At 37.8% G+C, this 72089-nt stretch overlaps 2 protein-coding genes across 2 annotated transcripts in view; both read right to left on the bottom strand.

Annotated features, from left to right (window-relative positions):
- LOC109207221 (COP9 signalosome complex subunit 6a-like) overlaps positions 1 to 5150 on the bottom strand; it is a 5470-nt gene extending 320 nt beyond the window's left edge. Inside the window, exons 1-9 of the mRNA XM_019370104.1 lie at positions 4732 to 5150; positions 4022 to 4110; positions 2372 to 2465; positions 2061 to 2122; positions 1880 to 1958; positions 1637 to 1729; positions 1216 to 1316; positions 888 to 943; positions 1 to 9 (exon numbers count right to left, since the gene is read on the bottom strand). The exon at positions 1 to 9 is cut by the window's left edge and continues 320 nt beyond it. Of these exons, the coding sequence (XP_019225649.1) occupies positions 1 to 9; positions 888 to 943; positions 1216 to 1316; positions 1637 to 1729; positions 1880 to 1958; positions 2061 to 2122; positions 2372 to 2465; positions 4022 to 4110; positions 4732 to 5035 (887 nt within the window). The 5' untranslated portion in view covers positions 5036 to 5150. The remainder of the gene's footprint in view (positions 10 to 887; positions 944 to 1215; positions 1317 to 1636; positions 1730 to 1879; positions 1959 to 2060; positions 2123 to 2371; positions 2466 to 4021; positions 4111 to 4731) is intronic.
- Positions 5151 to 18483: 13333 nt separating this feature from the next.
- On the bottom strand, positions 18484 to 27352 carry LOC109207216 (F-box/kelch-repeat protein At3g23880-like). The gene is made up of 3 exons (XM_019370100.1): positions 27204 to 27352; positions 26145 to 26668; positions 18484 to 18676 (listed from the first exon to the last, which is right to left on the bottom strand). The coding sequence occupies exons 1-3, from the start codon at positions 27350 to 27352 to the stop codon at positions 18642 to 18644; spliced, it is 708 nt and encodes a 235-aa protein (XP_019225645.1). The 3' UTR covers positions 18484 to 18641.
- Positions 27353 to 72089: the final 44737 nt, after the last annotated feature.

The following is a 72089-nucleotide window of genomic DNA, read 5'->3' as shown; positions in this document are numbered from 1 at the left end:
TTCATTGTGCTGCAACCACCAAAGAAAATTTAAAAAAATCTTAGATACTTTAAATATGGCTGACGAAGGCAACTGCGTCACCTGCTTGCACTTAAAATCTATGGTAATAACTTGTTAGAACTTCTTTACCAGCTTGCACTATTCCAGGCTTATTGACCTATTTTAATACTAAATAAATTGCAGATGACGTTTTACTAATAAACAGTCTGCACATGATTGAAGAGCTTATTTGAGAGATGAAGCGGCCGACTGACTTCATCAATTTAGTAGTCTCCTCAAAAATCCTAAATTATGAACATAAACTATCCGAAGAGGAGGAAAGCTCATAGGTGTATCTGCATCACTCCTGCTTCATACCTCTCCGTTATCCAGCAGCCACAATTAACTACCTCAGATGAATTATTCTTTTTCTTAATAATCATGGTGTCCGGACCAGCTTTGTGCGCACCTCAACTAATTCTACGAGTTACCTGCTACCACCCACCAACATGAGTAACGGGTAACTCGCTTGGACAAATGGGAAGATATCACCTAGTATTTTTGCCTTCGCCAGGATTTGAACTTGAGATCTCATGGTTAATTTTATTATTTTCTTTTAATCAGGTAAAGATAACTACTACCTCTGAAGAATTCTATTCTTCTCTATTGTTATTGTCATTGTCATTATCACTATTAATATTAATATTATCAATATTATTATTATTATTATATTGTTATTAAAAAAAATTAATCCACTTTAGTCCTAAAAACTACATTACACTGGAAAATATTTCTAGAATGAAAATGAGAAAGGAGAAAAGAGGAATGAAATATAGTTAATATAAAAAGAGTTGAGCTACTTTCACCAATCGTAAGAGAACTTATCATAGAAGCCTCAAATATCATACCTTGAGCAGTTGGTGAACATGGCGAGATAACTAACTAATAATGTGTCATTATACTCCTGCACCAAAAAAAAGAACAAAATATAATGATAGAATCAGAATGCAATCAAACTACAGTGGGTGCACTACTACAACAAATATAAGAACTCCAATAAACAATTCGCAGTCAATACTCAAACTAGTAATAACTATTTGAAGATCATGAAGGTCTTTTAACAGGGAACCAATAAGAAGATACTCGGTAAAATCTAGAGAGGGTACGGCGGTACGCACACAAACACACACATGTATATATCTGCAACTCCACTGAATAAGCTCGAGAAACACTCACCATCAAGAAATCATCTTTAAATTTCTCTGAGTCGATAGCTGGTAATCTTCTTAAGAGACTAGACACCTGCCTTAGAAGTGAATTCTCACAAGGGATATCACCTGCATCCACAGCAACTACAACATCAACATCCTTGCCCTATGAAATAAAATCATCTCCTATTTCATGCAGATATTTGAAGAAACTCATGAAGCTAACATTTGCGGAGCAGAAATGTCAAGGAAAAAAACAATCTCCTTTGCTCATACAATTTCTAAGGCTATTAAGCATTTGCGCTCACCCTGTCCTTCTATGGCAAACTTAACATGTATTCAGGTTGTATAATAAAATTTTATCAGGATTAGGCAAGTCACTCAGTTGAAGCACTTCTCCTTCACAGTCAATTTAGATGTAACTTCAGGTCCCAACAAGTTCTACATACCTTTTTGCATAGCAAGCAGATAGTGATGTAGCACTTTGATTCTGCTATTCAGCATCTTAATGGCACTATGTATGCCAGTAAGGTGGGCAGCCACTGCAAAAACCGAGCTCATGAGTCCTAGACAAGCTCTGCTAATAAAACAGCTGGGGAAAGTGAAGAAGATAAAATAGCAAACGATTCTAGTTTTCATAAGCACTTCTGTAAGCTTGGAAATGCAAATACACAGAAGTTAAAGGTGCTCACGCTGAGTAGCAGCAGAACCTCCGTCAGATGGTTTAAGATGAGCAACATGATCAACAGAAATCCTTTCTGCTTCAACAGTCTAGTAAGCAATGAGATATTTGAAAAGTAGAAAAAAACAATTTAGTTAGGAGTTCCATTGAACTTGTTGACAAGATGACAACAGAAATTGATGTGAATATACCTCTATGTGGTAGCTTGCTTGGACAAAAATAAGCTGTGGGATGCCATCAATGACATGCAACTCTTGGTACCAACAAAGAGTTCCAAAACAAAAACATTAGGAAACCAAAAGAAGCTATTCCACAAAAGAACCCAATCCACAAACTTGTAAAAACTTTGAGGTGAAAAATTAAAAAGGCTGCAGCTAAATGCTGTTAATGAATATATTCTACTCTAGCAGGGTGTCACAAGACAAACTTCTGCCAATAAAAGTTGGCACATTGATTTCAGATATTTGTCATAAAGCAATGCCCATATTGACTATATACGTACCGCTTTCATAGATAGTGACTGGCAGGTCCTTTTGAGCATGATTGATGGAAGGATTGAGAAGCACGTACACAGGACTTTCATTGATATCCATCAGCTGATACAAATGAATAGATAATCAGGTTAATTATTACCAAATACATGATATTCTCATTATGGATGGACAATAACCAAGGAAACAAAGGAGATCCATTAGAAAGATAATAAGCAAATTTAACATCTTCAAATAAAGTAATACTTGAATCATGGACCTTGCCATGGCATACCCCTATCCGCCCCCAAGAAAGAAATTACCTCCACAAATAAAAAGGAGAATTTACAACAGCCCTAGTCCAATAAAAATGGTTGAGACCATGAAACATCGACATCTTTTTCTGTTTCTCTTTTATGGCAGCAAGTATAAATGAGGCAAGAACTTCAGCTATCCCAGAATAACAGGTAGATGCCAATGATTAGAAGGATTTCAATTAGGACATGGGGGTTTTCCAAGAGCAAATACGACTTGACAGAAATAAGGAAAGCTCCCAACAAAACTCAAACATTCAGTCAACTTATGGCACTTATCTTTTAGGCAAGAAGCATACACATCACACAACTAGCTCTTTTGACATGCCATTAGATGACCTGCAATTTGCCTCAGTTTGTTATGACCAAGTCTAGCTTATCCACTTGGCATGAAGCGCAGTTCATAAAAGCCAAATAAGTGCTGCTTCAGAGTTTTGATGGACTAATACCACCAGTCACAACTTAAAACTTTTTCTTGTTTTTACAATTATACTTTGGACTTTAAAAAAAAAGGGGGGGGAGCCAAATCAGCTGATAGAACTCTTCAGCCAAGTCTCCAGAATTCTAGTTATCCTAATCATTCTTCCTTGACTAGTTTAACCTTCATCCTGCTGTTTATAACACACTAAACTAACTAGATTCTATGGTGAATGTTAGTTACCACGAGAATCACCAATGAAAGGCACCAGGAGTGTAAAGTATATGAGCAAATTTAAAAAATGAAACTCTAATGTTCAAAGATATACGAACAGATGACAATTAACAATTCCTTAAAAAAAATACTATATGAACAAATGATTCCCCGTAGTCCTGAAGTGAGTATAATGCGTAGGCGTCTTGTATGAACTGATCCTGTTGTGATAGTTTTGCGGTACTAAATCATCCTAAGTTTATAGACACAGACGTCAGCAACCCTTCTTCACTGTGATACTAAGACCATTTCCACAAGAACAGACAGAGGAATATGACTCAACAATATTTCTGGTAATTTATGTATACATGTATATATATATATATATGCGCATGCTTGTTAAGGTACCCAATTCTCCATCTTCTACATACCTTTTGTTTCACCTCTACCCTAACACAAGTGAATTGAAAATGCAGTCATTTGTTTCCTTGAAATACACAATTTTTACTACTAAACATTATTAACCTCCTGAATAGCATCATTCTATAGAATCTACAGTCATCTTCTCCCTTTTCTCATATACACATCCTCTCTGTTGTAATACTAGTTAGCCTTCCCTCCCACCCTCTCCACTCACTTAACGAGCAAAAGGAACAGAAGCATAAATAAATTCTAAAACCAACAAAAAATTCAATAGGATGCTTAAAGACAATTTTTTGGAGATGAAAAGCACTCACAGCTTTGTGAATCTGCATATCAGATTCTTGTGCATCACTCCCCGTTGAATACCATCCCAGTACATAAAAGTTAGGGAAAACTTTCTTATCTGCACAAAATTCCCAACATTAGTACTATGACATACAAGCTTAAGTTATATATACCATGTAAATAAAAATTTCACTATCAGGTCATTTAAATACCAACTACAGGCAATTGTCTATCTTAAGTATAAGTTGATAATTTTCTATCTTAAGTAAAAGTTGATAATTATCTATCTTAAGCATGGCATGATACCTCACAAGATAAGACAATTAACCTGCAACAACAAGTTAAACTACTACAATGATTTACAAAAATGAGTTTAAGTTCTATGTACTGACAGTGTAAAAACATTTACACAATCAAATCACTTAAAAGTAACTGCAGGTAAATTCTATAAATAGCATCATAGATAACCTACAATAAATGGTCAATAACTTGCTATTACAGGTTAAATTGCATTGATTATGTAACAATTCATTATAATGTTAGTGCATATAACATACATCCAAAACAAGTTATACAGACAGAGTATATAAGTTAAGCTCATATAAATTTCTATCCCAAACTAATTCCAGTCGCTATATGGATCATTTATATGCTGTATTCACGCCCATATCAATCTAATACTAAACAATTTGCCTTTTAAATATGAATATTTAAGGGAGAAAGAAGAAATCAAACTGACAGAGCTCTTGCTTCTTTTCGAGGAAAGCGCGGTCGAGGGAGTGAGTAGAGGGATCATAAAGAAGTTCGAAGCTGTTGAAGATCTCGACAGTACGGCCACTCTGTACGCCGATGACACAACCAAAAACCCTAGGCGGCGCGGAAGCGGAAGGGGAATCGGCACCAGAACCGGAACCGTTGGAGCAGGAGTGCGAAGAAGGGGGAGGTTGGGACTGTGACTTGACACGTGTGTAGTGATCCGATATGTTGAGCATCACTAACGGATGGAGCTTAAATGTCAAGCCGCTGCTCGACGATGAAGCCATTCTCGCCGTTTCTCTTCTCGAAGTTTCTCGCTGGTACGCCGGAGAATTGATTTTGGAGAAGAGAAGAGAAGGGTAAATTTCAGTTTCTGCCTCGGGCTCTAATTCTATTCTTTTTCCTATGTGCCTTTAAATAAGCTATTTAAAAAAAGGACATGGAGAAAAAAGTAATAAAATGATTTCCGAAATTAAGGTTTTTTTTTTAAACGATTAGGAGAAGGTACTACTTTAATAAAATTAAAAGGATCTAAAGAATTGTAGTCAAAAGAAAAAAAAATTAGTTCAATCTTCTTATAATTTCATCTATTTAGAAAATAAAAAGTATACCTATTCTCATTTCAATTTAGTGTCGTGTAAAAAATTTGTAACAACTCAATCTACTTCACTTCTACGTACTTCCTAGATAATTTTATGTTATATCTCTCATGTAAATTTAAAGACAAAAACCATATTTTCGGACAAAAATTACTACTATTTCTATCTCAATTTATGTGATACATTTTTTATTTTAATATATCCTAAAAAATAATACTCTTTATTTAAGAAATAGTTTTACTTTACACGTTTTATTTTATTTTTAATGAGGCGATTTATAGCTATTCAAATATTTATGGCTTGTTGTTTACCATAAATTTCAAAAAAATTTCTTTCACTATTATATTTCAAAGCCATTAAAACAACATCACATAAATTAAGCCGGTATCTTTAGGTAAACTTTAGATATGTACATTATAATTCCTCTAGTTGTAAATTATCTCCGAATTTATTGTAAGAAGTTGTCAGATTAATTCTTAAATTCGATTGAGACAAGTGGAACAGTAAATCAATATTGCCACATTATAATCACATAACTAGAATTTTACACTACATGACCAAAAAAAGGACCACTAGTTATTAGTTTTAATCTTTTTTTCTCTCGGCGCACGTTAGGTGCTAACTAACCTGCGCCTCGCCGGAAATGGGAGGAAGAGGACGACCCAGGAAGAATGCTAGCAAAAATCTGATGGTAGAAAGGAAACTAACTGATATGAGCACAAAGGAACAAGACAAGCAATCATCAAAAGCAAAAGGAAAAATGCAGGAGGATGAAGATCTGGATCTAGAAAGTGAAGACGAGCTGAGCTGGCCAGATCTAAGCAATATAAGACCAAGCTTAACAACGCCGGTAAAGCCAATCACTACGGTGATGCCGATGACGAACACGGGAACTAAAGGAGCACATGCAAAGACGAGCTCAGCTGGAGATGCGGGTACGAGCAGGCCAACAAGCAATGGATCAGTTAAAATCGATGCCCTAAAAGAGCAGACCAGAGCTTNAATATATATATATATATATATATATATATATATATAATATATATAAAATAAGTCAAGCAAACAAGCAATATACAATGCAAATAGAAATCTCAACTCACCTCTAATGGAGTGCTTCAGCTTTTCCTTCGAAGAACTCATGAATTCGACTCCTCAAAATCTATAATTAAGTAGTTACAATCTTTATTCTATCTATTAACTCAATCACATAATTCATTCTAGGCATTATTGGTCATTAATGGCTTTTTATAACTCTCCACCCATACTCTTATAAATTTCTTAATCTCTAATCATAATCTGTTATAAATTTACCAGCTCTAATACTAGAAATTTAAACAACTTACTTTGAACAATGCCTCCACAAACCCTAGGTTTTGGATCTTGACAATTTCTTTGATTCTTGGGCAAAAACTTAGGTTTTAGGAATTAGAAGGTATCAAACGATGTTAATCTAAAGTTTCTAGCTTGAATCTTTGGTAGGAACCTTACCTGGGTGGATTGGTGAAGTACTAAGTTGTTCTTGCTCTCAAAAACCTCAAAAACACTGTAAAAATAAGTGGATTTCTCTCTTCCCGAAGTGCCTTAGTATGGCACCCCGGGATTTTTCAGAAACTCAAATTTTGCCCATTTGACCCAAATTTGGCTTGGCACGTCGTGCTAGGCTATTTTTTCGGAAACAAATTGCTGCTTTGTTGCCCTTCAGTAAAAAGCCCAAACTTCTTGTAAGAATGTTGGAATGATAAATGTTTAAAATTTTGAAAAGTATACTCAAAGAGCTTTCATTTGATAGATAATTTATAATTCAATATTATACATTAGGAGATATAATTGTTTAAAGTAGGTCATGTGCGACTATGTTCCGCTTTTTCTCTTAAACATTTTCGCTTTGTTCCAAACTACTTCTCATCCCTTATAGATATCTATATAAACTTCCAAACATAAGATTTAGGTGTTATATACCTTCAAAACTTCTCGAACACCCATGTATCTAACTTAGGGTTGGAACGTTGACGTAATACTAAGCGAAGGGTATTACATTGTACAAGAAAATTCCCCTATAATTAATCTTCAACGGAACTTGGAAATATCACATACGGTACTCCTTTCAATTTGAAGTTTTAGCAGAATAATTTTTGGCCCTACTACAGTCAATTTTCTGCTAGATTTGTAGAGATATACCATAACATGTGTTCTTGGATTTTGAATTTCTTGTTAACAAAAGTTGTTAGCTTAAAGGGAAGAAGCAGAAGAAGAAAAAAGAAATCGATCTTTAAATAAGGATTTGGTAGTTTAATTCACATTGAATTACGCCTAGACCAATCACCCACTGCCACATTACTAATTAAAAGTCACAATATTAGTCTGTTAGTTTTAAGAGGTATTTTTAAGCCAAAAGACAATGTTGAGGGCAATAGACAGCGTTTATAAATGTGATGACCCAAAAGGTCATCACTTGCTTTTAAATTAAATTTTGTATTTTGAGGCCTTAAAAACCTCTTTTACCTGCACCTCGATTTGCCTGCGCAGTCCAGGCGTGTAGCCGGAAAGCTGCTATGTGAAAAATCTATGAAATATTAAAATTTTGACTTAAAATGCATTTAAGTTGACTTCGGTCAACATTTTTGGTAAACGGACCCGGACCCGTGATTTGACGGTTCCAGAGGGTCCGTAGGAAAATATAGGACTTGGGCGTATGCCCGGAATCAAATTCCGAGGTCCTAAGCTCGAGAAATGAATTTTTGAAGAAAATTATTTTCTGAAATTGTTTAAAGGAATTTGAAATGAAACTTGATTAGAACATGTTGGTATCGGGCCCGTATTTTGGTTCCGGCGCCTAGTACAGGTCTTATATATGATTTAAGATGATTCTGTGAAATTTGGTGAAAAACGGATGTCATTTGACGTGATTCAGACCTAAATTGCAAAAGTTGATGTTTTATGAAGTTTGAGAAAAAACCTTTGATTTTGAGGTTTAATTCTTTGTTATTGAGGTTATTTTGGCGATTTGATCTCACGGATAAGTTCGTATGATGGCATTGAGTTAGTACGTATGTTTGGTTAGGAGCCCCGAGGGCTCGGGTGTATTTCGGATGTGTTTTGGAAGGTTTCGGACTTAAGAAAAATTGCAGGTTTTCAGCTGTTGGGTTTCTGATGTTTCCTTCTTTGCGTTCGCAGGAGAACCCTCGCTAACGCGATGCATTAAATTTTGATGAAGGAAATTCCTTCTATGCGAACACGTAGCACAGGTCGCGAACGCGAGGCGTTGGGGGGTTAACCCTTCGCGAACGCGGTCCTGGCCACGCGAACGCGAAGGCCAAATGAGCCTAGGCAGGGGTGAGGAATTTGTTCTACGCGAACGCGAGCTCGATGTCGCGAACGCGAAGGTCTTCAGGCCTGACTCATCGCGAACGCGATGATCCTGTCGCGAACGCGAAGGGCAATTTCGCCCAGTTATTTTTAAGTCTTAAAAACAGAATGCTTGCGGGATTTTCATAAAATTTCATAAACCTCTTCTTCTCCAAAGCTCTTAGACGATTTTTTTGAAGCACTTCCTTACCATAATCTCTTGGGTAAGTAATTTTTAACTTGTTATCTTCCATTTTTATCAACACCCACTAGATTTCTAGGCCTAAAACATGAGATTAAGGGTAGAAAATTAGGGATTGGGTAGAGTTAGGGCTTTTTAATTAATTGTGATTTAGACCTCGTTTTGGGGTCGAAATCTGGAAATAATTATATATTTGGGATCGTGGGTGAATGGGGGATCGGATTTTTGTTCGAACCTCGTGTTTTGACCAAGCGGGCCCGGGGTCGATTTTTGGATTTTTGGGAAGAATGATTAGAAAGCTATAATTAAGCATTGGAATTGGATTGTTTAGCATTTATTGATGTTATTAAGTCGATTATGTATAGATACGATTGTGTTGGAGCCAAATTCGAAAGGAAAGGCGGTGTTTGAGGATTGAGTTGGCCGTGGAAGTTCGAGGTAAGTGTTTGGTCTAACCTTAGCTTGAGGGATTAGGAGTTGTGTCCTATTTGCTATTTGCTTCTTGTTGAGTACGACGTATAGGCATGATGACGAGTATCTATACGTTGGTGTCAAGCATGACCGTGAGTCTTATATTGTGATTTTCATGACTTTGTTGTATTATTCATGCCTTGGTGAAGATTTATATTTGTTGTGTAAAGTTGTGGAAAGAATTGTGACTCCTGAACATTGAGGAGCGTTGGCTCCAGTTGTATAACGAATTGTGAAAGAATAAGTGATAATTGAAACTCTAGAGTATTGGTTTGAGTTGTGAAGTAAAAGTGAGAAAGAGAAGCGATCATTATGTTGCCCCCTTGCCGGGCTATCGTTGAGTTGAGGTTCCCTTGCATTGTGTTCTTAATTGATATTACGGATGCTTAGGTTGATGATTCTTTGTGTTAGGTGTTGTAACAAGTTTGGTCATAGCTGGGTAGTTAGGTGTTGTAACAAGTTTAGTTATAGTTGGGTAGTTAGGTGTTGTAACAAGTTTGGTTATAGCTGAGGTAGTTAGATGTTGTAACAAGTTTGGTTATAGTTGTTTCTCCCTTGCCTGGATATTGTTGAAAAATTATTGTTTCCTTACCGGGATGTTTGTTGATATTATTGTTCCCTTGCCGGGATTCCTTGTGATTATTGTTGGCTTGTACATGGGAGGGGGTGGTACGCCTACCACAAGATATAATGAAATGGGATCGGGTGGTACGCCTACCACGAGATATAATGAAATGGGATCGGGTGGTACGCCTACCACAAGATATAATGAAATGGGATCGGGTGGTACGCGTACCACGAGATATAATGAAATGGGATCGGGTGGTACGCGTACCACGAGATATAATGAAATGGGATCGGGTGGTACGCCTACCACGAGATATAATGAAATGGAATCGGGTGGTACGCCTACCACGAGATATAATGAAATGGGATCGGGTGGTACGCCTACCACGAGATACAGGAAATGGGATCGGGTGGTACGCGTACCACGAGATATAATAAAATGGGATAGGGTGGTACGCCTACCATGAGATGTGAAAAGAAAGTGAAATCTGCCTTTGTTTTCCTTGTTCTTGTTAGTGGTTGGATTTTGATTCCCTTATAGTGCTCTTGATATTCTGTTTTACCTGTTATTCCCCGAAGCATGTTTCCCCCTCCCATCTTTACTTGTTTATTCCTGCTTTACTTTCTGTTGTATATTATATAACTGCATAGGTTCATTTGGTGGTCTGGTCCTAGCTTCGTCACTACTTCTCCGAGGATAGGCTAGGCACTTACCAGCACATGGGGTCGGTTGTGCTGATACTACACTCTGCACTCTATTGTGCAGACCCCAGTGTTGTGGACTTCGGACCGCAATGAGATTGCTGATTCTTGATTATCAGGCGACCCGAGGTAGTCCCGCAGGCGTCCGCAGGCCTTGGCGTCTCCTTCTATCTACTATTCCTGTTTCTTTCATGCATTTCTAGAGACAGTGTTGTATTTATTTCTTCAGACCCTTTATTTGTAGTATTCTTAGACTGTCTGTGAAACTGTGACACCAGTTCTAGGTAGTCGAGACTCAAACAGTTGTACTAGATATTTATGTTCAGATAGTTTGTTGTTTTTCTTCCGCTTATGTTAACTTCTGCTGTTTAAATGCTATTACTTCGAAATTGTTAATGAATATAAAATGGGTAAAAAGGTAAATTGTGCTATTAATTGGCTTGCCTAGCTCATATTAGTAGGCGCCATCACGACTCCCGAGGGTGGAAAATTCGTGTCGTGACAATAAACCAAATCGAATAGATTAAGAGCCTGTTTGGAAAGCCACTTGGAAATGAATTTGAGTGTAATTATACAGTTTGACATGTTTGTTTGTCCAAGTAATTACTTGGTCAGCATGGAATTGAGTGTAATTTGAGGGGTGTAATAATTACACTCTCCAATTCTCAAAGGGGGGGGGGGTGAAAATTGGTGGTAATTACACTGTGTAATTACAAGGTTGCTTTTTAGTTTCTTTCTTTTATTTTAATTTATTTTCTTTATAACTTTTTATTTCTATTATTTTACTTTTTTAATTTAATTTTTACTTTTAATTTTTTTTTTGAAATTTTAAATATATATTTTCTTTGTACATTATTTATCTTTTATTTCTCTACCTTTACTTATTGTGATTCCATGTAATTGCGTATATTTTATTATTCTATTTCTTAAAACTACACCTCCTAATATTAGAAATAATGCATCAACAAACTTGGCATATAATGAGTGATGCAATTAAAGTGGAATTTCGTTGTTGAATGTGGTTATAAACTCATTATGTTTCCTAATCTCAAGTTGTAGTGGAACTTACTATTATTATGTTGGAATTTGACATATGTTAAACTATTTTTATTTTTTGAATTTTAAAATTGTATTATATTCATGGTTCCAATTTACTTGTTTAGTAGTATTGGCTCACATTGCATATTGTTCATTTTTTAGTTAAAATTGATAGATTAGTTTGTCAAACATTTGAATAATGTTACGACATTATATTTATAAAAATTAATTTATTTTATCAAATTTGAATTCCATGATTTTCTTACAAAATGTATATTTTTAGTTTTTGTAAGTATCTAAACTAAATATTATACATACATACATATATATATATATATATATATATATATATATATATATATATATATATATATATATATATTATTTTTACAGTATTAGTTATAAATATATGATTACTAATTAATGTATATTCACGAAAAAATATACATCTTAAATACCAAATATAATACTCCCTCCGGTCCAAAATAAGTGATTGTATTATATTAACTTTTAAGTTTTAAATCAGCCAATATAACTAATTGTCTTTTTTCTCTCGACGCACGTTAGGTGCTAACTAACCTGCGCCTCGCCGGAAATGGGAGGAAGAGGACGACCCAGGAAGAACGCTAGCAAAAATCTGATGGTAGAAAGGAAAATAACTGATATGAGCACAAAGGAACAAGACAAGCAATCATCAAAAGCAAAAGGAAAAATGCAGGAGGATGAAGATCTGGATCTAGAAAGTGAAGACGAGCTGAGTTGGCCAGATCTAAGCAATATAAGACCAAGCTTAACAACGCCGGTAAAGCCAATCACTACGGTGATGCCGATGATGAACACGGGAACTAAAGGAGCACATGCAAAGACGAGCTCAGCTGGAGATGCGGGTACGAGCAGGCCAACAAGCAATGGAACAGTGAAAATCGATGCACTAAAAGAGCAGACCAGAGCTTCAACTGGAAATGAGAAGAACGTGAAAGAGCTAGAAATAACACAGAATAGAAAGGGAGGAAGGTCGTGGGCTGGGTTATTTAGCGAGAACAAACTCGCCGCCAAAGGTATGAATCTATCATACATCCCGCCGGTGATACAGGATGGTGAAATAGTTGTTCAATTGCTGGAAGAAGACATTGCTGAGGAGCAACAGAAGTGGAACCGAGCCCTAATCCTTTACGTGGTAGGAAACACTCCAACAATTGGGGCGATTGAAAGATTTATAGCAAACCAGTGGAGCAAAATCAGGAAACCAAAGGTATTGTTCCACAATGATGGCTATTTCATAGTGTTGATGAACAATTGTGAAGAAAGAGATGATATAATTTTGAATGGACCGTATACTATGAATAGCAGACCAGTTATCATGAGGCCATGGAAGGAGGGATTTGACTTTAGTGAGGAGATACTCAAAACTATTCCCCTATGGGTAAAATTCCCTACACTACCTCTTAGCTACTGGAGCAATCAAGCACTAAGTAAAATAGGGAGTGGTCTATGAAAGCCTCTGTATGCTGATGCATGTACTACCATGGCAGATAGAGTCTCGTACGCAAGGATGTTAATAGAAATGGACATAACCAGGCCATTACCAGGATCAATAAAACTGCATGATCCCAAAGGAATGGTCATTGATCAGATAGTACAATATGAGTGGAAACCCCAGTATTGCCAAACATGCTGTCAAATTGGGCACTCCTGTAATGATAATCAGAGGCAGCACAAAGAGGAGGGACAATAGAGAGGCAATAACCCAAAACTAAAGCAAGAATGGAGAATAATAAGGGTCCTTGACCCCAAGGTGGACAGAATTGATGATCATGGAAGATTTCTGGAACAATTTGAACCAGATGGAGAAGCTGTGCCTAGACAACAAGAGAAAGAGGAAGAATGGAAGGTTGCCAGGGGAAGATCAGCAACAAAAAAGCAAATGAAAATCCACAGAGAGGAGGAAGTATATATAGGTAATGCTTTCAAAGCTTTAGTTGACACGACCCAAAAAATTGTGCAATTATCTGAAGCACAAGGAACAAGGGGGCAGAGAAGAAGAAATGAAGGTGACAGGGAACCAAACATAAATACTGTAGCATGATGAACATTATAATATGGAATGTTAGGGGTATGAATAAAGTCTATAAGCAGAAAGCACTAAAAAATTTCTGTAGGGACAATAATGTAGTAGTAATAGCCATACTGGAGAACAGAGTGAAGGCAAATAAAGCTGAAGCAATAATGAGGAAGGTGTTTGGCAATTGGCAATGGACTGCAAATTATGATGAAGCACCTGGTGGTAGGATATGGATGATTTGGGACCAAACAAAGGTGGAGTTTGAGATAAAGAAAGTTCATGAACAATACATAGCAGGACAGATAGCTATGAGGAGTTGCAACACTAAGTTCATATTTGTTGCAGTATATGGGAAACACAGTATACAGGATAGGAAGAGTTTGTGGACTGATTTAGAAAGAACTATGAGTGGAGTACAAGAACCAAGCTTAATAATGGGAGATTTTAACAGCATTTTGTCCATAGAAGATAGAGTGATGGGGAATCCAGTCCAAGAGGGAGAAATGACAGACTTCAAAAACTTTATAGTTGATGTTGGATTAGCTGAACTTAAAACAATTGGGAGAAACTACACATGGACAAACAACCATGTCCGTAGCAGAATAGATAGAATACTTGCCAATGCAGAGTGGATACAAAAATGGCCTAATATGGAGGGAACTATTCTACAGCCAGGCTTCTCAGACCACTGCCCATTAATGGTAACTGTTGCTGAACCTACTGGGAGGGGGAGAAGACCATTTAAATTTTTTAACTGTTTAGCAGGCCATCACAGATTTGATGATATTGTCAAGGAAGTCTGGATGAAGGAGAATAAAGGAAAGTCAATGCTGAAGGTGTGGCACAAGCTGAAACAGCTGAAAAAAGAGCTGAAGCTTTTAAACAATGAGGAGTACAGCAGTGTGGGGCCAAAGATCCAAGTAGCAAGGAACAAATTGATGAACATACAAATGGGAATGGCATCTCCGGAAACTGATGAGGAAATGATAGCATTAGAAAAGGAGACAAAAACTGAACTGGCAAAATGGCTGGAAGTAGAGAAAAGTATTATGAAGCAGAAGGCAAGAATCAAATGGCTCAAAGTAGGGGACTCTAATACAGCCTATTTCCATGCTTGTGTAAAAAACAGGCAGGCAAGAAACCATATAGGCAGATTGATGGATAACACAGGAAAGCTTATACAAAGTGAAAAGGAGGTAGAAGAGGAGATCTTAAACTTTTACAAAAAATTACTTGGTACAGCAGCCTCAACACTACCAATGGTGGATCCAGATGTTATGCAGAATGGGCACAGCTTGAACAGACAGCAACAAATGCAACTAATCAAACCAATTACAAAAGAGGAAGTGCTAAAAGCATTACAGGGCATTGATGATAGCAAGGCACCAGGTTGTGATGGATGTAACTCCTATTTCTTTAAGAAGGCATGGAACATACTAGGAGAGGAAGTCACTAATGCAATACTGGAATTTTTTGAAACTACTGAAATGTATAAAGCTATAAACTGTACAACTATCACTCTGATCCCTAAGGTAAAAAATCCAGCAAGCATCAAGGAGTACAGGCCTATATCATGCTGCACAGTTCTATACAAGATGATATCAAAGATTTTGACTGCAAGGTTACAGGAAGTTATGCCAAACATCATAGACAACAGCCAAACAGCTTTTGTACCAGGAAGGATGATCACTGATAATATCATTATGAGCCATGAACTGATAAAAGGATATGGAAGAAGGAGCATATCACCTAGATGTATGCTTAAAATTGATATGCAAAAAGCTTATGACTCGGTGGAATGGGTGTACATTGAACAGGTGATGAAGTTGCTAGGGATCCCAGAGAAGTTTGTCAGGTGGATAATGCAGTGTATCACTACAGTAGCCTATACTGTAGTAATTAATGGACAACCAACTAAACCTTTTGAGGCCAAGAAGGTTTTGAGGCAAGGTGACCCTCTGTCACCAGTGTTGTTTGTGATGGCAATGGAGTACCTGAGTAGGCTGCTGAAATCCTTAAAGCAGGGGAAAGATTTCAAATGCCACCCTAAATGTGCTAAAGTCAATTTAGTGCATTTAGATTTTGCTGACGATTTGCTACTTTTTTGCAGGGGAGACATAACATCAGTGCAGACATTACACCAAAAATTTAAAGTCTTCTCAGGAGCATCAGGCCTAATAGAAAACCCAAATAAGAGCTGCATATACTTTGGTGGAGTGGATTCCATAACCCAACAGAAAATCATGGACATACTGGGATACACGAAAGGAGAGTTACCCTTCTAGGGGTACCACTAAGCACCAAAAAACTGTCAATAGTACAATGTGAGCCTCTAATTGATAGAATGCTGAATAGAATAAAATGCTGGACAACAAAGTTCCTATCCTATGCTGGAAGAGAAGTGTTAATCAAGAGTGTACTGGTTGCAATCCAAAACTTTTGGGCTCAGATTTTCATCATACCTAAGAAGATCATACAATTCATCAACACTATATGCAGAAGGTTCTTATGGTCAGGCAATGCAGAACATACAAAGAAGGCACTCGTTGCATGGAATAAACTATGTTGTCCAAAGGTAGCAGGGGGTTTAAATTTCATCAATATTGAGCTATGGAATAAAGCAGCTATCTGTAAGCTACTATGGAATATATGCAAAAAGAAAGATAAGCTCTGGGTCCAACGGGTTAACATCTACTACATAAAGGGGAAACCAATATGGGACACAGTACCAAAGAATGCATCATGGGTAATACAGCAAATTTTCAAGGCAAGGGAGTATTTTGACAATGCTGGATACACAGAAGAGGAAGTAAAGAAGATGGAAAATTTCTCTATAGAGCACATATACAAAGCTATGCAAGGGGAGTTTCAGAAAGTGCCATGGAGGAGATTAATATGCAACAACTATGGATTACCAAAGTGGAAGTTCATGCTAAGACTGGCAATACAGGAAAGGCTAGCAACAAAAGAAAGGCTAGCAAGATGGGGGATGCAGATTGATAACACTTGCTCATTATGCCAAAGAGAACCTGAAACTGTGCAGCACCTATTCTTTGACTGCGAGGTAACAGCAACCATATGGCAACAACTCTTAAAATGGCAAGGAATTCAAAGAACAAAGCTAGGATGGAAGGAAGAACTGGCATGGATAGAGAGAAAAGCAAAAGGTAGAAGTGGAGGAGCAGAATTATGCAGAATGTCCTTAGCAGCAACAGTATACCATATCTGGCAAGAGAGGAACCTGGTAATATTCCAACAGAAGACTAGAACAGCCAAAGCCATAATTAGAACAATCATCCAGGAAATCCATGTTAGAGCTACCATGTTTTCTAGATTAACAAGGACGATGAGCAATTTGAATTGGTACCCTGATGTAATGTAATAGTACAAGGCACAGGGAAGAAGAAGAGTAGGAAGAGTTGCAAAATCCTAACTGGGGCTGCATGTCCAGTGGGAGTCTTTTTGTTATGCTGTAAATATTTTACACTTGGTAATAAAATCATTTAATTACCAAAAAAAAAACTTTTAAGTTTTGATAATTATGTCATTTAAAATTTAATCTAAGTAATTACACTTGTGCAACCAAACAGAAAATTTATAATTATACTGACAAACAAACAGGTCGTCGTAACTGGTGACTTTCCAAACAGACCCTAAGTGGCATTTTTAGCCCTTTTCCTAATGAATAATCCAAAATGCACCCAAGCAAGCCACGCCAAACATTGTCTGGGAAGTTTGAATAACTTTTTAAGAAAACTGTAGAAAGTGCATATCATTAAACGGCACCATATACATTAGTACTAATAACTATTAGCATAGATCCGGTCTAAAATATACTCCCTCCGGTCTAAAATAAGTGATTTTTTAGATGTTTTCACACAAATTAAGAAATTAACCTTTTAACATTAATTAGCAATGAAATTGACCATGTTAACCTTTACTATCTCTTCACATAAACACTCCTAACACATACTCCAACACTATTTACTCCAAGGGCAGTGTAGGAAAAAAATAATTAATTTATTCTTGAAATCTGAAAAAATCACTTATTTTGGACCACAAAAAAAGGCCAAAAAATCATATATTTTGGACCGGAGGGAGTACTTAACATAAAAATTGTAAAACAATCAATTTATTTTATTTAGGTAAAGGGTAATTTTCAATCGGCGAACCACTAAACTAATTTGACATCTGGCTTTAAGGAAAAATACAAGGAAACATTGATCCGCGACATATGCTGTATCTATGACACTTTTGTGTTGTATGTAGAACTCATCCGTGGTTTTTATCTGTTAATCTAAGGTTAAATAGTACTTATTGTTGGTCCGTACGACATCATTATCTGTTTAATATTAAATATTAAATGTAACACTTTCCAAAAAGTTAATACTCATTCTTTTAGGATAACCTGATTAATCACATGCTAAGACAATAGCTTCCCACGTGGACAAAGTCTGGTAGAAGAACACTATTTTATTTATATATAAAATATACTAGAAATCTGGTCCGTAATTTAAGATCTCAAAATATGTAAATCTGGTCTTAAGCTTAGAGGCCGATAATACCTTATTATACTTAGCTTCTGTTGCTAATTGGAATTAATGCGTGTGTATTAAAGCGAGCAGGCCAAAAGGTCTTTCTCCAGAAATTTAAATCAATCAATGAATTATGCAGGTCATGCTCAATTTACAACTAGGAAACCTGGTCATAAAAGTATAATATAAAGATAAATCCTGCTTTCATACATGTAGTATTTAATTACAGAAAATGGTTAACATCCCATTAGTATCGCCATGACGTAATAAGCCACAATATTGTTTACACAACCCCTTAGCAAAAGAAGTTATAGTTAACATCCCTAGACTATAATATAAAGTTTGCCCAACATTCCTAGTGAACTGATATAATCAACTGCTTTGTTGTAAACTCCAGTATCCAAAACCTGCAAAAAATATTCTCTTTAGAAAAAATATAAAGATCAACAAGAAAATTATAAGACTAATTTGAATAGGATATGGTATTTGAGTCATAATGCATACAGATAATGAAAGTCAACAACAAAACATTAAAACGGAAGAAACAGACAGTGTTGCTTATTTACTTGTCTCATTAAATCGCTCTTCTGCAACAACAGATATAATAAATCGTGGAATAAAGAAACACATCTTACATTCATCCTAAACTAACAATTGACGAGTACAACTTATGCATCAAGATACTACACTTGCAGAGTTGAAATTGTGATATTTATGCATCAAATACAGTGATACTTTATGCATCAAATACTGATGCAAGAAAGGTTTTTGATTGTATGGTTGAAAGAAATGTAGTGGCCTGGAACTCAATAATTGTGAGTTATATGCAAAACGGATACAATGAGGAAGCTATTGGAGTCTTGTACGTGAAGGAATTGAACCAACTCGTGTAACTCTGTCAAGCCTTCTTTCAGCTTCAGCCAACTTATGTGCTTTGGAAGAAGGTAAGCAAGCGCATGCTATATCTATTCTGAGTGGATTAGATTTAGATAAGATTTTGGGGAGTTCTCTTATAAACTTTTATGCTAAAGTTGGTTTGGTTGATGATGCTGAGCTAATATTTGATAGGCTGATTGAGAGAGATGTGGTAACATGGAACTTGTTAATGTCTTGTTATGTACAATCTGGTCGGATTTACAAGGCTCTCAGCTTGTCTTGTTTGATGAGATTGAAAGGCTTTTGGTTTGACTCTCTATATTATCTGCCTCAGCAGATTTAAGGAATTTAAAGCTTGGCAAAGAGGGGCACTGTTTTTGTATCAGACACAATTTTGACAAGGATGTAGTTGTAGCTAGTGGTATTGAAATTGTGATAGAGCTATAACAAAAAGAAAAAATTGAAATTCAAAGTCAAACTTTCAAAGTTCTATCAAAATGCCAGAATTAGAAAGTACCAAGAGATAATTGATCCAATTTCATAGGGTAAAGTAAAGGAAAAATGAGAAAACTCACAATCTCACTATAGAACTGGATCGAAGTAGACAAACTTGTAAGACTATTTTGAATCGGATATGGTATTTCCTTATAAACTATCTTTTCAAATTAAAACTTCCATAGTATTATACGTTACACAAACAATTTAAATTCCATGTTTGTGGTATCACTATTTTTGGGAAGTTGCGCTAGCTAACATAACACAGAATCCTCTACCACGTCATAAGTTTAAAAGGTTTTACTACATTCACAAAAATGCAGATTCAAATGACCTCTTTGACATGAAGAATGAACATTCCCTCCACTAAAATATATTTTTGAGGGTGGTGTTGAGATGGTAGTGGATATTGCTGTGGTTTTCCATTTTGTGAAGAGCAATGCATCTCAGGTCTATTTGGCTCTGGCAAGCCTCCAATATGAAGATGAGATTGGAATTATTGAAAATTTCAGCAGAGAAACACTAAGGTCATATATATATGACACGAAGCAGTCACAAGTGGGATCTGCAAAAGAAACCTGCAGTTTCATGTAGATCCACAGAAAATTAATAATGCCAACATTGACTTGTTGGCAACGATATCATCACTATTTTTGCTAGACAGAGTTACTATTGGAGTTTTATTTATGGAGCAAAGATATAGATATTATGAGTCGCAGTTATTCTTTTGACCGTTTAAATGTAAATCCATAAACATGGAGTACGCCTCATCCTTATGAAATTAACCAAGCATGCAAATATATTCTAAAGAACCATAACCAACAAATAATAGCCTAGCTACATACAACCCGCAAATCCACAACCAACAAAAAGCATTAAGTCCCCAAATGATACATACTAAAATACTCTCAAATCAACAAAATAAATTGAAGTTTAATGGCATGTTCATCAAATGAATAGTCATTTGCTCCAAGCACATCAAAAAAATAAAGACAACTCAATAAGTGGCTTACAGACTTTTGGACAATATACCACTAATGCAAGGGGGAGTAAACGTTGTAGAAGAACATGGCAATCATGATTCCTTATGCCAGAAAGCTTGTAATCTTTCAAGTTAGCACATTCAGAAATATTACATGAAAATTCATCTGGGACGTTTAAATTCTTTAAAAATCTGAATGATTCATGGATGTTTTTGGTTTCTAAAGAAATTTTAAAGAAATATCTTGAAATCAATTACTCTTCCAGACCAGAGGAAAGTAAGTGTTTTTTTAGACAAATAGAAGCTGGGAAGATCACGTGCAAACATACACCTAGGACTCCATTCAGGTGTGTCACCTTGCAAGAAACCGTGATTCAATAACATTGGTGACAAAGTTCTTATGCATAGTCTGATTAGATGATTAAGGAACATTTTCCCCACATTAAAGAAAGGAGGAGAGGTGGTTACTATTAATGAGAGAAGGTATTCAAACAGGGAAAACAAGGCGAAAATGAGTACTTGCTTTAAGTAAAGCTTCCATGTTCCAAAACTGAAATGGTCAAATTCCTACTTGAACAGAAGAACAAAGAATCAGAGAGGAGCAGCATAAGTGAACGAAAGACTACGAAAACCAGAAATTATGAATACAAAACAAAAACAAAAACATCAAACAAATAATTCCACCAAAAAGCCTCAACCAACAATTAACCAACTCAAAGTACAACAACAGCTCGCCGACCAACCAACCAACCAGGGCATGGACCAGCAATACAAAACCAAGGGATCAACAAAATTAGAAAACAATCAGTCAATCTGTTGTGAGTTCCTGATAACTATTTGTGCTCACCAATACTTTTAACAATTTGAAATCAATTCTTTAGATAAAACTGCACAACTACTGCAACTTTTAGAGAATTAACAGTCGACAGAAAGTATACAGAAACTGAGCAACATATCAAGGGAGCAGAGGATTCGTGTAGTATTTCATAAATGATGGCAGAACTAGCTTTATATGCAATAGTCAGGTTAATATGATAGGGCTTAGGCTCTAAACTAAAGGACTTCCGTGTAACATTTTCAGTTAAGGTTCAAAAATTATATCTCACGGTGATGGTGAAATTACATTTTGTAAGACAAGGCTCTCTTAGAGCTCCACTATGCTTCACATCTCATCTAGCAGCAAAATGATCATAAACTTTAAACTACTTACTACATGCAGCCATTACATGACTTTTTGTATAATGGTAGTGTTCGAGCCAGCTAGTGCGCACCTCGACTAATTTCACTGGGTACCACTACCTCCTACCGGTACAGGGTAACTCTGTCCACTAAGACTTGGACAAATAGGAAGAAATCATCTAGGACTTTTGCCTCCACGTGACATTAGAAATGATGAAGGGTCATTTTTACAAAAGTTAAATATCAATCACTGCTTATAGAGAGACTAGGCTCGATTATGAATTCATTGGGAGAGAAGACAATCAAACACAATTTCATTTTATTTTCCCCCTCACTGATAAACTTGAAATATTCATTAGAATCTGCAAGAGAAGAGTTTGGGGAATCACCTCTTACCTCCATTCCTAATTCTTCGTGTTAGAATAAAGTGTCCGACCCTATTTTTGCTAATGGTATATATTGACAAGAACCTGTTACAACTAGTGAAGAACAAAAAAAAAAGAAAAATAAACCAACAAAAAGTTGAAGAACATACCAAACAGTTTGACGATGAAAATCAGTGATTAGAAACATAACTCCAAATGGAATAGAGTAAATCATCATTTAAGCGACAAACACCAGAAATTGAGAAGAATTTGAGCGGAAATAGAGAAGAAATTGTCACTTTATCCCGAGAAAATAACAAATGGAGGTGAAGATAAGGAATGGCTGCAGAGACCATTTACAATGGAGGAAGTGGAAGATGTAATCAAATCTTTTAGAGGTGACAAAGCCCCAGGTTTCAACGTTATGTTTTTTCAGAAATGTTGGAGTACAATAAAGGATGATGTGTGGAGAACTGTTGAAAGGGACCTTTATCAGGAGCCTAAATTCTACTTTTGTTGCTTTGATTCCCAAGAAAAAAGGAGCAATAGAGGTGAAAGATCCCATTAGTCTATTGGGGAGTGTGTACAAGATTCTAGCAAAGCTGTTGGCAGAAAGACTGAAATTGGTTATTGACAAACTAGTTTCTGAGAGTCAGAATACTTTCATTAAGGGTAGACAAATAACAGATGCATCAACGGTGGCTAATGAAAGTATCAAATATCTATTGAAAAGGAAGAAGAGAGGTGTTGCTTGCAAACTTGACCTAGAAAAGGCATATGATCATGTTAATTGGTCTTGTTTGTTAAGCATAATGAAGCAGATGAATTTTGGTGACAAGTGGATTGAATGGATCAGTTATTGTATCTCCACTGTCAGGTTCTCTGTGTTGATAAATGGAAACCCCCAAGGTATTTTAGATCTCAAAGAGTATTGAGGCAAGGGGATCCTTTATCCCCTTATTTATTTACTCTGGTAATGGAAGCTTTCAGTAAGACGTTAATGAAGGCAGAAGAATTAGGATGGAATAAAGGCATGAGCTTTGGAACTACTAAAAAGACAGGGTTTAAATATCTCATATTTTATATGCTAATGATACTCTACTGTTTTGTGAACCAGAGAAAGAACAGATGCTTTACCTCAAAGGAGTTCTTTTAACTTTTGAAGCAGTCACTGATTTGAGGACTAATTTGGCAAAAAGGTGTATTTAGTATAAATGCTGACGATATTATTGATGAACTGGCTGACATTTTGGATTGTAAAGTGGAGAAGTTTCCAACAATTTACTTAGGGCTTCTTTTGGGGGCAAAGAAAAATGATCCTAATATATGGAAAGGGGTTCTAGACAGGTGTGCAAGCAAGCTAATTCCTTGGAAGAAACAGTGCCTATCCTTTGGGGGTAGACTCACTCTAATTAATAGTGTTTTGGATGGTATGCCAACATATTTGATGTCTTTATTCTCAATGCCTGTTGCAGTTGAAAAGAAAAAAAAAAGATGAATTCTTTGAGAAACCAATTTCTATGGGAAGGGAATGCTACTAAAACAAATTGCATTTAATTAAATGGCAGGTGGTATGGAATGATAAAAAAGGAGGTGGTCTGGGAGTAAGGAATTTGAAATTGCATAATAAGAGCCTACTTTTCAAATGGCTTTGGAGATACAATCTGGAAGATAATAAAATTTGGAAGAATTTGATTAATGCCATTTATGGTAATAAGAAAGGCTGGAGACCTCCTTCTTTACACATGAAGGCAAGAGGTGGTTAATTGAAGTGCATTAGCGGACTATGGGAAGAATTTTGGATTATACTAAACTGGAAGTTGGAAATGGACAAAGAATCAAGGTTTGGGCAATTTATGGATAGGGGATGAATGTCTGAAATCTAAATTCCCTAATTTGTTCGATTATTCGGTTAACAAGGATGGTACCATCTCTGATTTCTACTCAGATACAGGTTGGCAGATAGTTAATAACAAGGTGGACTCTTTGAATTGGACTGTCGGCAAGGATAGAACTTTTTCTGTGAAAATTTGTTACGACAAGTTGATAGAACAGTCAAATCACAGAGATCAGTGTTGTCAAAGGCGCGCTTAAGCCCTGAAGTGAGGCTCAAAACACATTGAGCGCTTCGCCTCGCTTTGTGGGCGTTTTAGTGTCGCATCAAAGCTCTAAGGCATCCTTTTCCTTGCCAATGAGTGTAATCCTGAAAAGGCAACCTTAAACAATTGATATTTCACTTTATCGTGAATCTTTTTTTCAATTTCTTTGTCTATATATTCGTTATTCATGCTTATAATGATTAGTCTTAGACTACATGCATATTTTTACTTTTTCTCCCGTTGTGCTTTTTTTCATTAAAGCCCACACTTTATTTGCGCTTTACGCTTAAAGCTCCAACAAACCTTAGAGCTTTTTTGCGCTTTTCGCCTATGATAACACTGACAGAGATAATAACTGCCCTTGGAAGATTATTTGGAAAACCAAAGCTCCAGTTAAGGTAGCTTTCTTTGGGTGGATAGCGGCTTTGGGTGCCTGTTTAACTCAGGACAATTTGCAGAGAAGAGGTTTTAGTCTGTGCAATAGGTGTTATCTATGTGAATAAGAGCAAGAATCAGTGAACCATCTACTTCTGCATTGCAGAGTATCTACACAATGCTGGGATCTATTTTTTAGCATCTGTGGTATTTCTTGGGTGATGCCTCAATCTGTAAGGGACTTATTAGAAACTTGGCAATCCCAAAGAGTACCTAGAAGGCTGAAACAGACGTGGAGAACCATTCCATTGTGCATTCTATGGACCTTATGGCTGGAAAGAAACAAGGCCTGCTTTGAAGGACATAGAAATAACATTATTAGAATGTAGCCAGTTAGGAAATCTGAATCAATATATGGACTTTCTAGAGGAGTTAGGAGGGGAGAATAGTTTGTTGGTGTTGTAATTTGGGATGTTTTTCTGTAACTTTATTGTACCATCTTGGTACCTTATTAATAAAATATTTACCTTATAAAAAAAATAAAAAAAAATAACGAGCGTATTAAGACTTTCGAGATATGGATGGCTAGGTTTTGAGATATTAAGTAGATTTGATCCCTATTGTGACGAATTTTGTAGAATGCATTGTAGCGACTAACAATTCTGAGAATATTGAACTATAGACGTTTGCAAACGTGGTCCAGGTCTATTCAGAAAGAAGCATAAATAATCAGTAAAGTAGATCTATTTCTTTTTGAAAGTAATAAATCAGTATGATATTATTTACTCATTCTATAATTTAAACTAATAGAACCCTATCAGACAAGGGCTCAGTCCAAGTCCATTACTCTGCTGGACTCCCCTCGGATTTGGTTGTTCACTCCACTCTCATGACTATTGCAGCTTTACTTCCTAAATCTCGTTTTCTCGTCCAAACTGTTTGTGCTTTCATCACAATGTTTGTCAGAGTGAAACAAGATTCGGCCATTAATTCACCAAAGAAGTAAAAGAAAGAAAAAGATTGCCAGAAAGAGAAAAGAAACAGCCTGATACAATGAAAAAGACCAAAATTGGATATTATGTCAGAACTTAACACTAGTTCAGTATTCTTATTGTTCTTCTTTTAGCTCTATTAAGTATCCCCAAATGAAATGGACAACAGGTGCCGCAAAACCTGAATGCAAGACTAACCAAGCTGTTGGGATGCCCTGCCTAGAGGAAAATCATGTCTTCTAAACCTCTATTTAAGACAACAAACAACATATATTTACTCTAACTTGAAGTTTTAAAAACAATATACTACGACCTAATAACCTTTGTTTCATGCAAATAGTGACAAAATAAAAAGGAGGAATGCTTAGAAGAACTCCAGCCAATACAAGAAAATGTAAGGTATAGCTTCAAAGATATACACTGTCTTGTTCTATATATGACTAAAAGGAAATGCAAAAGGAGAACATCAATTAGTAAAACGAAATGGGTAAAGCAGAACTCTTAATAGTTACCGTGTCCCCGGTCAGCAACCAACGAGGGACTAACAAGGCTTTCAACGCAGATTTCTGCTTCAAAACAGCTCTCAAATTTAGTAACCTCTGGTTGTCTGATTGAATCATCCTTTGGATTGTATATCATAAAAATTGACCGATACAAAAGTAAAATTTCACCCTTATTTGACTGGCAAATCGGCGGTGAAAATGACATGGCAAAGGGTCGATAATGCACATAATTCCCAGGATCATCAGGACAGTTAATGGTGAACATCTTCGTCCAAAATGCTTCAACTCCATAATCATTCATAACCCACACATCAGAATGACTTCCCTCATGGTTACAAATCACGGCAAGATCACTTCCAAAAGCTCCCGGCATCAAACTAAATTTGCATTCTCCATAATTGGGTTGCTCCACCATTCCCCGTGTCTCATTTGCTAAATCGAAACAAATGATGCTGCATCTACTGTCGTCATTGAGCTCATAAACACTAGCAACTGAGGTCCAATGAAGCTTCCCTTTAACAAATATACCTGCACTATTTACCATAAAGCCATCCTGAAAATTATCCACCGTTCTCCAAGAATCAGTCTTTAGGCTGTAAATACTGATCTTAGTATCATATGAAGGAAAATCACTAGAACTATTGAAAATAAACACAACTTTATAATCGTCATGTAACTCATCAAATCCAAAACCACATCCTGGATAGCTATTACAACCCCTCCTCAATGTAACTCCTGAGCCAGGCAACTTCTTCGACTTCCTAATTGATGGGTTCCAAATACATATCAAACGGGATACACATTAGCCCAATGTTCAAACAAATTAATCCATTGGCAGAACCCACACACCAAGCAGTCTGGGATTTGCTCATGGGAAAATCCGGGTCAAATGCCTCAGTCATTGGGCTGTAAAGTAAGGAACGTAAAGAACAGTCCTTGAGGTAATTATATCGAAAGCTTAACAAAACCCTACTGCGGCGGTATTCTTTGTCATTAGCGGAGGAATGGAGATGTGTTTTTATGAACTCAGAGCTAGATATTAGAGCAAGCCATGGTTTTGATACACACCTGAATCGCAACAGTGACTTCACGGGCAGCTTCGAGAGTATGAGGAAGATGATTTCTTGGGGAAGTGGAGGAGGGATTATTGACCTTGAAGTGGATGGAATTTGGACATTGCTTGTGAGTTCGCTCCTCTTTGAAGCTGTAGTTTCCATTGTAACTTCAGATTTAGGATGGCTTTTGAAAAGAGTTTTTAGTCAAAATTGTCCCTTAGCTTTTGGGTCAGGTGTAACTTTGTCCTCTATCTATTACCTTGAGCACCTATTGTCCTTTAAGTTTGCTAAAGTTAAGCGGGTTTAGTCCATTCAACAGAAAACCCAAATACAGACCTAAAAACTAACGGTAGTTTCACTAAGTCAACTGGGTAAAGAGACTTTCAGTACTCAAGTTCTGCAGAACCGATGTAGTGAATCATAAGAGTTCTTTTTTGTCTCATTTTGTTTCACAATTTTCAAACACCAGTTAGATGATCTTTCAAAGTTAGATTGGGTTAATAGGTGTAGACGTGTAGTTTACGGGCAGGAGCAAGTCCAAAGTATATATACACCATGTCCTGCTTGATTTGGTAAAATTCACTCAAGATCAAAAGCTCATCCACCATTCCTCATTTATCTGGAGATGAGGAAAAATATAATTTTTTTAGTTCCCCATTCTCTGTCCCTCTTCTATTCTCTTTCAATCAAAATTTAGAAGAAAAAAATGACAAGGCAAAGCTTAAGTTGCAACTAAAGTCAAAAGGTATGTATAGCCGCAAGAGAAGAAAGATGCGGCTCTGATGTGTTTAAAGAAATTGGGAAAAAATGGAATTGGGATTTCAAAGAAGAAGAAGTGAAGAACAGTCTGGTTGAAGTCTCTTTTTTCACCACTGCCGACAAAGACTCATGCATCTTCCGTTTAAACTAGGACTCTCCGTTTGAATTCTTTTAGGTAGACTAAAACTGTTCAACTTTAGCAAACTTAAAGGACAATAAGCGTTCAAGGTAATAGATAAAGGACAAAGTTAAACCTATCCCTAAAGATAAGGGACAATTTTAGCTAAAAACTCCTTTTGAAAATATACCTGCACTCTTCTTTTTCTTCTTTCCCTCTTCATCACATTTTCATCTTCTTTTTTTTCGAGAGAAGAGAAAAATATGAAATTTTAGAAAGTGAGTATTTTGTAAAATACCCTCGAGATATTTTGAGACGTCTCCATAAATGAGTATTCTGCTGAACCATCTCCGGGGATGTTGAAACATCTCTCGTGATGTCTGAAACATCTCCCGCGATATTTGAAACATCCATCGGGATATTTCTTCTACTTCTTTCTTTTTTTCTAGTGTTGTTCTCATTGATCTTTTTTTTTTTTACAGATGTTTGAAACATCTCAGTAGATGTTTGAAACTTTCTCTAAATATTTGAAACATCTTCCTAAACGTTTGAGGATTAGGAATGGTGAGGGATAAAGAAGAGCGTTGCGAGATGGAGGAACAAGGGGAGGAGGAGGAGTGGCGGGAGGAGAAAGAGGGGAGGAGTGGCGGGAGGAGGAATAGGGAGTGGAGGAGGAGGGGGTGTTTTTGTAAATAAAAAAACTTTGGGAATTTTAAAAATTATGTCATTAACCCTAATCACAAAAGTGTCCTTTATACCCCATTCATAACACTTTTGTCTTAAAAATTGATATAAGTTTTGAAGTGTCTTAAAAATTTAAATCCCCCTACCAACTTATCCTCCATTTCGCCTCTCATTTGCAGATTTTAGGCATTAGGGTTTTAGTACTCCTTCAGTTTGGCCTTTGCCTTTTAAGTGTGAATGATTTTTTTGTTATAATAATAAGGGTAAGAGTCCCTATTGTAAATAGTATAGGTTTGTCCTCCGCTTCACTTTACGTCTAATACCCACCCTACCCTTAACAAAGTAAGTAGAACTACCCTAACCCTAACGGATGGCCAATGTGCCACCTGACCCGCAAAATTTTTGCCACATAGGATCCAAGTCAATTTTCCATCAATTCTTAGCCTAGTTTTTAACAACCCATTTCACTCCCAAATAACTCGTAACCCGTAACCGTTTGGTCACCAAAAAAATAAAAATAACCCGGCTAAACGATTAGAGGCGTTCATTTGATCGATCCTTCTAGTACTTGAAAGAAAATGAGAGAACAAAGACCGTCTGTAGAATCCTTGCGTTTCAGTACTGGTTTCAACCAAAAGTAAGAAACTATTCCAAAAAACTTGATGTTTCTGTTACATTTTTCTCTTTCTTATATGTGACTGAAGTGTAGTATTACTAGGGTTTCGAATCTGTTGTATATGTAGACTTAGGGTTTTCAGATTTGTTCTTGGTTGGTTAGGGCTTTCACTTCTCCCTTTCTTTGCCGATTATTTCAAGCTGGTAGGTGTGTGTAACTGAAGTGTAGTTGCCATAGGGTTTCGAATCTGTTGTTTATTGGAGTTAGAGTTTTCAGAATTGTTCTTGGATGGTTAGGGTTTTCACTTCTCCCTTTCTTTATCGATAATTTCAAGCTGCTAGGTGTGTGTTTTTGCGTTTGTATTCACTTGCATGTGGTTTTTCATTATTAAACCCTAATTTTGTTCTTTTTGTTTGCATGTGCCTCATATTGAAAAGTTCTTTGGTGTTTAGGGTTTCAATTTTAATATTTTGTGGTACCCATTTTCTTTGATTTTTTTTGTAGAAAATAAGTGATTTAGATTTTTTGTATTGGCTTTGATTTGTTCTTTCCTCCGTTGTTTATTGGAGGGTGGGATAAGGGACACTTTATTTGTTACTTTAATGTATGGTCCCCCATATCTGTGGCTGCATCTATTAGTTTATTGAAGTTGACTGACTTCTTCAATATGTGGTACCTCACATTTTTTTTGTTTCTATATGCCTTTATCTCTATACCTTATCTGGTTTGTTTATGGCTTTTCCAGCTGTTTCTAGTGTGTATTTTATACTATTTTTTTTATTCTTCTACTTTAGGATATTATCTGGTTTCTCTATTTTTCTACTTTAATACCTTATGTTGTTTCTCTATTCTTCTACTTTAGAACCTTAATATTAAGTGAGTGTGTCTTTGATGATGTATATTCGTTATTCTGCAGTTTACTGTCAATGGTCCTGCTGGATTTGGTCTTTTATCATGGTGGAGAGTGGGTCAAGAAACCACTCGTGGCATAGTCAAGAAAATTTGTGCACACCAAGCAAGGTTTTGATTCTAACTTGCTTTCCTATAATAATTTAGTGGATGAATATGTTTCTACCTTGGGATATATAGGAGTCCAACAACTTATAATTAATTGTCCCTCCAGTACATACTATGAAATAGAAGGTGAGTATGGCATTAGGACTTTATTAGACTTTGTTAACAACCAGTTTAATGTTATTAACATATTTGTTGTAGAAGATTGTGAGCCAAGCGTTAATATAATCCATCACAATGAGTCTGATGAACCTAATGAACGTGAAGCTGCCATTGATTGTGATGAAAGTGATAATTGTGATGATAATGAATATGTTATTTCTTTAGACTACGATTCTGATAGACTAGAGAAACTTTTTACATAAAAAAAAAGAGACATTAATGATAAATTGGTTGACTATAAAGAGTTGGATATGTCCATGACATTCAAAGATATAGCTGAAGCTAGAAAAGTGATAAATATGTATTCACTTGCAAATGGTTATGGGTTAGAGCAACTTAAAAGTGACGGAGACGTCCAAAACACACCTCAATAAGATATATGATACCGTCGTATCCAATATAAATTATCCAACTATGAGTCGGGGTCGAATCCACAGGGAGTTATAAGGGGTGTTAGGAGTATACACTTGATGAGAGTGAATGGACTAACCAAATTTGCACTTTCACAATAAAGTTTTGATTTCTACTTCTACCATTACTCTAATAATTGCAAGCTAAAGAAAATAACTAGAAATGAATGGTTGTTTTTTGTGTTTTTTCAAATAATTTAAAAGCCTAGGGATGTGACCATGACCTAGGTGTTCGCCTAATGTACTAAATACGTTAATACTTGTTTTGTTGATTAAGATGTATTATAGCTCTTAACTCAACGTTGCCCACTCAATACATCTCGGTCAAAGAGTGATTTTGGCCAATTTGGCTTTCTCAAGTCCAAATGGGTATCAAACACTGTAGTTGATATGAGCTCAAGCCGGGTTCTTACTATCTCTAGTTTGAACCCTTTAATTAGGCTAATCAAACTCTTGATAAACCCAATTCCTTGTTAGCCAAGTTATCTTAGACTAAGTCCCTCTTTCTCAAATAAAGACTAAGTCAAAAAGGTATGAATCAATGTTTTGCAACCATTAATTTTAAAGTTGAAGCATGAACTAGGCTAAATAATCAACACCCAAACATAAACAAGCATTAAATTACATACCCATAAGGTTTACACACTAGGGTTGGATCACAACCCTAGTAACAATCTAGCTACTCATAGTGGGTATTGAAGAAAATAAAGAAGAAATGCAAATAAAACCCATAATCAAAGATTAAATTGATGAATTATAATGTTTAACACTAAAATAATCCAAAACTTCCTAAAATGATAAAAGGCAACGGCTACAACAACTATTTTTCCGAACTTGACCTAAATTTATGAAACTCGTCTATTTATAATGGGCCAAAATTCGCTGACAAAATTGCCCTTCGGGAGGTTCTGCGACCGCACAATTCCATGTGTGGTCCGCAGATTTCTTCAGTTGGTATAGAGTAGACTCTGCAGCCGCACATTTCTGTATTGCGGTTGCGAAGCAACTTCTACGGTCGCACAATTCTTGTACGGCCCGTACTTCAGCAAGGCATCAGGACTTGGTCTTCTGCATACTCTTTGAACTTGGAACTACTTGTCAGTGCAGACCCTATTTTACAGCCGCACAATTCATGTGTGGTCCGCACATTTGATTAAAGCCTGTTGTATTCTTTAGCTTTGGTTGTGGCCGCAGATGGAATTCTGCGGTCTGCAATTTCTTCTGCGGACCGCACTTCTTTGCTTCTGCACCCTTTATTGCCTTGTGCTTCGGTACACTCTTTTCTGAGTCGAATTTCATCATGGGAGACCAAACTTCCAATATTCCTGCAATTTACACAATTTTATTAGTTTTTGGGAACAGAAATTTATACTTTCGGACTAAAACAATAACAAAAAGGTGCTAATAAGTAGTCAAAATCCCCACTTATCAACTCTCCCAAACTTAAGTCTTTGCTTGTCCTCAAGCAAATAAATTAGTTCCCACCTCCAAAAGTTAAGGGTCATTTCAGCGAGTCAAAGGTGAGACATTCATACATCAGTTGGGACCAACAATTACCCACACTACTCATGCACATATAGTTCTAATGTGATATTTGAGCTTCAATAATTGACTTTACTCATCAAGGGCTCTTGTTTTATCATGTAGGTCATGGTGGATTCCAAACTCTTCCTCCTGTACTCTCCATTTACCAAGATCACTCAAGAAATTAGCACTCAATCCGAAGATTCATGAAAGGATCACTCATCTCTCAGAAGAGAATGTCAGAAGTACGGCTTCAAGTACCATAGGCTTGCCCTCATGTAGATGGCCACTAATTTAAGCTCACTCGGTTTGAAATCAAGTAGGACTTCTTTCGGGATGTAATGAAGTATTTTGGATTAGGGTAGGATACCATATGGGTAAGTGGTTACACCTTTCCTTAAGCACTCCACACTTTCATTTCTAGGCTCACAAATTGCCAATTCTTAGAGGCACTTTCTTTTCATTAGGGACTAGAGAGACTTAACATCACTCTTTCTTGATCTTTTCATTCTTTTTCTCCCTTTTGAATTTCTCAATGCTTGGGATCATTACCTCTTTTTGAATCCCTCAACCCTTCCATTTATTCATTTTTTGCATTTTTCTTTTTTTCTTTTCTTTTCTTGCCTTCTCTTTCATAGAGATTGTTAATTTTCTCTTTTTGTGCCTTGATACCTTTTTTTTTCCAAATTCCTCATCTCTCCCCCAAACTTACGTTTTAAGCCATTTGTTTCACAAGAGTGTTAAGGAAAGTACAAGTGCCAAGAGAGAGTCACGACAAAACGGATAACGGTTTATAACATGGTCATCAAATGAGAAAGGCTAGAGGCTCAAAGGGGTTGACTAGGGATAACGATATTGATTGGAAATAGAAAGCTCGAACGGGCCAAGGAGAGCCTACAATCACTTCTCAAACCAAGAAAGACTTAGGATTTCGCCTTGAAACACATTTGGGGCAAGTTCAAGACCCTTCGCACGGATACTTAGACTAGCAACAATTTATCTCACCCCTTACACAACTAGTTTGTAAAAGAGGATAAAGTCAAGGCCCCACAATGACTACATTCAAGTTTAAAGATTAATATGGTCCAATTAAACCACTCGACGATTGCCAAAGTCAACACAAGAGTCACAAAGTCACTAACTAGAGCTATTTCTTTCAAAAACCTTGTCTCTAACCATAAGCACGTAGTTAAGTGTGTTGGTGCCAATTGAAGAATGGTTGACTCTTCGAGCATGAATTAATTAGGTCTTTTTATTCATTCCTACTACTATTATTACCTAAACACAAAAACAGACTCATTCCCTTAAGAAGGTTGTCACGCCATCCATCATTGGGACGAGTCACCCGGTTCATACAACAACTACCTTTGGAAAGAAGTGTGACATTAAGAAAACCAAAGGCTTATTATCTACTAAAACATAAAAAGAAGCTACTTAACAAGATAAGAACTAGTATGGAAAAGAAAAAAAGAATCTAGTAAACAAAAATAAAGATAAAGAGGCAAAAGAGCAAAACTACTCAAGATAGAATGAATATACATAACAAGAGGGAGAGAGCAAGAGAGAGAGAGAGAGAGAGAGAGAGAGAGAGAGAGAGAGAGAGAGAGAGAGAGAGAGAGAGAGAGAATATATACATAAAAATAAGAAAAGAGATAATATCATCAAATTATTACAGGCCAATTGTATCACAATGTACCAAATGTGTCAAATAGACTCCACCACCCCCTACCCCCCAAATAAAAATAAGCATTGTCCCCAATACTTAGCAAAATAAGAGTAAAAGAGGGAAAAGGTAAAGAAAACTCCCTATGGCTCCTTGGACATCTCTGTGTCCCCAGCAATGTCATCGCCTTCAAGATCAGCCAACTGAATCTCATCATCCTCAACTCTAGGCGTGGCTGGGTTGGTGAACATCTAACGCACCGCCTCAGTAGTGTCGGCAACAAAGTCTGGCTCGTCAGACTGGCCAGCTGGTGCCACTGGTGCAGATGATGTTGAAGGATCTGGGGCGGAATGGTGTGGGACAAGCAGAGCTTGTCTACTTATTTCTACTCACCTATCTACAGAGCTTGTCTACTTATTTCTTACTCACCTGGGACTTCCTCATCTTCTTCACTTCCTTCCCTAGCTCTTCGATCGCCGACCCGTGCTATACCAAGGTGTCCATGATAGTCTTCTGATTCTCCAGAATCTTCTTCAATGTCTCCTTAAATGTCAGAAGGAACCTGTGATGCCTGTGAGGTGGATTGCGCTGCAATAGTACAAGATAAGTCAGACAACTTTATGGTAGCTGTCTGTATCCAGTTATTGAGACTCGCCAACGTCTGGGAGACTCTCAGTGCAGATAGTGGGTGAGTGGGCACGGGCATTGGCCTCAGAGCTATGGTGGGGGCTGTGGATGATGGCGTAGGCATAGCAGCAGCACTGGAGGAAGGCTTAGCCGAAGTGGATGGAACATCAACTATCTCAGAAACTACCAAGGCTGGCTCATCAAACTGACCTGTGGTGGTAGGAGGCTGAACTTTCTTCTTCGGGTTGTTTGCATCCATCACTGAGTACCAAGAAAAAGGCTTCTCCGGCTTCACCTTTGTATTATAATCCCTCGGCTCTACCTTTGCATCTGTGAGATATTCTGTAATAGTGTTGGAATACGGGTAGGATGACTCATCTTGCCGAGCGATCACTAAGATGTTGCCAACATCACGACACCCACATTGATTGGGTACCCGACCATAATAGAAGCTACCAGAACTGCCAGGGCAATCGGAAGGTGAGTCTCATTCTGGCACGGATCCAGCCTGCTGCACACAAATGTCTGCCACCCCTTTGCCTCAAAGCTCAAAGTGTTCCGGTGGATAGGAAACCCAATGATAATCCATGATGGTGGTGGTCCTGGTGGTGCCAGAAGCCAAGGACAGACTTCCTCCTTCAATGCGCATTTTTCCAAATACTCCGTCGGCTTAACATCCTCGAAGCCCAAGTACGTGTTGAGTGTATGCTGATAAAACCTTAACTTAAGGTTGCGTACTTTGGTCACCTTCGTCCCTTTCTTAATGTGAGCCACATTGGCATAGAGTTCGCGGACAAGGTATTCTTTTGCTTCCACTACACTCTGGGTGAACCACATCCACCCCTTTCATTCCCTGAACTATCTCAAAACGGCTGGGTTATACCTCTCCAAATCCGTCAACAGAAACTGTCGCTCAATAGTTAGCGACCTCACTGGCCACCACACACGAAAGCTGGTGAAGGCGGCCGGGCTGACAAAGTGGTCCTCACAACCCTCTTTCTTCTTTGATCTTTCAAGACCGGCAGCTGTAGCATCTCCCCCTCTGCCATTATCGGGATATCATGAACTGGTGCATCATGTGCCTCAAGGACTGGTATAGCCGATGGCTCAGAAGCCTGAGCACTCTCCGATCCCTTGAAAGTGCTATGAGATGAGGAATGGCTCGTCCTTGAGCTGGTATCTCCCTGGCGGCCTTGACTGTATGGCCAACTGCTCCTGAACAGAGGTTGAGTTTCCGTCTACACCTCCCTAGATGGGGCATATGAGCTGGTCTCGGAGAGGTCTGCACCTCTCCCTCTGCCTACTGGTTGCTTTCTTTTTTATTGTCTTTTGCTGCCCAAAGGGTAAGGCACTTTTGCCTCAGCCTCGCGAAGGTATACCTCTCCCTTTTGAAGTGTCGCCTCGTCCTCTGGATGGAACCTTTGTCTGTATCAAGCAAATGCGATTGTTAGTTGCAATTCAATGTTCAAACACACATGGGAGACATGCAAGTAAAGGATAAACCAGAGTACACAGGGAGGGTGTTCGGTTAGATCATTCTTGCAGGGAATGTGACCTGCGATCCGCACAATTTCACTTGCGGCCGCAGATGAGGACATGCGGACCACACATTTTTGTTGTGTGACTGCAAAAGTGAAATGCGGTCCACACAATTTCACTTGCGACTGCACCTCTGAAACCCAAAAATGCCAACTCTTTGATGACATAGAATTGGCCAATGTGCGGCCGCAACAGGATTTTTGCGGTCCGCATAATTAAGCATGCGGCCGCACATTGGAGTCTCAAGGTAGGGACTCTCTGATAATAGTAAATGTGTTGATCTGCAGCCGCGATGGGAATTCTTCGGTCCGCAGATTTTAACTTGTGGCTGCAGATTCCTTCTTCATTAATGTTGCCCTAAATTCAACATTTGTGGACCGCACAAATTCAAGTGCGGCTGCAAATTTCAAAAGTGATGAACATATCAAAATTTTTTACTTCGATTTTTCAATTTCGTGCATAATTTGATATGGAAACATTATACAAACATGAAATTACACTAACCTAGTCCCCACAGAGCATATATCAAGTTGACCCAGTTCAGATTTACCCCACATGATCACACAATTGAATTCTAATGACAAATGGCCTAAAAAAATTAAAAATCTACAAATTAAACTAACTAAGAAGATTAACATGAAATTGAAGCATACCAGAGGAATGAGTGTAATAAGTGAATGATCAAAGTGGCTGTGTGTGTGGACAGATGAAAGTTTCCAATAAAATTCAATAGAGCATAATTTTTTAGTTCAGAGGGTAAAAAAGTGTATAAATGGCCCTGTTCCTCAATTTATACCAGTCGTTTGCTAAGGGGAAGAAGGTCGAGTGCTGCCGCACATTTTCATGTGTGGTCCGCACTCTGTTACCTGGGGCCTCATCTCAACTTTTCGTTTGCGATCCGCACATTTTCATGTGCAGCCGCGAATTTCATGTGCGGTCGCAGATCGACCTCCGCACTGACAGGATAAAACTTCATAGAGTTGGTATTTTCATCATCTCGATTGTGTGGTCTACAAAATAAATGTGTGGCCACAATTCTCTTGATACAAACGCAGAAGCAAAAATAACGAGAACAAAAATTAAAAGGATAGAAAGATAGAATTTAGCAAAGAACTAATTAGGGAATTGAAAGAACACTTGAAATCTATTTCAAACACCCATTCAATTAAAACCTAATTAACCCTAGACTATAGGATAACCCTCAAGGGGAAGAATCCCCATAAAAGCCAACATAACAAGTTTGTAATCAACCGAGGATTTCATCCTTACACTCACTTAAGGAGTTCAACATTCAATATCAAAATAATATAAATCTAAAATAAGAGACTTAAGGGCTATTTATACTAGGGAGATAAATATTCCAAGTATAGCTTCCAAATGTAATGTAGTCTTTAATTATTGAAATTGCACATATAGCCGCCCTGTTGTGAAAGTGGACTCCAATTAGAATCCAAATTGCTCGACGACTATCTAGATTGTATCATCTTCCCTCCCTTAAAAGAAATTCGTCCTCGAATTTTGACCTTTAAACAAAAGACAGAGAGCTTCCATTAGTAAAATTTCAATTTGGCCATAAACAAGTGCCTCAAACTAACAAACAAACCATTTTTTAACAAATTTATGATAAATCCAAGCATCCAAGCCAATAAGTAAGACAAATCTAACATTCAAACCAAAATCTAATGATACCCATGGACAAAACAAAGCACAAAAGCTAACCAAAAGATGAGAATTATCATGAATACCTCCAATCTACATACCAAGTGTTCCCCAATGTAAGAATCCTCAAGAAAAGTATTAACTCTCATAGCTTTATCAAGTCCAAGCATAAGCATAAGCCAAATAAACAAGCCATTCTTGAATTCAAGCCGACATGAGAAATCAAGAATAAGAATGGTACGTTCAAACAAAACAAGTCTCTCGGCTTCACCAATATTATCATTCAAGAATGATTTAGCATGTTTTTTCTTAAACTCATCACACCAATCCACATCAAAGTTGTCAACTTGTTTTAAACTCAAAGCACTAGTGTAGTGGAACAAATTAGCTCTATCAAATATATAAGTGGAAAAAAGTTAGAAAGTTTATACCAAGTAAAGAACTTTCTTCTTTTTCAAAAAGTTTAGCTTCCAAAATAATCTCATTAGTAATCTCAAACGACTTCTCAAAACTGGAACCTTTGATTGGTAAATCCAAATCAAACTCAAAAGATTCCATCTCACAATCAAACAAGAAAGAATCGAATGGCTTAAAGCTTGAAACTTTACCACTCAATTTACCTTCAAATAAGCAATCATCACCAATTAAAGAATGATCCTCAAAATAGAAAGCATGAACTATAGGAATCAATGGTTCAAACTCAACAAAATCACATAAAGATGCAACCTTTACGCTTTCCTCAACCTCAATCAATGCTCCTTTATAAGCAAATAGGTCATTCAAACCATCAAAACAACTAGAATCACTATTTAGTGTATCTCCACAACTCAAGGAATCATTAGAATCAATAAATGTACCCAAACTAACACTTGAAATATCACTATGCTCATCACAAGAATAAAGAGTGTTAGGCTTAGCAATCGTACCTTGATGCACTTCTAAGGATTTTATTTTACCTCCTTGAAGAATGGAAGAATCTTCACTTTGGGCTAGGGTGGCTTCGGTCACTTCACTTGGAGTTCTTTCTTGAAGACTTTCACTTGTATTTTTCTTCAAAGGATCTACACAATAAGCCAAACAACTAGCAAGAAAAATATTAGTCATGAAATAATTATAAGAAGAATGCGCCTCACTTGAACTCTCTTGTTTACTCTCTTCTCTATTTTTAATCTTTTCCTTTCCTTCTTTCTTGGCTCTCTCACTCAATTCTTTCATATGTGTACAGTCTTCACTCACTTGAAATGGAGTCAAAGGAGTAAGGACTATTTTTTTTTTGCCATTTTCCTCAAAAGAATATTTATTAGTCCTTCCATCATGGAGAGCATCCTTGTCATATTGCCATGGCCTCCCCAACAATAAATGACATGCTTGCATGGTCACCACATCACAAAGAATGTCATCAACACACTTTCCTATTTTGAAACTCACGAGTATGTCATTGAGTCTTCAAGTTCAACTTGTCAACCATAGAAGCACTAGCAACATTAGCACAACTACCACCATCAATAATCAAAGAACATACTTGATCTTTAATCTTACACCTTCCATGGAACAAGTTCTCTCTTTGGTTCATATCTTCCATCGCTTGTGCACTCAACACTCTCCTAACAGCATACAAAGGAAAATTAGGAGTGTCATATTCTACTTCATCATCACATTCGGCCTCCTCTTCTTCACATGATTATCTACTTTCTTCCCTTTCATAAGCTTCTTCCATAAGGATTACGGTTCTTCTATTAGGACATTCACTCATTTGATGACAATATCCTTGAAATTTGTAGCACCTATTAGAGTTAGGATTTTGGAAATAAGGTTTAGAATCGTTACCTCCATCCTTAATCTCCACCTTTGGTTTGCTCTGTCATTTTGCCACTTGGAGTCAACTTTTGGCTTCTTGTCATATGAAAGAGATTGCCAAGTTTCCTTTTTTTTCTCCATTAAGTATTGTAACTTTTGGATTTGCTCTCTTTGAGTTTCCTCTCTTGTTGGATTTTATTTTCAACCTTGATAGCCCCTTGGAGTGACTCATGTATGGTAACAAATTTGTGCAAAGTCATTTGGTTAGATATTTCATGCTTAAGCCCCGCCAAAAATCTAGAAATCATGAGTCTTCCATTATCATCAAGATTGGCTCTACCCCTAGTTGTCTCTAGCTCTTCAAAGTAAGCCTCCACATTCTTGTTTCCTTGCTTCATGTTGTAAAATTTGGTAAGGCAGTTATTCACATACTCTTCGGGCACAAATCTTGCTCTCATAACCACTCTAAGAAACCCCCAAGAATCAATAGCAATATCTTTATTTCTATTTCTATCCCATTTCTCTTTCTCCCACCAAGAAAAAGCATAACCAACAGGTTTAGAAATGACATGCTTGAACCTCTTTGTATCGGATACATTGTTAAGCTCAAACATTCTTTTCATTTGTATTTCCCATTCTAAAATTCCTCGGGGTCACTACTTCTCTTGAAAGTAGGATGTGGAATCTTGATGTTGTTAAGACCCCTGGTCTTCTTCATCTCCCAACCTTCTACCATGTTCTTCATTACCAACATTTTTATCATTACCATAATCATAAGAATCATTCAAGTTTCTACCGTGATAATTCCTACCATGCCTTCCACCTCTCTCTATAAAGCCTCCTTGTCCCTTCCTTCTAGGTTAGACTCTAACTGGTTCTCATATTGCTCGTCATAGTCAAAATCATCATCAAAGTCATTTTGCGGTTGTTGTGGCTAAGAGGTTGTTGTTGATGCTCAACTCTTACTTGTATACCTTGTGGAAGTGGACCTTGTCTTGATACTTTACAGTTAGCAACTTGTGTTTGATTGATTAGTCTTTCAATGTATGGTACGGTGGGAGTAGAACTATTTTGTGGTGTTGCACTAGTTCCCACTCCTTGGTTGGGATTAGTTGACAAGCGTTGCCATTGGTTAAGAAGGTTATCATGAGACTTGACCATATATTCCTTGTTGTCAACTTTCATAATCAAAGCTTGTAAAGCCTCCAAAATGGTCTCATTAGAGACTCCCTCCTTTGGAGTTGAAGTACATCCAATATTCAAAGACATAGTATCTACAAACAAAGAAAACAAGTTAAAAATAAAAGGACCTCTCCAATTCACTCCATTAGTGTATCCTTCAAAGACTGCACTCAAATTTTACCACTCGTGTATCGCTCTTGTGCACTCGACTTTTAGGCTCACACTCTAAGAATCTCACCACTCAAGCCTTTTTTCACTCTTGGATGAATATCCAAAGTTGATATCAAACTCAATCAAGGTACTTTCTAGTGGACCTTCCAACTTTGGGGCGAGAATGGAGTTTATGTGACTCAACAAAGAAGCTAAAGAGAAAAGCACAAATAAAATTAGCACGAAATAAATAAAGCACACAAGAACTAGTTTATCACTAAGTATGAACTAATACTTAAGTAAACTAGCTAGAATAAACAAGAAAAGGAAGAAAGAAAAAAAACAAGCTGGAAAGCTAATATTTTTAAACTGGCAGAATGGGCTACTGGACAAAAGTGGCTAATTTCGAAAGTGGGGTACCAAATCTGGCTAAGTGTGCAAGAATCTGGAAAATGGCTATGTCCGAAAATCTGAAAAATGGTTGTTTATGCAAAATCTGGTTAGCATCATTGTTCTTCCATCCTCTTCATTTTTCAATCCCAAATCCAACCAAAAGCACATCAAATCTTCACCAAGCCTCACTAAATTTGAGATACAAGTTCCCTACAACTCCATGAACAAACCCCAAACAAAAATTTCTTCATACAAACACCGAATCAACAAAACCCATTTTCAAGTTTTGAAGCTTAAGCTCCAATAATGGAGTTTTAAGCTCGTTCTTCAAGCTTCAGGCAACCAACAGTGTCTAACCACGATGCAACAATAGAATGGACTCCAAATCTAGAGTTCGTAACAAACAATCACTGAAACTATATTTTTTAAGTATATCGCAGTTTTGAACTAAAATCCCAGCAATGGAGTTTCAGCCCCTTGTCTAATTTTTTTCTCCACCAAAACCCTCCTCAAACAGTACCCCCGTTCAGTTCTAAGTTCAAACAACAATTCCGGATCAGATCCCAAACACCCAACTCTAACTCAGCTTTCAACTTCAGATTCACCTTCTAAAACGAACTCGCAAACTTTTCCAAATAGAGATGTTTTTCTTTTTCTTTGGAACTTCCCGCTCAAACTTAAGCTAACAACAACTGAATTTTGGATGAAAATCAATTTCACAAACCAAAGATGAATTTCTCAATACTTGGAAATTCTTTTGAGCTAATGGACAAATGTTAGCAATGAAGAACAATTGCAGATTTTTTTTTTAAAATTTTCTGATAAGAAAATCAAAAACCTAGACAATGTATATAGGAACACACACTAACCCAAGCTCTAATACCAAGATGATACAAACGCGGAAGTAAAAATAACAAGAACACAAATTAAAAGGATAGGAAGATAGAATTTAGCAAAGAGCTAATTAGGGAATTGAAAGAACACTTGAAATCTATTTCAAACACCTATTCAATTAAAACCTAATTAACCCTAGCCTATAGGATAACCCTCAAGGGAAGAATCCCCATAAAAGCCACATTAACAAGTTTGTAAGCAACCAAGGATTTCATCCTTACACTCACTCAAGGAGTTCAACATTCAATATCAAAATAAGCTAAATCTAAAATAAGAGCCTTAAGGGCTATTTATACTAGGGAGCTAAATATTACAAGTATAGCCGCCAAATGTAATGTAGTCTTTAATTGTTTAAATTGCACATATAGTTGCCCCGTTTTGAAAGTGGCCTCCAATTAGAATCCAAATTACTCCACGGCTATCTAGATTGTATCAGCTCTTTTGCTATAGCACCAACAAATGTGCAGTCCGCACAAATCAACTGTGGTCCGCACAATTTTTTCATACTTAGCCATATTTTGTCCACAATTCTTGTAAGTCACACTCAGCCCTATAGCACATTTCAAATCAAGCTAGAATAAAAATAACATCTAACTACAAAAGAAAAAGGGAAACAAACATGGGTTGCCTCCCAAAAAGCGCTTGATTTAACGTCGCGACACGGCGTAGAATACCCTCAAGTGAAATGAATGACCGCCACGACGTGGCTATCTCCAACCTTTACCAAGTAATGCTTCATCCGGTGATCATTGACTCGGAATACTTCATTGTTTTTGTTCTTCAAGTCTAATGCACCAAAAGGTGTCCCACCTACAATTTCAAAATGACCATTGCATTTAGATTTTAGCTTCCTAGGAAACATCCTCAACCTTGAGTTAAACAACAATAAAAGATCTCCCACCTTGATCTCTTTGTACCAAATGTATTTGTCATGAAGATATTTCATCTTTTCTTTGTACAAGGACGAACTTGCATAAGCATGATACCGGAACTCATCCAATTCATTCAAGTGTGCCACTTTCACGTTATCGGCTACATCCCAATCAAGATTCAACTTTTTTAGAGCCAACATGGCCTTGTGATCTAGTTCCACCGAAAGATGACAAGCCTTCCCGAACACCAACCGGTATGGCGACATTCTGATAGGTGTTTTGTAAAACGTACGATAAGCCCATAATGCATCATCAAGCTTCTTGGACCAGTTCGTCCGTTTAGCATTTACCGTTTTGGACAAAATACTCATTATCTCCCGGTTAGAGACTTCTACTTGCCCACTAGCTTGTGAGTGATAAGGAGTCGTAACTTTGTGAGTAATACCATACTTGCTAAGTAAAGTGTCGAAAGCCTTGTTGCAAAAATGTGACCCCCGTCGCTTATAATTGTACGTGGAGTATCAAACCTTATAAAAATATTCTTCTTCAAGAAATCCACCACACTTCTCACCTCATTGTTGGGTAAAGCAACGGCCTCAACCCATTTGGACACATAATCAACTGGGACCAAGATGTAGGTGTTTTCACAAGAGCTCACAAAAGGTCCCATGAAGTCAATACCCCACACATCAAAAATATCAATCTCTAAAATGGTTGTGAGAGGCATTTCATTATTCTTTGAGATCCCACCGGCCCGTTGGCATTCATCACATCTCTTCACTAACTCACTTGCATCCTTGTAAAGAGTAGGCCAATAGAAACCGCAACTAAGCACTTTGGCCACCGTTCTTGCTCCACCATGATGACTACCATATGGCGAAGAATGAAAAGCCCCAAGAATTTCACCTTGATCTTCTTTTGGTACACATCTTTTAATCACCCCATCCGTACAAATCCGTGTGGACAATGACTTTTGCACCCATCAAGTACGGGCGAAACTTCTCAATTGCAAACACAATGGCAAGGAGCTCATTCTCCATAATGGTATAGTTTACTTGGGCACTATTTATGGTCTTAACATAGTAGACCGAAAGAAAATCTTGTTGATGCGTTGCCCCAAAACAGCCCAACCGCTACATTACTTGCATCACACATGAGTTCAAAAGGGACACTCCAATTTGGAGCAGTGATGATGGGAGTAGTTGTCAACTTGAACTTCAACAATTCTAAAGCTCTCATGCAATAATCATTGAAGTTGAACTTAGCATCCTTCTCAAGAAGCTTGCACAACGGATTCACCACCTTAGAGAAATCTTTGATGAAGCGCCGGAAAAAACCCCCGTGTCCTAAGAAACTCCGCACACCCTTCACCGAAGTTGGAGGTGGAAGTTTAGAAATTTCCTCAATCTTTTATTTGTCAACTTCAATTCCATTCCTTGAGATTTTGTGGCCAAGGACAATGCCTTCCTCGACCATGAAATGACATTTCTCCCAATCTGGTCACCGTTCTTGTAGGAATCGACTCATTCTTGTCATTGGTGACCACCGTCATGCCCCCCTTCTTTGGGACACATTGAATCGGGGATGTCCACAAACTATCGGAGATGGGGTAGACAACCACGGCATCCAACCACTTGATAATATCCTTCTTGACAACTTCTTGCATAGCCTCATTGAGTTGCCTTTGACGTTCAATGGATGGTTTGGCGCCATCCTACAACTTGATCTTATACATGCAAAAAGTGGGGCTTATCCCCCGAATATCCGCCAATTTCCACCCAATAGCCTTCTTCCTCTTTTGTAGCACCGCCAATGTGGAATCTACCTACACGTTAGTCAAACAAGAGGAAAGAATAACCGATAAAGTAGAACAAGGGCCAAGAAATTCATATCAAAGATGTGGAGGCAAGGCTTCAACTCCAAGGTAGGAGGCTCTTCAATAGAAGGCTTAGTAGGAGGAGTTGTTCTAGTTCCGGGGTGCATAGTTGTACGACCCCATTCCTTGCAAAGAGTTCACACATTCCATGAAGCCATCCATCTCGTCATTATCAAAGTTGAGCAAGGCGGGCTCCAACATATCACCAACATTGATTGTAGCACTTGTTTCATTACCAATAACACAGGTCACCATGTCCACAAAAGAACACACCTCATTGCTATTTGGTTGCCGCATAGACTTACACACATGGAATACCACTTTTTCATCACCAACCCGGAATGTAAGTTCTCCGGCTTCAACATCACAAAGAGCCTTACCCGTAGCAAGGAAAGGTCTCCCAATAATAATGGGCACTTCATAATCAACCTCACAATCTAGAATGACAAAATCCGTCGGAAGAATGAATTTATCAACACGAAGCAAGACATCTTCAATCACACCCAAAGGCCTCTTCATGGTACGATCGGCCATTTGCAATCTCATAGAGGTGGGCTTTGGTTTCCCAATTCCCAAAGTCTTGAAAATCGAATAGGGCATCAAATTGATGCTTTCCCCAAGATCACAAAGAGCTTTAGCAAACTCGTCACTTCCAATTGTACAAGGAATCGTGAAAGCACCAGGATCCTCCAACTTAGGAGCCATTGAGTACATAATTGCACTCACTTAATAAGTGACTTTGATAGTTTTAAAATTCATTGACCGCTTCTTTGTCACGAGATCCTTCATAAACTTGGCATAACCGGGTATTTGTTCCAAAGCATCAACTAATGGCATATTGATTGAGAGACTCTTCATCATTTGAATGAACTTCTTGAATTGATTCTCACCATTTTTCTTGGCAAGTCTTTGAGGGTAGGGGGGTGGAGGCTTAGGAAATGGTGCATTAGCCTTTTGCATTACCGGTTCCGGTATGTCAATAATGTGTTCCCTAGACGGGTTCACCTCCTCTTGAGTCTCTTCCACACTATCATCAATATCAATCCGAACTTCATCATTGGGTTGCACCACATTATTCAAGAGCTCCTCTTCTTGCACCATTTGTTCATCATCAACAAGTTGCCTTTGACTTGAGGTGGTGCATTCCCACCTCTTCCACTTCTTGTGATAACTGCCATGGCATACCTCGTGTTGTTTCTACCCTTTGGGTTTACCACCGTGTCACTAGGTAGTACCCCTTAGGACGATATTTTAGTGCTTGAGAGATTTTCCCCATTTGAGCTTCAAGGTTACGAATTGATGTGTTGTGCGAGGCAAGTTGGGGATCCGAATCGGCATTCTTTTCCATAATTTTCTTGAACATATTTTCAATATGACCCATCTCATTGTTTGAAGAACTTGAACCATGGGAAAGATAAGGAGACGGGTTTCACGATTGTTGATACATCGGGGGCCTTTAAAAACCCGACCCCGGTTGCTTTGATTGTTGTTCCATCCGCCTTGATTGTTACGCCCCCCCCCCCCAATTTCCTTGGTTATTTCCGCTCCAATTTCCTTGATTGTTGTTGTTATGCCAAGTCCCTTGATTGTTGCCACCACTCTAATTTCCTTGATTGCTAGAATTCCAATTTCCTTGATTATTTTGAGGTCGCCATTGTTGATGGTTTGGGCCTTGGAAGTTGTTTCTTTGCCCTTGAAAGTTGTTCACATATTGCACTTTCTCTTCTTGTTCATTATAGGAATCATCTTTATCAAAACCACTATCTTCTTGCACATAATTCTCCAATCGATTTTGCACTTGGACCCTTGGTCCTCTTGTTCACCCCTTCCATAGCATTGACTTGCTTGGGATTTTGCACTTGATTTAGTTGGGCCTTTCCTAGTTGAGTCATGGTGGTTGTCAATTCGGCAATGGCTTGCCCATGGTCTTGCAATTCTTTGTGAAGGTGGATCATGTTTGGATCACCTTGTGGAACATTGGCCCAGGATTGCCATGCCGATGATATTTCCGCTATCTCATCCAAAATCTCACACGCCTCCATATAAGGCGTAGTCATGAAGTTCCCATCGGCAAGTTGATTCACTACACATTGGTTGGTTGTGTTAATCCACCGACAGAAAGTTTATTGAATCATGTTCTCCGTCATATCGTTGTTGAGACATTCCTTAACCATTGTTCTATAGCGTTCTCATATCTCGTGTAGTGATTCATTCGGCTCTTGCTTGAATGCTAGATCTTATCTCGAAGTGTAGCCATATGCCCGAGAGAAAAGAACTCAGAAATAAACTTTTCCGCCAACTCATCCCAAGTGTGAATGGAATGGTTCGGTAATCGTTCCAACCAATGTAAAGCTTTTTCCCCCGTAGAGAGAAGGGAAAAAGCCTCAATGCATCCTCGGAGACATTTTTTTATTTTCTCCCCCAACAAGTGTCCACAAACCCCTTAAAATGTTTGTATGCATTTTGAGTTGGAGCACCGGTGAAGAAACCTCGTTGCTCAAGCAAAGTAAGCATCACATTGGTGATTTGGAAGTTGTCCGCCCTAATACGGGGAGGGACTATTGAACTTGCATATCCTTCATTGGGCAATATCCTATGTGGAGCCACTCGTGGTGGAGGTGGGGGTGGAGCAGGTACATTGTCTTGAGGCCGGGTTGCTTGAGGTTCAAGAGGTACCTCCTCAACTTGCTCATCCTCGACGTCCACATCCCCCAAAGGAATATTTCCAAGATCATTGTTTGCCATGGTTGTACCTACGATTTCTCACACAAGTTAGTAACAAGGAAGGAAAAGAAGATTCCAAAAACAAACTAAAATATATAGCTAACACCATTTTATCTCCACGGCAACTGCGCCAAAAATTGATGACGTCCACAACACACCTCGATAAGAGATATGATATGGTCGTATGCAATATAAATTACCCAACTATGAGTCGGGGTCAAATCCACAGGGAGCTGTAAGGGGTGTTAGGAGTATACACTTGATGAGAGTGAATGGACTAACAAAATTTACACTTCCACAAGAAAGTTTTGATTTCTACTTCTACCATTACTCTAATAATTGCAAGCTAAGGAAAATAACTAGAAATTAATGCTTGAATTTGTTTATTTTTTCAAATAGTTTAAAAGCCTAAGGATGTGACCATGACCTAGGTATTTTCCTAATGGGTTAAATATGTTAATACTTGTTTTGTTGATTGGGGTGTATTATAGCTCTCAATTCTACGTTACCCACTCAATACCTCTCGGTCAAAGAGTGATTTTGCCAAATTTGGCTTTCTCAAGTCCAAATGGCTATCAAACACTATAGTTTATATGAGCTCAAGTCAGGTTCTTACTATCTCTAGTTTGAACCCTTTAATTAGGCTAATCGAACTCTAACCCAATTCCTTGTTAGCCAAGTTATCCTAGACTAAGTCCCTCTTTCTTAAGTAAAGACTAAGTCAAAAAGGCATGAATTAATATTTGCAACCATTAATTCTAAAATTAAAGCATGAACTAGGCTAAATAATCAACACTCAATCATAAACAAGCATTAAATTATATAACCATAAGGTTTACACACTAGGGTTGGGTCACAACCCAAGTAAAAATCTTGCTACTCATAGTGGGTATTGAAGAAAATAAAGAAGAAATGCAAATAAAACCCATAATCAAAGATTAAATTGATGAAGTATAATGTTTAAACACTAAAATAATGCAAAACTTCCTAAAATGGTAAAAGGCAACAACTACAATAGCTTTTTTTTCGAACTTGACCTAAATTTGTGAAACTAGACAAATTTTTAGTGAGCCAGAATTTGCTGACAAAAATGCCCCTCGGGAGGTTCTACGGCCGCACAATTCCATGTGTGGTGCGCAGATTTCTTTAGTTGGCAGGAGAATGGATTCTGCAGCTGCACATTTCTGTATTGCGGTTGCGAAGCAACTTACACTTCAGCAAGGCGTCAGGACTTGGTCTTCTGCATACCCTCTAAACTTGGAATTACTTGTCAGTGCAGACCCTGTTTTGCGGCCGCACAATTGTCAAAAGCTTGTTGGATTCTTTAGCTTGGGTTGCAGCCGTAGATGGAATTTTGCGGTCAATAATTTCTTCTGCGGTCGCAGAAACCCTTCTGCGGACCGCACTTCTTTGCTTCTGCACCCTTTAATGCCTTGTGCTTCGGAACACTCCTTTTTGAGTTAGATTTCATCATGAGAGACCAAACTTTGAACATTCCTGCAATTTGCACAATTTTATTAGTTTTTGGAAATACAAATGTAAACTTTCGAACTAAAACAAAAGCAAAAAAATGCTAATAAGTAGTCAAAATCCCCACTTATCAGTGATCTAACAAGGCTTAGGTACATTTTTTAAGATGGCTACCCTTGTGTATGTCACATATGGAGTAGGGCATTCTTTGATATAGTCTGCAGATTCAGTCTGCAAGAAGCAGGCTTAGGTACTTGCTGGAGTATGGCATTCTTTGATATAGTCTGCAAGAACTAGTTAGTGAATAATAACCTAACTGAGTCCTTCAATGCATGGATATTGCAAGCCAGATACAAGCCAATTATAAAGATTCTAGAGGGGATCAGAATCAAGGTTATGAATATGCTGATGCTAATGAAGCTGAAGTGGTGGGGTGGGAAGTGAATATAGTCCAAGACACTAAATTTGTATAACCAATTCATGAGGATTGCACAAAAGTGCCATGTGAATGGCAGTGCTGACCAAGGTTATGAAGTGACAGAAGGTAATGATAGGCATATTGTGAATCTGGGGGAAAAAACAGCACTTGAAGGACATGAGACCTTTGTGGAATCCCATGTCCTCATGCAATCTGTGCACTACTATACAAGAAAGTTGACCCTTTAAGTGAGCTTCACTGGTACCTTTCCAAAAAGGCATATCTCCAAACTTATTCTCATAAGTTACAACCTGCGAGAGGAGAAAAGTTCTGGAAGATAGACCCCTCACAGAATATGGAACCACCTGAGTTTGTAAGAATGGCTGGCAGGCCAAAAGTAAAAAGAACAAGAGAGAAAAATGAGTCTGTTAATAGACAAGGACAATGGTCTCAATCAAGGAAAGGGAGAGTAATGACATGTAATAGCTTTGGAGAACGTGGACATAATGCTAGGGGATGTGCTAAGGTAATATGTCTCTTCAAAAATGAATTTATGCTTCTATTTTATTCTGTGTTGATCTAACATATAATTGTATATGTTGATAATATCACTCTAAAGGAAAACAGCCAATGGGTGGCAAACAAGGGGAAGGCAGGAAAAAAAAAGAGCAAAGAACTTTGGTTGATGAACCTGATGATGAACAACCTATATCTCAGCTGCTGCAGATATCCAACTAAAGATGACTTCCATTTATCAGCACCCCAGCCAAGTCAAAACAGTTAAGCTAGTGAATCCAGCAACTTTGTGTTTATGCCAACCCTTTCAATTCAAAGGCAACTTCCAACTAGCAATGAATCTCTAGATTTTTAGGTCCCTAACTTTGAACCTGATCCTGACATAGCTGTAAGGCCAAGGAGTATCTCAGAGGCATGGACAAGACTCCAGCTGAGGCAGCAAAGTGTACCAGCTGCAACCAGGAAAATGGGACTTGTTGGCGATTAAAGCGGTGTAAGTCAGCCATCAAAGCTTACTTTCTCAGCAAAAGGGCTAGCATGGCTGGGAAATTCTGTGCCATCATAGGAAATCAGTTGAACAAACAAAGGTTGATTAATTTGCAAGCAAGAAAGGGTAGTGGTAAGGAGCAGAAGTGATGAAAATCTGCTTCTAGTGAACTTCTTTTATTATGTAAATTTTTGGAAGTGTTGTAATTACTAACATGATAGTAAACTTTATATTTTGCTTGTGGTCCTTTGATTGTTACAGTCGGATGCCATGTTATAACTAGTTGTTGACATCTTTTTAGGGTTATAATATGGTATCCACTTGTCTTATTAAATGCATATTATGAATGTTGATAGTTGGTACATAATGAATCAAGATGAATATTTGTTGATGAATGTTCAGTTCATTGTTTTCCATTTTGTTCTCCTTTCAATTTCAGTTTTCCAGTTATATCCATTTTTATGACTAGAATGTAAGTTTTTTATTTTTACACTTGTTGTTGTCTTTATGAATTGGATTGAAAGTAAATAAATGACTTAATTCAATATTCAACATGCCATTTATAACTATCAAATATGCAGAACATATACTACTAAGGGAAAGCAACAAATACTACTACACCATCATCATCCAGTAAGGAAAAAATTATCAACAAATACTACTACACCAGCAAATACTACTACACCAATATCGTCGAATCTGCAGCATATGGCTGGAAAGCAAATACTACTACACCATGGCTTAATTGACCTAAAAGTCAGCTACACATATATAACTCAAAAGCAGCAACCTTGTCTTTGCAAAAATGTCACTTCATCATCGAGGCTACAAAAAAAAAATCAAGAAATAGTCTCCAAGAAATCATAAACAGCATCCTTGTCTTTGCAAGTTTATCTTCTAAGTTGATGACTTTATTCACTTCATATTGGTGTATAGCTTTCATGGCAATTACTTCTTCCTTCAATTTGTCCCTTTCCATTAACCTCATCCATCGACGATGTTACGTCTTTAATATTAGTCCAATCACTTTGTGGGAAGATTCTATCTTCCCATTCCCAAAACCCATATGAACTAGGCTGTCAAACATAATTCAAAAAGATCATTTAGCTGATCATTACAAAAATCTAAACTTGTAGATTTCATAATTACAGTAAACTTCAAAAAAAAAGGGAAAATTGAAGTTAAACAACCTTAGGCCTCGGACATTTGCACAATTTTCTTCTAGGGCTATTTAGAGTCGACAAAGTGAAGTGGTTGGCTATAATGCCACAACGACACCTAATCTATGATGAACAGCTACCTTGCGACATTTACGAACCAAAGATACAAAGAGAATGAAGAAAAGAGATATTTTGAGAAGATTTTGTCGAACCCTAAGTTCTCAGCAATGGAGTGTCTTTTGGGGAAGAAGAAGAAGTCGTTGGGTACAGGTTATTTGGGAATAAAATGGGTCAATATAATTTCAGATTTGGGTCGTTAAAAACTAGGCTTAATGGAAAGCTGACTTGGATCCTATATGAAAGGCCATCCGTTAGGACAAGGGGCTGTTCAACTTACTTTGTTAAAGGTAGGGTGTGTATTGGACGTAAAGTGAAACGAAGGACAAACGTATACTATTTACAATAGTATAGGGCTAATAATGAACTTTTTTCCTAAAAATAATGTCGACTTTAAATACTATACTTCCTTTCAACTGTATTTATGAAATGAACTGTAAATCAGACAACGAAATAAATGAGTAAGCATCAAGTAGTAATTTAAAAGAAAGTTCCATAATAAAATACTATAACAATAAATCGATAATAAGGGACACTACATATTTATTGGTTAAATATTGGAGAGGGAATGCCAAATCGCTTGACATGATTTTTCCTGTTGCAAGAAGTTATAAAAATTTTCGGGTTCCATTTAGGTTGGAATACTTTTTTTGTTTCTATTGTTGAGATGATGCCCAAGTTAGAGAGATTTTGGTGATGAAAGATTAGCTTTTTTCATTGATAACGTTCATCCTGTTTGTTTTATTTTTAAAACTTTCTTAAACTGCTAACATTTCTTTGTGCTCCGTGTATGCTATCCATTTTAGTTAAGGTAAAATATATAATTACCCCTGGCGATGAACGATTGTGCCAAATACACCATTTATGAACCCCCTAGAGCTGTGTTTGAAATGTAATAAATAACACCCTTTAAAATCAATCCCACTTTCAAAAAAGAAGTGTAAATTGTCACGATCCAATTTCTTCTATAGGTCGTGATGGCGCCCAACATCGCCGCTAGGCAAGCCAACAGTGAATTGACCATGTGATTGCTCTTCTTAATATGTTTTCACTTAATTAAATTCTATTTATTAAGAATTTAAGGAGTAGAAAATTTAATAAAATAAAATGAAGGCAACTGAGTGGGCAAATGTAATAACATAAATACTCCAAAACCATAAAGTCTACTAGTATGTGTGCCAAGACCTGGTGCCACAAGTGTATAAGCAACTAGTAGAATTTACAAAACTCTAACTACTGTCTGAAATAAAGTAACAGAAAATAGGTACAAAAGAGAGACTCTAGGTGCTGCAGAACGGCTCAGGAATCACCACTAGGCCTCGGGGTAATGGGGGTGCGCCCCGGTATGACTGCCAGATGCACCCGCCTCAGATCCTGCACGGTTAATGTAGAAGTGTAACGTGAGTACATAAACAACATGTACCCAGTAAGTATCTAGTCTAACCTCGAAGAAGTAGTGACGAGGGATCGACTTCGACACTTACTATAGGCTAACAAGAAAAAAACATAAATTCTAAATAAATATGTATTATGTAAACAATAATAATAACTCAATAACAAGCAGTGATTAAATAATTCTTTCACTAATAGTAAATTCCAAGTCAATTCTGTCATTAATACTTATAACCTCTCAAGACATAAAATGATATCAAGTATAATTAGGCCCCGAGTACTACTACGCACGATTTATGCAGAGGTCGTATGATCCGATCCAGCATAATATGTACACTACCGAGGGTCAAGCGACACGAACCATAGATGCATCTATTCTACTGTCGAGGCGTTCAGCCCGCTCCACAAGAAGAGGATACTTTATGAACATCCAATATAAAAGCTATTACCAGGCTAATACACAAAGAAACACAATTTATATTAACGGTTAAGTAACCCGCCAAAACTCAAGCAAGTGAAATTTTGGTCTCTTACAAGTCCTTTTATCAAGTTTCAATATAATTTAGGCACTTTAATTAACAAGTAGGGTGCAAACATCACAAATATTTCGTGTTTTGGGTCCTAAACTACCCGGACATAAGCATAATTAGTAGCTACGCAAGGACTCTCATCATCTCGTGCGTGCGTAGCCCCCACATTTAGATGCAAATGGTAATTTAAATCACCTATGGGGTAAATTTCCTCTTACAAGGTTAGTGTCACGCCCCAACCTCGGGAGGCCGACCGACGCTCAATCGAGTGAACTCAACTGAGCAAGCCTTTTGAACACTTTCTACCCAATTCACTATGACCAAGAAAACCATGCTTTCATTTATTTATTTAGACAGTAGGAAAGATCGTACACATATCGTTGCTAGTTCATTTCATATTTCCACATTTAAACCATAGTTAAGTTCCCAAGATTTCATACAATTACAATAGAAGAACTAGAGTTTAGAAATTACAACACAGTTCATTGACCCATCCATTACCCGTACATAACCCACACAAAGGTCTACGGAGCCTCTAAAGATACAAAAGAGAGTTATGATAATGCCGGCAACAAGGCCCCAGCTATACCTCAAAAGCAGAAATCTATAACAAGATACATACTGCATTACCCTTGGAAGAAAAGGGGCTCACCAAGACTGCTGAGTGGAGGATGCTCCGCTACCTACGATCGGCACTGTCTACTATGGAGCCACCTACATCTATTGAAAGATGTAGTGCCACTGGCAAAAGGGACGTTAGTACCATGGAATAGTACTAGCATGTATAACTAAACACCATCTCATTAGAAAGAACTATCATACAAGAACGAGGAAATCACAAGGGGCAATCAAAAGCTTTAAACAAACACCGCATCATCAAATAAAAGAATCATATAACTTTCACATAATTTCCATAGTTTTAGCTTGGGGCATTTGATACTGTTCACCATCATTCATAATACCACCGCTTTCTTGAGCGGAGTCTGATCAAGACCCGATCGGCTAAGTTGCCTCATTTGAGACATGTACCTCAATCACAATCTCATTCCCAATTTTCGGAATTCAATATCAGCACAATACCACCATGTGTGCGGCATGGTGTAAGATCACGGCCCGATCGGCTAAGCCGTCTTACCAAGACGTTGTCCCTTTTTCATTAATCATCTCATTTCAATCTTTATTTCACATATATCAATTCATAGACACTTGGGGCCACAATTATCACATCATACTTGGCACTAGGCCACATTTCACATCATTTCCACATTCAATGTTAACCTTGCAAATTTAGAATCATAGGCACATACAAAAGCAATTCAAGTTGTAAGCATAGACAAGATTTCACATAGTTGGCATGACAAATCTCGGTTTTAATCTTGACTTGAAGTCTAGGCATTTCAACACATGGTTCATATTCTTCTCACATCTTTAAATTATCAAGAATAGTACATTGCACACATTGAGGCACACCTTTCACGTATATATAATTGCAAAACCAGTTCATGTGAAATAACAATCAATACATCAATCAAATTTTAGTCTTACAACATTTGCATAGATACCAACGGAGCTCAATTTCTAAGAAGAGGGGGTTTTAGCCATACATACCTCATTGGAGCTTTTTCTTAAATTCTTACAATAATTCCGGAACTCTTAGCCACCTCGATCTATTTATGAGAATTATAAGTTAATCCGAAAATTAGAGAAGTAATCAAGATTCTAGCTCACTTGAGCATACTCTCAAGCACTAAGTGTGCATTATGAATTTTAAGGTCTTTTGTGAAGAATTCTATCATCTTACACCCCATTTGTTACATTCTTAGCTCACAATCTCCCCATGCCCTTTTATCATACATGCATGCAAGACAATCAACCCTTATACCCATGAACCCTTTTGTTAATTACTTATTTTAGTAAGAATTTCGAAATCAAAGGTTAGAGCACAAGTTCTTACCTCTTAGGATGAAGGCGTAGTAGCTTTACTTGATAATCTTCAAGAATTTGGCCAAGGATTGAGTAGAGGCTTGGTGGGAATCACTTTCTCCCTCTAAAACTCTTGCTCTCACTCTAAATGTGGTAGAAATTAGCACAGGAGGGTCTAATGGGGTGATTTTATCGGAATGGGGTCGGGTTTTAAAAGTTAGAAAATGGGAGCCCCAACTCATTCTGCGGTTGCATATGCGATCGCATAATTGACATGCGGCCCGCAAAAGGTACCGCAAAATGGCCCTCAAAACTTGAACAATCTGCCCGGGTATGCGACAAGAATGCGGTCCGCATACCTCTTCTGCGGTCGCATAATGCACCGCATACCTATTCTGCGGTCGCATAATGCACCGCAGAACTGCCCCTCGCAAAATTCCAAGGAGCTCATGCGATTACTATGCGGCCCGCATATTGATTATGCGATCGCATAATTGGCCGCATAGTTGACTTCAAACCTAACCAGCATATTGCCCCACTCTGCGGCGACTATGCAGTCCGCATAGCTATTATGCGACCGCATAATGGACCGCAGAAACGCATTTTTTTTCTAAAAGACATTATTCTTTAACTTTTTAATGCACAGTTCAATCCAAAAAGTCCGAACCACCGCGAGCTTTTTACTAATTCCTAACACATATTCCTAAACTTGGCACTACGAGACTTCGGGTCTTTGAGTGAAAATTTCACGGGGCCTTACAGTTAGGCAAGAGACTTACCTCTCTCAAAGCTCACTTTCCGGTCCACAATTCGTTCTAAAGCCTCAACTCGGTGCCGAACAGTCCGAAACTAGTCAAATGTTATATAAATTAATCAATACATGTTCAAAAGTTCATAATTTAACTATTAGAGTAATTACCCAATCCAAATTGGAAGATTCCTAAAATTCACCCCCGGGCCAACGTGCCCGGATTCCGAAAATTTTCTAAGATAAATATTACCCATAACCTCACGAACTCAACTATATAATATTCACCTAATTCCATGATTATTCTCGTGGTTAAATCCCATTTTTATCAAAACCTAGATTTTTCAACTAACCCCATAATTTTCACAATTTTACATGTTAACAGCTACACAAAATCTATGTATTTAACTTACATTGGATAGAAATTACTTACCTCCAATAGCTAGGTGAAAACCCCTCTCTAAGAGCTCCAAAAATCGCCCAAGGAAGCAATAAATGAACCCAAAATGGCGTAAGTCCTGACTTAAATGAAGCTTCTACCTCCAGCAATTTTCGCTTTTGCGGAGAAACGGTGTTACACCCCATATTTTCACACGTTAGAGTGCGTCGTAAGTCAATTGATGTAAGCTCAGAAATGAGATTGTCATTAAAAGTACATAAATTGTGTTAATCATGTTATCTTGGAGGTTACAAATCTTTAAGATCATGGATAACAAGTACCAAGAGAGTTGAAAGGCTTAGAAGCTAAACAAATTGAAGAAAATAAGTTTCGTCGAAAGTCGACAAGTTGGAATGTTAGAACAAATACTTTTGGGGTGGGAGTAGGGTGCTTAAATTTATAAGGTGGTTATGTTATGGGTTATTTTAGTCGTACGATAGTCGTGTGTGATGTTTTGAAGTCAAGCGAGTTGTGGAACAAAAGTTGGCCAACGTCATCACAAATTACATTCATAAATGTGCTAAAAATTAGGTCAAATGTAGCTGAGCTTTTATCTCAAATATACTTCGAATAAAGGGATGATCCTCCTACAAAATTGAGGATCTACGAGTCTAGTTTCTAACGCATTAAACCGTTTATCGATGCAACATCATAGTAGAGAGATATTTGTAGTTTCGCGAGACTGCGGAAACTGCATAGGTGACAAGTAGGTGTGTCACTGAAACTTTTTGAGCAGTATATTTCGTGTATCTTAAGAGGTCTTGTTGGAACATATTATATACCAAATTTAAGGTCTTGGAATTTAGTTTCCAACGCTCTTAATTGTTCCTTCTTACGACATTCGGATAAAAAGATATAAGCGTCGGAAGATGGGCCAATGCTAGGGTGCCAAGCTAGCACCTCTTTGACTTTTTCAAAGTTGATATATATAGGTATTAGGTCGTCTTTATCTTCATTTTTACATAGAACACGACCAGAGAACATCCATAAACATATCCTTAAGCTCCCTTTTAGGGTTTCAGATTAACATCCCGGGTACTAAATCAAGAAGTGATAACATTAGAACGATCCCTACGACGTAAGTATCGCTATATCGCCTCTCTTTCTCTTTGTAGTTTGAATTTTGGAAGGTACTTCATAGTTAAGAAAACGTATAATTTCTGTATTTAAGCGTTACATATCAAGGAAGGTTGATAAATTCATTTCCTAATAGTTAGAACTCACGGGACGGTGATCGGAAGTCGTGAGTTCAATTTATTTCACTTTTAGTGGACTGTTTTCTAGTCCACTCATGTTAGACTATTGTGCTGCTGATTTATGGATTTTAGAAGGATTAAGGGCGTGAATAACGCCACATGTGGTAGGGTAGTAGGTTGATTGCTCGTCGTTGCAATTTCAGGCTAATTGATAACTTGTTGATTGGGTATGTTATGGTATATTTGAGGTTTTTATTGTATTGAAGATCCCTAATTGTAGTTGGGTTGTTTTTGAGTTGCTGATTATATTTTGTTTGTATCTCACTTATAGTAGACTTGATGGAGCAGTAAAATTAGGGAAAATGCTGCCCTTTCATTTTAGAATCGAGTTATCGTTTGAGATACGTTATATACTAGCGCCATCTAAGTTGTACATGTATTTCTTTGTTTTAGGGTTGGCACGCTAGTTGTCATGAGCTTGTTGTTGATGTTGTTCTTATTGTATTTATCTGGTTGTTATTGTTAGTATCTGGTATTGGATGAGGACCTTGTTATAGGGGAGATGCTGCCAAAGTTACATAAACGAGGTACTAGTTTAAGCTGTGGACTTAGCCATTACTCAGCACTGATTTTGAATCTCCTTATGCTACGGTAGATTGAGTTGAGTTGTTTGAAGAATTGCTTGGAAGGTATTAAGGACTCAACGGATTTAGGGTATGTTAAGGCTATCCCTTCTTTCCTTTTAGCATGATCCATATGATACAATGAAACGAGCAAGCACGCAATTTTCACAAATGATTCTATTCTTAGAAGTACTTAGGTTGCCTATGTTCTTGATTCCCCATATGTCCTACTATCATATCATTTGTTCATAGGTCTCATGACATTTCGAGAGGTCTTATTGACTTACTTCATTTTGCAGTGCATTCATTTATACATGTATATTGACCCGTGACCATATGGCGTTATATACGCGTATAGTATATGCATATGGGGTATGGGGAAAGGTTATGGCGTTATATACGCACCACCACCTGATCAATTGGTATATGTTGATGATTTTCCCCACAGAGGCCGAGATGATATAATGGGATGCCCTTAGGGGCTTTATGATGTTATATACGCATATACCTATGCATGATATGACATTTACATGCACATACATGATATTATAATATTTTTATGATTCACAGAGCTATTCAGACTTACACGTTCAGTACTTTACTCCATATTTCTTTCATGTCTTTCATATACTACTTTTCATTCCTTACATACTCGGTACTTTATTTGTACTGACATCTCTATTACCTGGGGACGCTGTATTTCATGCCTTCAGGCCCTAACAGACAGGTTGACAGTCCTTCTAATAGGCTATAAGCTCAGCTGAGGGTGTTGCTGCACTCCACTTGCTCCGGAATTGCCTATTTGGTCAAATGATTTGGAAATGTATTGATTGGTATGGGGGGTCCTGTCCCGACCCTTATGTTGTGTATGTACTCTTAGAGGCCTATAGATAGATTTCATATATATAGATACTTTTATGGCCTTGTCGGCCTATGTTCTGAGTATACAAATGATCATGTCAGCCTTATAGGCTCGTATGTCACACGTATAAGTTTCTATTTCATGTTGGTCGTCCTATGTGTAGTATTCCCTTATGTTTTAATCTGGTTATCTCATAATGGACCTTCTAGCCCATTTACCCATGATGGTTTGATAAGAAAGATACATTACGCTAGTACTCGATTGGGTAAGGCACCGGGTGCCCGTCACGGCCCATCGATTTTGGTCGTGACAAAAGTGGTTTCGGAGCAGTTCTATCCTAGGGAGTCTACAAGCCGTGTCTAGTTGAGTCTTGTTTATGGATGTGTTGTGCACCACACTTATAATTAGGAGGCTACAAGACATTTAAGACTGTTACTCTTTCTTCTTACTCTAGATCGTGTGGTAGAGCTCAGTTGTATGAATTCAAACTCCTAAATTCTATTTTACTCGTAATACAATGATACCTACATCCAGAAAGACAGTTGGTAAGAGATTGAATGCGTTGTGGAAGAGTTGAGTCAGAGGAACTCCATTTGCGTCATGCTTATGATGAGTAAATGTGAGGTCTTAGCAGATCATGTGTGTACTAAGACGTGTAAGCTTCTTGATAAGGTTACCTAAGGCATGAATATCTATCCATCCATGTGGTAAAAAGCACTAAGAGAATCAGAAGGTAGATACAAGTTTCAACAAGTAAAAGAAGTAAGGTGAAGAAGGATACGAGGTACCCAGTTAGTGAAGATTAACGGTATTTACAATTCAGGCAGAGAAATATAAGCATTCTGAGTTACTTTCAATAGTAACAGAGGTATGTACAATTGGACACACCCATCTTTGGTTATTCCCTATAGGAGTTAACAGATATAGATTAAGAGAATGATGGGATATCAGGATCCAGCCGGGGTTAGAGTAACACAAGATTTTGGATAGATTGTTATCATTATCTAACATTTCTGAAGGGTAGTGTGAAACATGGCAATAGTTCTCCTTGTGAGACACCGAGATAGTGCACTTTAGAATAGTACAGTCATATATGAATACTAGAATGTTCAAATATTTCAGAATATAGGCAATGGAATTCTAGAAGTGACAAATGTTTACCTTATTATGTCTCCCGCCCCTAGTAAAAAAAATAGAGAATGTTAGGTGTCACGAAGAGCCAGTGAGATGAAGCAAGGGGAGCTAAAAGTGAAAGAACATTTTGTTGAAGTTTTTAGAATAAAATGATAGACAGAAATATTAGCCAGAGAATAAGAAGAGAGTAAATGAGGCATTATGAGTAATGTGCGATAAATAGGTGATACCGGTAAATCTAAATATGACAGAATAACAAAGTCTATAGTCAAGTGAATGAAAAGACAAGAGGTGACCGACCTTGAGACAATAAAACTGTATAAGCTATAAAGTCATACCCTCATTTTGAGAAATGAGTTGGTGACTCAAACGTGATTACCAGAAGGCTAAGTTAGACCCCCAGAGTAATAGATCAGCATAGGCTAGTGAACAAGATAAACTGAACATGAATTACGGATCATAAGATTGATAATAGTCGGCATCGTGAGAATTTCAGAGATAGTGTTCCGGCAATAATAGAATGGACAACAAAAGAATAAACTTTAAAGTTCATTCAGGAAGACACTTCCCTAAAGCAAGCACTGTGAGCAAGGTTAAGCTTAAGGGACTAAGTGTGCCAGTTACACTAGTCACCCTTGTGCATAAGGAATTCAGTTATCCCTGGTACAAAAGGGTTACCGTAAGGCGAGTAAGGGTCATTAATGATGTGAAAACACGCCAAAGACGAAGAGGTAACTATGGAATGATAAAGGAAGAATATGGTAAAAAAGGAGAAAGGGATGAGGTTGCCTTTATTCAGATACTACAGATATGTCGCAACTTCAGAAAATTATGTAAGCACGACACCGGGGAAAGGCAGTAAGAGTTCCCGGCCAGGATGTTATTGATAAATAAGTGTGAGAGAAAATTTGATACATCAGGAGCCAGTACGAGAGGTAAGTTAAGACAAAGGAAATAACCCAAGAGAGATTACATGAAATATAGATATGAGAATGGACGAACGAGTAGTTAGTTGATTCTGGAAGAGCCTAGTTATGGCTACACAAGAGGATATAGACAAATCAGCAGATTGTGCAAGATAAACATAGTGAATCCCAACATAGTGAATTCAGTCTCGTAGATATGACATCGTGATCTTTGAGAAATATTCAGATACGAGTTAGGGTAGTTAAAGATACCGTATAAGTGTTACGGTTAAAAAAAGTACCACTGGGGAGATATTCAAAATAATTCAGTTCAGAAGCAACCTACGAGCACAAAATTGCGGAGGTAAGTAACTAAGGAGAGAGATAAAGAACATCACAAATTCCTTTGGGTATACCACGTAATAAGCTCGCAGCTTTATAGGAGTCAGAGGATCTCCCCTTAGTACTACAACGAAAGACTAGCTTAGGAAATAAGGAAGAAGGCTTCAACCTAAGCATAGTAACTTGAAGAAGAAATGATTTTGTAACAACAGTCTCACTACAATATTGTATGCACTCCATAAGAAAGTGGCACCTATCGTGATTAATGAACGGGAAGTCAAAAGTCATATTTGAGATCATATGAGTTACAGGGAATTCCAGGCACTAAGATAAGCCAAGTATCCATGCAGCAAGTAGCAGAACGACCAAGAAAAGTAATTGCTTATGTTTATAGGCAACTGAGAAGGCTAAAAAGGAAATCTATGGTGCTATCAAGTTAAAAGAAGGTTGCGAGTAATATGAATAGATATTTGTAGGTCGCAATTAATGCATGGTAGAGCGACAAGATTTTAGGTAGATAGGAGTAAGGATAAGAAAAGGTAAGTGAGGAGGTGACAAGAATAGGTAAGGCCTTGGGATTAAAACCATCAAAACAAGAGAGTTGATGGTTTCCGTAAGTTATAAAAAGCTCAGTATAGCCTGAATGAACTCAAAGGAGTTTAAAACTAGGAGCATTTAGAAGAGATGGAATGTTGCCCTGGTAGTAAAGTAAGGGTGTAATTGTGATAAATGATAAGAGGATGATGTTTAGGCCTTCGATTGAGTAATGATTCAAAGAGAAAAGATTTTATGAATTGTACGGGATTAAAATACCCCCATAAGACGAATCACATTTGGCATGCAATGAAATATGATTATTGAAGTATAATATCATCCCTAGGTGGATCAGGCAAATAACTCCATATGTTCCTCGATGAAACATAAGCCCTAGTGACAATATATTACATAAGAGGTTTCAAGTTATCAGTTGTAGATTATAGATCAACATTAAGGTGAATCAACAATAGATGGATAAACGTTCCAAAGTATGACATGAGATTAGGCTGTCATTCTAAAGATGAACAGTAATGAGGAAGCATTAAGGGACTTTGATTTATACATATAGGATAAGCAGTAAGAGAGTAACCTGGAGTTGGGTAGCAGACCTTGATAATAATAACCGAAGTAAGCGTTATGATATAGTATAAGCTACCAAGATGTAATAAAGCCTAAGCATAGATAACCGAGGCTATGAAACAAGATATAGCAATAGTTGTAAGTTCGACAAAGTACCGAGCGAAGAACTTCAGTACACCTATAGATTCCCAAAGGGACAGCTTGTCATAGATATGTATATGTCCACAAAGTGAGTCCTAGAGATTGGCTAAAAGCTAGAGGAAAAAGGAGAGAATAGTCGCATAGGCGCACATAAAAAGTCAGAGTCGTACAAGTTACATGAAATAAGGTAGCATTAGTTACGAGATTGGAAGAATTCCGACCACATGTAGTGGTGTGAGAAAGAGGCCTAAAGGGGGAAAGCCCTGGCATTTGGATTTATTCACAGAGAAAATGCCTAGATGGAAAGGACAATATTAAAGTATCTGTAAGAAGTATAGGTTATGAGACTGATAAGCGCACCAGTCAACATTCGAGGATGAATGTTCCAAAGGGGAGAATGATGTTACACCCCATGTTTTCGCACGTGAGAGTACGTCGTAAGTCAACTAGTGTATGCTCAGAAATGAGATTGTCATTGAAAGTAAATAAAGTATGATAATCATGTTATCTTGGAGGTTACAAATCTTTAAGATCATGGATAACAAGTACCAAGAGGGTTGAAATGCTTAGAAGCTAAACAAATTGAAGAAAATAAGTTTCGTCGAAAGTCGATAAGTTGGAATGTTATAACATGTACTTTTAGGGTGAGACTAGGGTGCTTAAATTTATAAGGTGGTTATGTTATGAGTTATTTTAGTCTTATGATAGTCATGTGTTATGTTTTTAAGTCAAGCGAGTTGTGGAACAAAAGTAGGCCAAGGTCATCACAAGTTACATTCATAAATGTGCTAAAAAATTAGGTCAAATGTAGCTAAGCTTTTCTCTCAATATACTTTGAATAAAGGGATGATACACCTAAAAATTGAAGATCTACGAGTTTATTTCTAACACATTAAACCGTTTGTTGATACGACATCAGAGTAGAGAAATATTTGTAGTTTTGCGAGACTGCGCAAAATGCATAGGTGACAAGTAGGTGTGTCACTGAACCTTTTTGAGCAATATATTTCGTGTGTTATAAGAGGTCTTGTTGGGACATATTATATACCAAATTGAAGTTCTTGGAATTTAGATTCCAACGCTCTTAACTGTTCGTTCATACGACATCCAAATAAAAATATATAAGCGTCGGAAGATGGGCCAATGCTAGGGTGCCAAGCTAGCACCTCTTTGACTTTTTCAAAGTTGATATATATAGGTCTTAGGTCGTCTTTATCTTCATTTTTCCATAGAACACGACTAGAGAACACCCATAAACATATCCTTAAGCTCTCTTCTAGGGTTTCAAAGAAGATTAACATCCCGGGTACGAAATCAAGAAGCGATAACATTAGAACGATCCCTACGACGTAAGTATCGCTATATCGCCTCTCTTTCTCTTTGTAGTTTGAGTTCGGAAGGTGATTCATAGTTAAGAAAATGTATAATTTCTGTATCTAAGATTTATATATCAAGGAAGGTTGATAAATTTATTTCCTAATAGTTATAACTCACGGGACAGTGATCGGAAGCCGTGAGTTCAATTTATTTTACTTTTAGTGGACTATTTTGTTGTCCTCTACTCATATTGGACTATTGTGCTGATGATTTATGGAGTTTGAAAGGATGAAGGGTGTGGAGAAATGCCATATGTGGTAGGGTAGTAGAATGATCGCTCATTGTTGCAATTTCAGGCTAATTGATAACTTGTTGATTGGGTGTGTTATGGTATATTTGAGGTTTTTATTGTATTGAAGGTCCCGAAGTAGTTGGGTTGTTTTTGAGTTGCTGATTGTGTTGTGTTTGTATCTCACCTATAGTAGGCTTGAGGGAGCAGTAAAATCAGGGAAAATGTTGCTCGTTTTATTTTAGAATCGAGCTATCGTTTGAGATACGTGATATATTAGCGCCAACTAAGTTGTACATGTATTTCTTTGTGATAGGGTTGGTGCGCTAGTTGTCATGAGCTTGTTGTTGATGTTGTTTTTATTGTATTTATCTGGTTGTTGTTGTTGGTATCTGGTATTGGATGAGGACCTTGTTACAGGGGAGATGTTGCCAAATTTACATAAACGAGCTACTAGATTAAGTTGCGGACTTAGCCTTTACTCAACACTGATTTTGAATCTCCTTATGCTACGGTTGATTGAGTTGAGTTGTTTGAAGAATTGCTTGGAAGGTATTAAGGACTCAACGGATTTAGGGTATGTTAATGTTGTCCCTTCTTTCCTTTTAGCATGATCTATATGATACAACGAAACGAGCAAGCACGCAAGTTTCACTAATGATTCTATTCTTAGAAGTACTAGGGTTGCCTATGTTCTTGATTCCCCATATGTCCTACTATCACATCGTTTGTTCATGGGTCTCATGACATTCCGAGAGGTCTTATTGACTTACTTCATTATGCATTTCATTCATTTATACATGTATATTGACTCATGACCAGATGGCATTATATACGCGTATAGTATATGTATATAGGGTATGGGGAGAGGTTATGGCGTTATATATGCACCACCACCTGATCAGTTGGTATACGTTGATGATTTTGCCTACAGAGGCCGAGATGCTATGATAGAATGCCCTCAGAGGCTTGATGATGTTATGTATGCATATACCTATGCATGATATGACATTTACATGCACATGCATGACATTATAAATTTTTTATGATTCACTAAGCTATTCAGACTTACAGGTTGGGTACTTTACTCCATATTTCTTTCATGTCTTTTATATATATCACACCTCCTTTTTTACACACCACCCCGAAGGATAGTATATAAGGGAGTTTTTCCACTTTAAGTGACATTATTCGAAATGGGATTATTTATTTATCAGAGTCGCCACTTGGTATAGTTTATTTGGTGTCCCAAGTCACCGGTTTATTTTGAATCTCACATCGAGGAAAATTTCGACTTTCCTTTTGAAGTCTGCGAACCCAAAATTCTGAATAAGGAATTCTGTTAACCCGAGGGAAGGTGTTAGGCACCCCCGAATTTCGTGGTTCTAGCACGGTTGCTTAAACTAACATAATTGGCCCATTATCTGATTTTATTACATGTTCTAACCTATGGTGCAATTTTAAACCTTAACCGCTTTATTCATTTTAGGAATATTGCAACGTTATTAAAACACGCCTTGAACCACGTCACATAAATGCACCCGCAGTTTTCGACATATTTTAACATTGTTGGGATTTGAATTTGGGTCACATAAATGTGCACCCGAGTTTAGGAAGGTAACATTATTAAAATGACGCGCCTAAAGCAACTACGCGTTGTTAACTTTGCGAGGGCCATGGAAATTTGCTAAATGGCACGCCTCGAATTCTAAGGATTTTAAAATAATTAAGTGAGGGCCACGCATTTGAGATTTTATTTGGCGCGGCGCACCTCAATTCCGTTTTATAAAAGGATATTCAAACTAAAATCTCGAGGGGGGGGGGACCATAGACTATTTGTTTTATCTAATATGGCACACCTCAATTAATCTATTCGTAAAAGAAACTAAATTAATCAAATGAAGGAAACTTGCAAAATTTCGCTTATTCAGACAAAATCAGATTACTACAAATTAGCAACCAACAAATGAGAAGGGCTATGATAACTTGTCCAGCATGCATGGCAAGGAGACTAAACAACAATCCAGGTGAACATTGGGGAATTGGGCCGGTCTTAAAGCATATTTATTCTGGCCCAACCCTCAGCGAAGGAATCCGCATCTGAGTAGAGAAAATCTATGCGGAAGGGCCTGCCCCTCTTCAGTTTTCATTGATGTTTGGATTCTGGGCCCAAGTTGAGCCCAAGCAAAACAAGCTTCAGAACCCAACACCCACAAGGCTCGATGTTGAGTCTGCATCACGCCTAGTGATGGCTGAGCATGCAAAACTTCAAGGTGAATTCAAATAGCTAATCCCCAAGAGTACCATATGCAGAAACACGCAAACCATGCCATGATTTTGAAAGATAAGCAATTAAGGATTTATTTCTTGAAGAACCATATGACATATGCCTTTATACTCTTAAATCCTTAAGTTAAACTCGAAACATTGAGGTCTAAACTTTAATTGAACTCCTCATGAACAGACTTGCAGGATTCAAATCATACTCATGCCAACATGCTACAACTGGACAAACTGAATCATTTCTACATAATCAATGCTAAATTGAACTTGCCTTACAATAGCAATTTATAGCAGATTAACTTCTAGTTTTCCAATGAAGTTCAAAGAGGCACATCAGAGGATATCTGCAGTGCAGTCAGGTGCAAATACTAAAGCAAAACATGCCTGGGGCAAATGATATTATCTATTGTCAATCATACATGCCCCAGCTACTCCTACTTATGTCTATTAGACATACAAAACCTTAAATGCATAGATAAGTAGCACAAACAACATGTAAGACTACATCTCTATTATAAAACAGCTGAAGCAACAGGAGATTCAGAACAGAAAAATCAGCTCAAAACAGCCTGTATTCAAACCATCTTCAATCTACATGTTTCAACAATCCTTTGCTATTCAGGGTTAAGAAAATACCTGGAAATTGAACAAAAAAGAAAAAGTAGAAGTGAGACAGCAATAAACAGCAGCAGCCCAGAATCAACACCTAGGTAGTATGACACCAAATACAAACTTTGAACCAGCCAATGGAACAGTAATTTCAATAAACCAGAACTTCAAACCAACTTTTCCAAAGTCCAAAATAAAACCATTTTAGGCTAAGATTGCAAGATGTGAAGCTTTGAAAGGTTTTAAACTGAGGACAAAGGACCAGAAAAAAAAACTCCAACTGATGAAGAATTTGACCAGTTTTTATCAAAGAAAAGACTGGAAATCAGGGACTCTTAGAACTATTCAGCCGTTTAGGATTTTCAGGATTTCTATCTCTTCCAAATCTGAATTGAGCCACAAGTAACAATGCCTTTATAGGCAAGTTACTAGGGCAGCAAATATAACCTAGGCTTTGCACTTTAGACCTTTCTTAATTTTCAAATTTGCTACTTAGCCCCTGATTTTCTAACTTGTTGATCAAGTTAGCCTATTTTCAGCTTTCTAGGAAGCTTCTTAGGTGGTTATGGAAAGATTCTTTATGTGAATTACCCCAATTACCCCTTTGTGACCCTGTTTTTACCCCTGAACCTCAAATGGGTTATGGGTCAATTTAAAATAGGATCCCTATCTAGACTAACTATGGGCCTGAATACTATAACCCAGTTTCAATCAGTTTCAGGCCATTAATATCGAGCACTGAGGCTCAGATGAACAAGGCTATCTTGGGCCAAAGAAAGAAGAGAAAAAGACACAAGGGAGGCAGAGAACTAAGTCCAAAGAACTCAAATGATTCCAACCAAAATAGAAACAAACTTAATTAACCTATCATCAATTATGAACCAAACAATATGAGTCAAACAAGACAATCAAACGGACTACTTAATAGCATCTGGCCCCAAAAGAACTTAAACAATTTTAATACCAACTATGAAAACAAAACGAATTAATTCTAAACCTTTTAACAAAATTAACCAATATTAACTCATGGCTACTGCTTATACAAAACTGGTTAGAAACAGAAACAAAGGGACAAGAAAAGGAAAAGAAAGAATGAAAATGGAGTAGAAATAGAATCCGGAATAGATATGGTCAAGGAATACCTAAGGTCGGAGACCAATAGCTTGAAAAGCTTGTCCGGCAATCTCCGATTTGACCCAAAACTAGTATTATTCGCATGTTCTCTATGAGAACAAACGAACAATGCTAGTTCCAGGCCTAATCGTGCATGGAAACTTGAAAGCTTGAAAGGTCTCCATTTCTTTGTTTTTAGATCCGCGACTAACTTGATTTGGTGAGGATTTGGGGAGAGAAGGTGGTGGCTTGGGACTCAAGGATGAACGGTGGTTGTGTGGTTAGATTTTGGTAGTGTTTGGGGGTGGCGCCGCCACCATAGAAACTGTGGCGGCACTAGGGTTTCCAAATTTGATCTGATATTCGAAGATCCCTGGCCGGATTTGAGGGAAGGTGACCGGAGTTCTGGAAAGAGGGGGTCAAGGGGAGTGTTTGGTGTAAATTTGGGCGGGATTGGCCGCCAGCCGCCGCCGTGGGCGATTTCCGGCGGGCGCGGACGGTGGCGTTACATGAGAGACTGAGGGGTTGTGAGAGATGAGTGAAGGGGTGGGGGGGACGATTCGAACCGTTTTATATTACATGAGTCCCCAGTTCCGGACCATTGGATTAGTGAGATCCAACGGTCGTGATTAGTAGAGGGCAAAACGAGGTCGTTTGGACTTAAGGAAGGGCGGACCGGGTTAAAATGTGGGTTTGGACCGGGTATTTGGTGGGTTTGGCTGGGTTTGGTTTGGGCTGGCCCAAAAAATTGGGTCTCTTATTAAGACCTTTATTTCTTTACATTTTCTTTTCTTTTTTCTTTTTTCTTTTTTTTTTTCATTTTTCAGATTTTGTTAAATACAAAATTAAAATAAAAAGACCTGATTTAATTCCAAAACTAAACTAATTGTTTTCTCAAAAATTAATTAAGTCCTAATTTAAAAGAAAAACTATGATAAATTCGAAAATTTAAAAGTAAATTGCAACAAGAGTTATTTTTGTGATTTTCTTTCATTTTTTATAACATTAATTAACTAATAAATCTAAAAATATAAAATAAGGCCTAAATGCAAATGCAACATATTTTTGTATTTTCATGAATTATATAAATTAAAAATGCACACAAAAAAGCAAACAAACACGAAAATTATGCAATTAATTCCTAAAAAGCAAATAATTAAAAGAAAAATCCTAATTTTGGGAATTCTGTAGGAGTAATTCATGCGAGGCAAAAATCACGTGCTCACAATATACTACTTTTCATTCCTTACATACTCGGTACTTTATTTGTACTGACGTCCCTTTTGCCTGGGGACGTTGTGTTTCATGCCCGCAAGTCCTAAAAGATAGGTTGACAGTCCTCCTCGTAGGCTATAAGCTGAGCGGAAGGTGTTGTTGCACTCCACTTGCTCCGGAGTTACCTATTTGGTCAGCATGATTTGGAATTAAATTGATTGGTATGGCAGGTCCCTGTCCCGACCTTTATAACGTTTATGTACTCTTAGAGGCCTGTAGACAGATGTCATGTATATGGATACTTGTATGGCCTTGTCGGCCTATGTTTTGAGTATAAAATGATCATGTCGGCCTTATAGGCCCGTATATCACACATATAAGTTTCTATATCATGTTGGGTCATCCTATGTGTAGTATTTCCTTATGTTTTAATCTGATTATCTCATAACGTCCCTTCTGGCCCATTTACCCGTGATAGTTTGATAAGAAAGATACGTTACGTTGGTACTCGGTTGGGTAAGGCACCGGGTGCCCATCGCGGCCCATCGGTTTGGGTCGTGACAAACGGCCGCTTCTGCGGCTCTCCCTTAGCTTTCCTAAATCCGCATCTGCGAAAATTGGCTCGCTTCTGCGAGCCCGCTCCTGCGGCGTATGAGTCGTGCCTACGACCTTGCTCGCCTCTGCGGACTATTGGCCGCTTCTGCGGTCGCGCATCTGCCCCCCCCCCCCCCCCCATGTTCGCATATGCGGACTCAGCCCACACAACCCAAATGCGCACCTGCGGTCAATCCTTCGCATGTGCGAACGCACCAAAAGCCATGCTGCTTCAGCAACTTCTCCAAGTCCAAACTTGGTCCGCGCATCGTCCGATTAGAACCCGCGACCCCCGAGGCTCGCCCAAGAACACCAACAAGTTCGTATACATAAAACGAACTCGCTCGCACCCTCGGAACGCAGATAACAATAGAAAAACTAAGAATCATAACCCAAAACCAATAGAATCAACTTATGAACTTCAGGTTCTTCCAACTTACTCCGAATGCGCCGAATCATACTTAAACTATTCGGAATGACACCGAATTTTGTGTGCAACTCTTAAATCACTATACGGAACTATTTTCAAACTTGTAATTCCAAACAGACCTTGATAACATCAAAACCTACTCCAAACCAAATTTAAAGAACTTTAAAACCTTCAATGCGCCACGTTTCAACTTTATGTGCCGAAATCCAAAACCCGATCCGAACATACACCCAAGTCGAAAATCATCATACGAACCTATTGGGACCGTCAAATCTCAATTCTGAGGTCGTTTACTACGACTGTTGGCCGAAGTCAAACTTAACCTTTTAAAGCCAATATTAAGGAACTAAGTGTTCCGATTTCAACCTGAACCCTTCCAAACCCAACTAACCATCCCCGCAAGTCATAAAACAGTAAAAGCAAATATGATGAGTCTTATTTAGGGGAACAGAGTTCTAGAAGGCAAAACGACCGGTCGGGTCGTTACATTCTCCACCTATTAAATAAATATTCGTCCTCGAATGGGTCTAGAATCGTACCTGGAGTGTCGAATAAGTATGGATTTGAGCTCCGCATGTCCTCCTCGGTCTCCAAAGTCACCTCCTCGACTGGTTGACCCCTCCACTAAACCTTTACCACAGAAATCTTCTTGGACCTCAACTGGCGAACCTGTCTGTCAATAATGGCAACTGGCTCCTCCTCATAACCCAGGATCTCATCTAGTTGAACCATGTTGTAGTCTAAGACATGCGACCTTTCGGCATGATACCTCTGGAGCATAAACACGTGGAAGACCGGATGAACTCCCGATAGACTGGGAGGCAAAACAAGCTCATAAGCAACCTCCCCAACTCGTCTCAACACCTC

Source organism: Nicotiana attenuata, unplaced genomic scaffold (genome assembly GCF_001879085.1).
Source record: "Nicotiana attenuata strain UT unplaced genomic scaffold, NIATTr2, whole genome shotgun sequence".
Taxonomy (NCBI): domain Eukaryota; kingdom Viridiplantae; phylum Streptophyta; class Magnoliopsida; order Solanales; family Solanaceae; genus Nicotiana; species Nicotiana attenuata.
This window is presented reverse-complemented; position numbering and strand designations above follow the sequence as displayed.

Excerpts from the sequence above, each read along its gene's own strand:
- LOC109207216 (XM_019370100.1), bottom strand. The coding sequence starts at position 27,352 with ATGGAAACTACAGCTTCAAAGAGGAGCGAACTCACAAGCAATGTCCAA. Across the intron at positions 26,669-27,203 it reads AAGTCACTGTTGCGATTCAG|TGCAGGTATATTTGTTAAAG; the intron begins GTGTGTATCAAA and ends TATGGTAAATAG. Across the intron at positions 18,677-26,144 it reads GGTTGCTGACCGGGGACACG|GTTTTGGATACTGGAGTTTA; the intron begins GTAACTATTAAG and ends TATTTTTTGCAG.